This window comes from Arachis stenosperma, chromosome 5 (genome assembly GCF_014773155.1).
Source record: "Arachis stenosperma cultivar V10309 chromosome 5, arast.V10309.gnm1.PFL2, whole genome shotgun sequence".
NCBI classification, from domain to species: Eukaryota; Viridiplantae; Streptophyta; class Magnoliopsida; order Fabales; family Fabaceae; genus Arachis; species Arachis stenosperma.
The window spans coordinates 18,433,045-18,505,133 of record NC_080381.1 but is presented as its reverse complement, the minus strand read 5'-3'; the positions used below and the strand labels follow the sequence as shown (position 1 = coordinate 18,505,133).

Below are 72,089 nucleotides of genomic sequence, written 5' to 3'. Positions count from 1 at the left end.
AGAGGAGTCGTAATTGGAATTCGATCTTGCGGGCAATTTTCTACACAAAGGGCAAGTAGCATTCATCTTCAGCCACCCATCAATGCAATCAACGTGAAAATAGTGTTGGCACTCTGTTATGGTCCTCAGCACCTCTTTGGGACTGTATTCAGAGAGACATATTGAGCAAATGGTATCATTGGGCCTAGGCAATTGCCCATTCTCACCAACCTCAATTTTCGGATATCTTTCTATTGATGGCCCATCAAGGCCCATTAGGACAGCTGGAGGGGGAGGGACAATCATGATAGAAAATTCCGGTTGTGTTCTTGATGACTGTTGTCGCTGATCTCGCCTCATCTTTCTGCGTTGCAATAAACATATTAGTCCAATGATGCCCATGACTCCAGGTATTCCCACGCCTATGGTTAGACCAAACCTGGCTTTCCTTGAAAGACCTGACCATTGTCCAAAACCGAAACGGAAGAAAAAGTTAATTAGGGAGCTGTAATGTACTAATGTAATTTCATACTGAGAGTAAAAATTAAAAGCTAAAGTACATGAGCCACAATAAATACAGTAATCTCATCAATTCTCAATTTCTCGTGATAATAGATAGTATTCCTATCAAATATTAGATAGTTGATAAAGAATAGATTGAATTACCAAAATGATAATCGAAAATTCAGACAAAAATAATTCTAAAAGATGTTAAATTTGTTCTCGAAAAATTTAAAAATGAGAAAAAAAGATATTAAATATATATTATAAAAAATTTTTAGAGATTATATTTTAATATAATTTTTTGTAAGTATTATTAGAAAAATAAAATCTTTTCATCTTTAAAATTTTGTAATTTTATGTCAAGTAATTTTTTTATTTTTATTGTGAATTTTTTAAAAAATAAAAAAAATAGAGATTAAATTTTATTTTGATTTTTTTATTTATCTTCTAAATATTTATTCAAATGTTAATACAAAAATTTAGATTAAATAAATAAATTATTTGTTAAATATAATTTTTTTATTATTTATAAAAAAATAATATTTACTAATTATTTTTATCATATTTTTAAATTATTTTATATATGATATTTTGCAGTAATTTTTTTTGTCAAAATCTAAAATTTTCAAATATCAAATTTGGTAGTTCACTCTAAAAAATATAACAAAAGAAAATCACAGGACTTGAAAATTAGAGAGTGAGTATTTCATTCTTAAGACTTGAACCAAAACCATTAATTATTAAAAGATAAAGATACTTGCTACACTATTTTAGCTTGCGTAAGACCAGAAAAAATAAAGCAGAATAAAGAAGCCTAGCTTACGTTATTTGTAGACTTCTGAGGTTAAACTTCATTTTTTTTTTTAACTTAAGAACAAAAAGAAATGTAAATCGTACCTTGACCTTGGTGTGGAAGATCATAACAAGCAGCATGATCATCGTTAGAATTCGGTAGGAGGCCACAGCGTCCACCACTTTGTATACAAGACGTGCAATCAGGTTCATTCCACCGTAACCGTATATTAACATCGTAACTCATCCAAAACACTTCATACCGTACATAACTGGGAACAGGTGCCAAAGCCGATGTAATAAAGTGGCACGACGATGAATTATTCAACAACCTTTGACGCGTTACTTGCGACGACAACACCGCCAACACGGAATAGCTGAGGTTGTTGCGCGTGGATCCCAAGCACTCTATCATGCGCGGTGATGTTGGGTCGTATGGACAGCTGTAAAACGAGTAATTCTGGTAACTGAAACCGTCGGCTAATTGGAAAGGGGAATCTGCGAGGCTGAATCCACGGTTGAGCATGATCCTTCTTGGGAGGCACTTTTCTTGGTCGTTGATCAGAATTGTTTGCTCATCATTCTCGATCCCGTTTACAACGAAGTCACCGGATTCTGGGAGATTTAGCAACGGTTGTTTCTGATTGTTACACTTGATTTCGAAACCTCGGTACCCGCACCGTGTGTTGTTGCCTTCACTGGTCATCCAAAACGGGAATTCAATAGGGAGCGTGTAGTTTCCGCATGAGGCAATAACGGTTGTGTCACAGTTATTAATATTATCACTTGGCTCATCAGCCTCTGTTCTTCTGTACCCAATAATAATAATAATAATCAAGACTACAAGTGTTCGGGAATAATATTGCGGGGTAGTCATAGTTTAGAATATGCATAAAGATATGATGGGAGAATTAATGGATTTGAAGTTGATTATATTCTTCGGATGATGGCTTAGGTTTCTAGCTTGTAGATAGGTATGTATGATTCTACTTGGTCAAATTGTGCTGAGACTGATTGATTTAAATTGGTGGAAACTCGCTTAAGCTTTGAATCAAAGCAAAATAAATTATCAAGGTCAGGAGAACTTTACAAGGGTGCTTAGTGTGAATATAATAGTTTAGTATTAGCAAATTAATTTGAAATTTGGAAGTCATGGTCAAGTAATTAGCCAAGTAGTCAACCCAATTTAGTCTTCATTTCATTAATATTTTTAAGTTGATTTTGATAATGACAAACAAACCAGGTGCTTCTGTTTGTCTTTTGGCTCACGGATGTATATTTCTCAAGAACTTAGTGTTGTACTACATATAAAAATAAAATATATATTATATAGTACCATTAGTTTGGCTAGAAGAAATATTTAGGAGAAGAAATTAGATTGGAAGTGGAGAACAGTTGGGATGACTGTGGAAGCCTGAAAATTAGAATGGGTAAGAGGCTAAGTGCAGTAGTGCAGTTGCCAATTGGTATTTGCTGAGTGATGCGCCACACTATTTTCGGTAAGAAGAATGTTAAAAAATTATGAGAATTTATTATTTTTGTTTATTAATTAGTTATTAATTAATTAAAAGTGTGGGTGCATTATATAGGATAATAAAGAGATTGAGTAAGATATAAATCATACGATTCAAGTAAATTGGTCAAAATGACGGAGTGCATCTGATGTTATATGTGATAAAAAATACTTTTAAAACTTAAAAAGATAAAATTTATCATATTGCTATCAGATCGGTCATACTTTATGGTACAGAGTGTTGGACATCCAAAAGAGAGCACGAACATAAGTTAAGCGTGACAGAGATGAAGATGTTGAGATGAATGATTGATCGTATGCGATTGGATAGAATAAGGAACGAAAATATAATAGAGAGAGTTGGAATAGTACCTATTATGAAAAAATGGTAGAATCGCGTCTCAGGTGGTTTGGACATGTGAGAAGAAGACCGGCAGAGCACCCAGTCAGGAGGGTGGATGAGATGGAAGATGGATAATGGGTGAAAAGAAGAAGAAGACCTAAGAAGACCATTCATGAGGTAATCAAACGAGATCTACATGTAAATGGTTTCTGTGTAGATATGACATGTGATAGAGCTTAATGACGTCGTTTGATCCCACCTAGTAGAACAAGACTTTGTTATTATTGTTTAAAAATATACGTTAAGTATGTTATTGGATTATTAAATTAAAAAAATTGAGTTGATGATTAAAAATAATGGTAAAAAATAATAAATTTTAAATTTTTTTTAATATTTCTATTTCATTATGTTGACCTCTTTTATCTCTTTTTCTTTTTTTTTATTTTCTTTATTTTGTTAAGTAAAGAATTATCACAAATATAATAATAAAATTAGTCATGCAACAATGCACTACAAATACAAATTAATCGCAAAGACCAAGTATTTTTACAAAAATAATACTATTTAATTCAATACTTTAGTACTGAAATATTCTAATTCATAAAGGCCAAAGTTTTGGAGTGTTTTTTTTTAGAGAAAACAAATGCTTACAAAATATTCCAAACACTTATCCTTTAACTAGGATCACAAGAAAAACAAAATATCTCTCAATACAAAAATTAATATTTGAATATTTTTTTTAAAAAAAGACATTGTCTAAACATCTTAATCAAGAAGACAGTGAGAGGCAAAATTAGACAATATTTATTAGGGGTCAATATTCTTTTTAGCTTTTTATTTTAACAAAAAAAGTTAAAAGTATCTCTATATATAATTTTAATTAAAAATAACAACTAAAACTTAAAATTTATTTTTTATAAGATAACTGAACATATTGTATATTAAAATAATTAAACACAAATATCTCAAAACTAATTTCAAATATTTTAAATATAAGTTGTTACATACTTGTTTTTAGAATCTTCAAATACTATTCAACAAATGTAATAACCCGTACCATGCACGTGATAAAACTGAATTATAATTTTAAATTATTCTATTAAAATTAATTTCAATTGTAATAATTTAATTAATAAATAAATAATATGATGTGTATTGTTCGTGTCTTTTTAAATATAATATTAAATGTATTAACTCGAATGTAGCTATTAAGTGTATAAAAATTATGTTTGAATTATGAATTCTCTAAATGAAATCATCTCGTTTAAAATATTTAAATTATGATTTCAATCATAAATTACAATTATGATTTAAAAAATTTTTTGATATAATATTATATTTTTTTTCATTTTACTATTAATATGTTGATATTGCAAGTCTAAATTACAGTATTTTACTTAATCTTGACTGAAAAAGAAAATAGTTACGTGTTTCTATCATTTAATTTATTTAATACACAATGTGCTAACACTAACGATATTTTTTTAAAAAATATATTGATAAAAATAGATATAATATAATTACAAATATAACATAAATAAATAAAATATATAAATAAATGCGAAACCATATGTTTACCAATGTCTTTGTTAAATTTTAAAAATTAGAGAATAAATTATGTATTTGGTTGCTTGGTAATCACATAGATGATCAAGTAATTGGATTGTAAATTAATCTCATAGTGTACATTTTATTTTTTTCTCATTTTTGAATGAAAGCGAGAATTAAGGGAGTAAGTAGTAATATATAAAGAAAAAAAATTGCACCACAACACATAATTATAACCTAAAAAAATATTCATATTAAAATTTTACATACTGCAATTCATGAAGATCAATCACAATGTACTGGTCACTTCTCTCTATTTTTTACCATGATATGAATTTTTCTTTTCTAGTCAAGAATCTAATAACATCTAATTGAACAAAAAAAATGAATTAAAAATACCAAATTAAGAACAAATGGGTGAATAATATAAGAAATTATAACTTCAAACGTGTATAAAATAAAAAGAATTTACTGATTTATTTTATATTAAACGATAAAACTAACAATAGTATATTAATAAAAGGATATACCTTTAAAAAAGTCACAATACAATTTTAAATATTTTCATAAATAAACTGTTAAAATTTTTGTTATCGATAAAATGATGCTATTATACATTTTTTTGGCAAAACTTAAAATCAAAAGGAAAATAATTTTGTGTGGGTTAATATAAATTAATTACGTACCAAATAAGTAGAATCGTTCATTTGTTTGTTTCAATATATTAGCATGAGCAAGCAAATTAAAATGATTATCCAGAATTTTACGATCATCGACCAAATGTACTATATCTGACTCCATCTTAAAAGATATTTTGCACGTGTGTACAGACAAAAGATATATTCCGCTTGATTTCTCGATCTCAAAATTTGAGAAGACATAGACTTTCCTTTCTACCAATTCATTCTCAAATATTTTTGTCAAATAATTCTTGATTGAACAATAAATTTTATCGTATTGCAAAACAAATTAAATATAAAAGCTATTAGCATTTACAAAGCTATTAAAAAGAATTGTTTTTGACTTGATTGAACAATGAATTTTATCGTATTGCAAAATAAATTAAATATAAAAGCTATTAGCATTTACAAAGCTATTAAAAAGAATTGTCTTTGACTTGTGAAATGGTATACTTATAAAATTAACTTAAAATATGAACTACAAATATTTATAAGAATTTAATTTTGATGCACTGAAAGTATAAAGTAGTTTTACACGTGTATCTAATTACGTAATGACACATCAATAAAAATAAATACATTTCACATTGAGCATAAATGGTAATCCAAAAGAACGAATGTGATTGCACGACTATGTAAAATGCTTTACACTGTCAGTGCATCAAAATTAAACTCTATTTATAAATTGAACTTAGCATTACTTGAAAAAATTTAGTAAATGAATCAATTAAACTTATCATTTATTAGAACTATTTCTATGTAAATCGTCTTACTCTTGTCAAATTTAAATGTAACTTTTTATAGCCTTATAATTCTTGTCTTTATTTTTCATACTTTCTCTTCGTATAATCTACTATGGGTGATACTATTAATAGGATCGTAGTTAATAGTCATTAGGTATGGAAAAAAAATAGAATAAAGATTATGTGAAAATTATAAATTTTTTAAATAATAAATATGAAAAAAAATTTACTGCTTATTATATATACTAATAATACGTCAATAATTTAAAAAATTTACTAATAATACTAATAGTTTAAAAATAATTTTACTATAGTTATAATAAATTTAGTTATTACTCTAAATAAATAAAATAAATAATATATTTGAAAATTAAAAAAAAAAAGATTAGCGTAATCATGTTTAGAATGTTCCCATATTTTTTTTTTCATTTTTTTTGTTTGCTATTCTTTCACTACAATGTTAAATCAAAAAAAAATCTAAATTTAAAATATAATAATAAATATGTCATGTAATAAAAAGATAACAAACTATATATATATATATATATATTATTGCTATATAGAAAGTCAATGCACAAAGATATGTTATCGTAATAAAATATCATACTATGAATAATTATATTTGTCAAGTAAATTTATTTATACTCTATATCTATTATATTATTTTATGTAAAATTAAAATCTACTCTTCTAATTTAATATTATATATATTTGTTTTTTATATTGTCTAAAATTAAATTGGGATTATGTCTAAGGGCTTAATATGGTAAACAGAATATAATTAATATTTAATATTTTAATAATCAAAAACCTAAAATAAGTTAATAGATAATAATAATAATTAATACCTAAAATATCATATATATATATTTATTTATTTTTGATATTGTCCAAAATTAAATTGAAAAATTATGTTCAAAATCTTAATACCGTAATTGAGGTATAATTAATACCTAAAATTTTAATAAGTAAATACCTAAAATAAGTTAATTAAATAACAACAATTAATACCTAAATTATTGAAAAGAAATTTTTAATAAATGTGAGGAATCAAAATAAAAAAAATTAATAAATAATATTAGTGTTTGAATGAAAGAGTTGATAAAGAATAATAATTATAAGTAAAAATAGTATTTTTATTTTAGAAAAAAAAAACACATGAGAAATTATTTAATAATCCAAGCATGTACATGATAATAAATTGTTCAATAAATCGTACTATGCACGTGATAAGTTTAAAATTATAATTTTAAATTATTTTATTAAAATTAATTTAAATTGTAGTAATTGAATTTATCTTTTCTTAATCTAGTGTTATATATATCAACTCTAATATAGTTATTAATCATTTTTGTTAATCTACTTTTTTTTCTCTAAATTTATGATTTAAAATAACAATTATAAATATTAATAATTAAACAAATTATTATATTATAGTTATTTACGTTTTATTCCCAAAATTGAACATACTATTTCTTTTTTATTTAATAATTTTTTATTTATACTATCAGTATATATTAATCGATTAGTCAATGATTTTTTTATTCATAGGATATATTTATTTATTTTGTTTAAATAATTTTAAATCTTTTCTTATTTAAGTACACATATATTAAGTCACATATATATTAATTATTTTTTGATCTTTTGATCATAAATAATTTTTTTAGCCTACAATAATTATACTGATTTTGTTATTCCATTAATACCATCATATGCGTAATAATATTCATAAATCATACTAATTTCCGTATATATATATTAGTTAATAATTTTTTTATTTTTAGAATATATTTATTGTTTTAAATAATTCTAAATACTTTTTTATGTAGTTTATATATATATATATATATATATATATATATATATATATATATTAATTGTATATAAATATATTTAAATCGTATATATTAATTAATTTTTTATTATAATTAATTTTTTTGAGTCTACAATCATTCAATAATTTTTTCATTCTTTATTATTAGTGTCATCGTATGTGTAATTTTTATAAATTATAATAATTTCTTTATTTATCTATACATATATATTAATTTTGTTAAATAATTCTAAAAATATTTGTTTATATATACATATATATATATATATATATATATATATATATATATTAATTATACATATAAAAATTTAAGTCACATATGCTAATTATTTTTTTATGATTATATATATATATATATATATATATATATATATAAAAGATTATTTTTTATTCTATAATCGAGTAATAATTTTTTATTTTTTATATTTATGTATATTTTCCAATCCCTTTTCATATGTATGATTAAAAATTTTTTTTAAATGGTGATATTTTAATTTTTTTCCTTTCACGTATTTTTATATATTAGCAAGAAAGCAAAACCACGTATTGTGACTCTTTTTTCTTTTTCACTCCTTAATCTTAATTAATCAATTTTGTGTCCAAAACAGATGTTAGTTAATCTTAATTAAACTTTTAATCATTCTAATTTATTGATGAATTACATTTTTCTTAATAATTGCATTACTAATCTGAAATACAAAAAAAGTGATACATATATCAAAAAAGAAAACAAACTTAAAAAAATTATATTAAAAAGTTTAAAAATAACATATCCATAAAGAATTGTCATAATATATAAATTGAGACAACAATTTAAATTTCTCTAAAACTAATTTAATCAATACCGATATTATAACTAAATTATTTAAATAATATTTAATATATTCTAATCCTTAGATACGTATAGATTAGAGTCATTCTCGTAACAACCAACTGAAATAACATCATAAGATCGAATACTTAGAATCGGTACAAATTTAGACTATCTTCTTGTTAAAATTGTCAAATTAAATTGACTTTTATTCTCTTTAACGGCATTGCATTAATGCACCAAAAGACCGGTAGTTTCTGAAAAAAATACAATATGTTATAAAATTATTTTTAATACAAAAAGCTTAAGAGAAAAAAAATTTAAATATAGTACCAATCTTTGAATTGCATCTTCAAAGTTAGCACGAATTTTTCAAAATTGAACCTAAATTGAGAAAATTCGATCTCATTATATGTTCCACTTTGAAGATTTTTTGACAAACGTAGATAACGTAGAGGGGATGTGACTTGAATTTGACCTACAAAGCTCCTTAGAAACAATTGTCTAATAAAAAAAGAATAACAGATTAGAAAAAAATGCCTTGATTCTTAGATTTAGACTCACTAACCACAAAGAAACACTATATATAGCCTTTAGTAATACAAAAATAATTATAGAAATTAATTATTGCAATAACAATTTACCACTATGAACGTTAGTATCATATTTATAGCAATTAGAATTATAAATTTATGTTTAACTTTTTATATAATTATAATTAAGATATTTTTTAAATCAGTATAATTATGCATTATTCATTAAATGCTAATTGTAATATAATTCTAATAAAGATATATATTTTTTAAAATAAATTTAGAAGAGAGAATAGTGCCTTTATTTTGAAAAGAAAATAAATTCATGAGAAATTGACACCTTACTTTCATTAGTTGGGGAAAAATCTAATTTTAGTATATTAAATAGATTATTTTATATAATTATAATAAAGATATTTTTCTAAATTGGTATAATCATGCATTATTCATTAAATGCTAATTGTAATATAATTATAATAAAGATATTTTTCTAAAAATAATTTTAGAAGAGAGAATAGTGCTTTCATTACATGAGAATAGTACTTTTTAAAAATAAAGATATTTTCCTAAATTAGTATAATCATGCATTATTCATTAAATGCTAATTGTAATATAATTATAATAAATATATTTTTCTAAAAATAATTTTAGAAGAGAGAAGAGTGCTTTAATTACATGAAAATAGTACTTTCTAAAAATAAAGATATGTTCCTAAATTAGTATAATTATGTATTATTCATTAAATATTAATTATAATATAATTATAATAAATATATTTTTTATAAAATAATTTAAAATAGAGAATAGGAAAGTTCATTTTGGAGGGAAAACGGAGTCATGAGATATCGACACGTCACCTTCATTAGTTGGGAGAAAACCTAGTTTTAGTATATTAAGTAGATTCCTTTTTAGACATTTCTTGCAGAATTATTAAAAAAATGTATTATGCTTCAACCTTCATGTAAATAATTTAAATCACAACCATAACTTATGCAATAAAAAAATTAGTAACAATATTATTAGAACTGAAATAAATTAAAATTTACAACTTACATAGATAATTGAGCTCGACGTTTTTTCCTTGATTCAAAGTCATCTATTATTGAATCTGTACTGAAAGTAGCTGCAATTTCTTTCTCAATGTAAATGACTAAATTATCTGCAAGAAATTTGTGTGTCATTTTACTCCGAAGTCTTGTTTTAACAATTTTCATTGCCGAGAAAGCTCTTTCTGTTGTTGCTGTAGATACTGGAAGAGTCAAGACATTGCGAATCAGTCTATCAACCAAATGATAAGTTCTTGATTTTTCTGTTTCCTTCAATCTTGGACATAACTCAGAAAGTGTCCCAACATCTTTTAGATGATTCGATATATCAAATGCATAATATTGCAATTGAGCATTCAAAAGAATCATTTCATGATCAGAAAAATCTGAAGGATAAAACTTTTCAGCTAACTTGCATATATTCTGAATATTAAACAACTTAAAATTGTCTTTAGGGTCCAAAGCAGTACTTAAAGTCAAAAGCTCCATGGTTTCCTCATTGAATCTACTATTTAACTCTTGAATTTGAGAGTCAATTGCTGCCAAAAATACATCAACTCGATAATGATGCTCGATTGTTATCTTTGGTTGACGAGATCGACCTCTTCCAACCGTGTATTGTGTATTCATATCAGGGATGTCAATTTCATGTTTCTCACAAAACTTCTTAACAATATCAAGTAAATTGCACCAACCATTATCTCTCAATTTTTGAAGAAATAATTTTGATGTGGAAACAACATGCATTGCATTCAAAATATCTTGAGATTTTTGTTGTAATGCTTGGCACAAAATATTAGTAATCCCCATACTTTCCTTCATCAAATGTAACGAAAAAAACAAATTCAAACGAGGATAGCACTTTGTTAATACCATAAGCCTCACTTCTTTGAGCAGAAGTTGTACCATCATCAATAATGTTATTAAGAACGGTTTGAGTAGCTGCAAACATTCTTATCAAGCTACAAACAGAATGAAAGTGAGAACTCCATCTTGTATCTCCAGCTCTTTGTAAAGTGCCCATTTGATTTGCACCTTGACCTGTTTCTAGCTCATCATTTGCAATCAATTTTGCATTTTCAATTTCTTGAGCTTCTTTGTAGTTGATCATGTCATTTGTAAGATGCACCAACAATATTGACAATAGCAGTCAATTGTATGAAAAACTCATGAATTTGAATTACTTCCCTTGAAGTAGCCACTAGTGCTAACTGCAATCTATGAGCAAAACAATGGACATAATATGCTTGTCAGCAATCATTGAGAAATAAAGCTTGTAAACCATTCCATTTCCCTCTCATATTGCTAGCACCATCATACCCCTGACCTCGAATATTTTCAATTTGGAGATTATAAATAGAAAGCACAGACACCAACTCTTTTTTCAAAGTCAAGGCATTAGTATCACTAACATGTACAAGATCAAATAAGCGTTCACGAACAAAACCATCCACATCAACAAATCTCAAAACAATAGCCATTTGTTCTTTTTTAGATTCATCACGAGCTTCATCAATGATAATACAAAATTTGGCATCTCCAATATCCTTTCTAATTGAGTTTCTTACCATTGTAGCAAAAACATGTATAATTTCTTTCTGAACATCACTTGAAGTATATTTAGCAAATCTAGGAGCATTTTTCAAAACAAGCTTCTGAACACTACTATTGTAAGAACTCAAAAACTTTAACAATTCAATAAAGTTACCTCGATTATCTGAACTTGAGCTTTCATCATGACCTCTATAAGCGCAACCTTGAAAAGTCAACCATCTAATACAATCAATAGATGCTCCAAGTCTACATCGATTATTCTCAATTTTATCTGATATTTATCGTTTCATAAGTGTATCAACATGTTGTGATTGCTTCATCAAATCATCACATGATTTCGTTGCTCTATGATAGAATGAATTGGGGCCTTTGCCAATGTGATTCAAAAAAGGACAATCTTTTTCACTATTTACCTTCTTTCAATTCCTGAAGCCGTTTTCAATGAAAGCATTTGAACCTGTATTGATTGAAGATTCCATAGCAAATAGGTAGCATGGTAAACAATATACAGTATCATCTTTAATAGAATACTCTAACCATGATGGATATAATTCAAACCAAGAAGCTTGAAAACGACGACGATGACTTGTATCGCTTGAGAATGGATACTTATCAAGTATTGGTTGATTTGGTCCAACTTTAAGATAAGCTCGACGAATTTCATCTCTTTTACTTGGATGAAACTTTCAAATCATTAGTCAAATTTCTGGATCTCTTACCAAATGACATACTTTCATTTGTTCAGGATTAAGTCGTGGGCGCTTTGACTTTGAACTATCTTATTGAGGAGCTAAAGTGTTCATGTTTGATGCCTCAAGTATTGAAGAGGTTGGTGTTGATGTAACAACATTAGAAACATTTTCACTCTTTTGGCTAGTCTTTTTGAAAAAAGTATCTATTGTTTTCATCTTACTCATGATTCAACTAAATTCCTACAATTAAGAATTTATATAGATAATAAAATAAATATTATGCAACTTTACTAAACTCAATTTATTTTATTCTTTACAAATCAATAATATCACTGTCACAAATAATTAATAATGAGAAAAAAATTAAAAATAATACAAGGATAACATTATAGTTACATGATTATCATCTTCAATTTTTTTCAAAAACCTAAATTATTATTACAATATTATAAACTAGATAAATAAATAAATAAATATATAAATTATTCATAGAAACAAATAAAATAAATAACTTACAAAAGAAAGAAGAGTGAAAGATGATAATGGAAGACCAAAGACTAGTTGCTATCTTCTAAGTTGTAATGATAATGGAAATATGGAGTGATGTTTTGTTTTCTAATTGAAAGAAGAGGGAAGAATAGAAAAAGTGATTTGTTGATTTTTTATTATTGTCTTTTCAAATTCTTCACTTTTAATATGGATTGAGACTTTTTTTTTTTAACTAAGTATATGACACACTATTTATAGCTAGCCCAAATAACACACTACTTTCTAAACTATTTTTTTAATGGAATTATGGACAGCATATATTTTTCAAAGAGGAAAGGCCTACCTTTTTTTTTAGGGGGCACTCTTTAATTTTTTATTATTCTTATAAACAAAATTTTTTTTGGGGAGCCACCGCCTCCCCTACAACCTAAGAAGTTTCGCCCTGAGTACAATTATATATCAAATTCAAAACACATTATTTTTAAAAGATATCTAATAGCATCCATAAAACACATCATGTTCTTCTATTAATATAAGTTGAATTCACAACACTATAAGTTAGGAATTTTTTTCTCTATCACAATACATTAAGAATTCTCACACGTTTGTTTATACACCCCATTTCCTCTGCTTCCCAAAATTCAATAATATATATATATATATATATATATATATATATATATATACTAGAAGTGGATAAATTATCATTTTTACCAACGAACATTTAAAATACTAATAAATTTACTCTTGAAAAAACAAAAATAACTTTATACCCATGAAAAATAAATTTTATTTAACAAAATTATTCAAACTTTAAAAAAATATCTAAAATTTCTAAAATACCAATCTTAATTTAACCTGTTTTATCACTAATTTCTAACCCTTTTCACTTCCACTACTACTACCACCACCTAGATCATTCTTCGTCCAACTCTCATCCTAACTACCACCGCCATCGCAGCCAACACTACTGCCACCACCCAAATACCCCAACGTCACTAATAAATTACAATAAAAGCAAATCAAAGTTCAAATATATTTAGAGATGGAAAAGAGAATACAAAAGCAACAGTTTCTAAGCATTTTTCTTTAAATCATATGCATCCACAATTCTTTTTCATTGTTTGCGTGCTTAGTTAGTTCTCTATAGTAGCTCGCATCAGAGACGTACAATTTGGGGATTGGAATTTTTGGAGGCCAAATTAAGGATTCATGTGAAGTTGAAAATAAAGCAAATTACGGAAGTCAAACATGGCAGTGACGAGGCACGATGATAATGGTGAAGACGGTAGAGGTGATAGCTCGTTTGCTTTCTGTCCATGTCTATCAAAGATATGAACACGGTGATACACAAAAATACATGAAATACGTATATTTTGTGTCTCTCCCAAGTGATAAGACAGATTTCTAACTTGAGACACAAATTGAACTATAATTTTGGACAAGTTTACCCTTAGTATTTTCTGAAAATTTCATATTTATCCTAAGCCATTTGGCCTTTTCATTTTCCTCCTCCTCTTCTTATTCTTCTTCCCCTCTCTCTCTCTCTCTCTCTCTCTCTCTCTCTCTCTCTCTCTCTCTCTCTCTCACGAAAGTTTGAAAACTGTCCCGCCTTCAGCTTCCCTTAGCGTCGTCACTACCATTGCTAGCCGCATCCCTAACTTGGAACTCAGCCGTCTCAACCCCTCCTCTCAACATTGTGTTATCTCTCCTCTGCCTCTTGCCTCTATGCCTTTGCATCTCGTCATACCTCATTTTCTCGTTGTCACGGGTCTCACTGTGTCGCTTCTCCCTTACCGTTGTATACTTGCTATTAATATGGTTACTACAGGTCAGCAAGTGTCCATTGCTTTGACTATTTCACACTTTACGTCAAGTTTTTTTTGAATAATAATATTTTGAACACATATTTAGGTATTTGGGTTTAGTTTGACTGTTGTTTTATGACACTAAATTTGTTGTAATTAGATTGGTGTTAATGTGTATATCTTTATTTTGTCGTTGCTTTGTTTCTATCTCCTTGTGCTTCTTTGCTTATTTATTTTCATTTTAAAAATTTTCAGAATATATTTTATAAATCTTATTTTGTTATGAGATTATGTAGATGAATATTCTAGTTTTGTAATTAATTTTGTTTTTAACTTTTTTAAAAAATGATTTAGGTCTGGAAGTTGCTATGAGGAAGAAGATTGAAAGAGTTGAGAGGGATAAAGATGATAATGACACTATTTTTTATTATATGAAGGATAAAATAGACATTTCAAAAATCTATATATTCTGTCCATCATAATTACCAAACGCAATTTTTTTTATCACGTCTTTGTGTACAAGTCCATGTCTTTATGTCTTTGAATTTGTGTTTATGTCTTAATTTATGAGAGACATCAAACAAACACATCCTGAAGGACGCCAAAAACGATAAATGCAAGGCACAACGGAGATGGAAAAGGCGACATTGGTTAGTCATAATGGCGACAGTGGTGACATACTCTCTCACCTTGACTACTCCAAGGTGTTTTCTTCATGGCCTACTTCTGGAAGTATTTGAGCGGTGGTAGTGGTGATAACGGCGGCAGTAGCTAGGATGAGAGTTGAATGAAGAATGACTTATAGAAGGGTTGGGAATTAGGGATAGAATAGGCTAAGTTTTTTTTTTAAAGGTAATAGATATATTTCATTCAATAAGAAAGAAATAAGTATCCAAACTATACGATTACAACACATTAAAAGTGGGGGACTCCCAAAGCCATTACTAGAACTAATAGTTTCAATTGAGATAAACATAATTGCTAATAGAAAAAGAAAGAAATATAAGTAGAAAAGAGAAAGAGCTTAAGAATCACAGGCGCACTTCATCCTCTGGTACGATACCGATGCGACAAAGATGGTCAGCTCTCTCACTACCTCCATAGGATTTAGTTTAGTGTTCTAAAAAACAAAGCAGTTCTTCAATTTTTACACACTTCCAGCAAAGATTAGCTAGTAACTGTTTATCCCTCTCCCCCATTCGTTGTTACTTTAGGTAGGAGATAATTGATTCCCATCCTTGAATGAAAATATTGAATTAATAATTGCTGAAATCTAGTTTAGTGGCTACTTTTTCAAATCTTCTTTGAATCTAAGTATGTGTAAATACAATGGTTAATGGTTTCAACATTTGATTGGCATCTAGGGCAGGTTGGATTCGTGTTTGAAAAACGGTAGTGGAGTAATTTTATCACTGGGAGATGTTCATGGAGGAATTTTCATATGAAGATCTGAACTTTGTGTGGCACTTAAATCTTCCAAATACTCTTCCATACTTCAGGATGTTAGACTGTGTTTGGATTTAGCTTAGAGGGTACATGGAAAAACTGATATGCAATCCTGTATCTTGAAACTACATCATGCTGTTTTGACTTGTTGAGAGCCCATTGCAATTCATCTTCCCTTCCATCTGGTTTAATTAAAAGTACTCTGTTATTGATTTCAGGGGAGAACAAATCTTCAAGCAGATTTTGATTCCAACTTAAATCATCTCTAAGAAGATTTTTAACTCTGTGCACAATCAGACCTAAAAAGATGAATCAGAAAAAGAAGCATTAATTTTGAAAAGGTAAAATGTGGCGGCAACCAGGGATCTTCGAAGATACGGGTTGAAGCACCATTCCCAATTTTTCAAACCAGCCCCTTCTCCAGAACACGATGTCCCTCCAACTAACTCCATCAGCCCCAAGATGGTAAGTGACCTATTTCAGCATTCATCAATTCACCATATCTGAAATATTTACCTTTTAAAATTTTGGCAAGAATTGAGTTTGTCTATTTGATGATTTTCCAACACTGTTTGCTTAGTAGAGCTAGGTTTTGAGCCCTTAAGTTTCTAAACCACCTTCTTTCTTAGGCCGCATCATCTGATTCCAACTTATCTACGCCATTCGTCTTTCTGAGCCCTTCAGACTCACCACCAGTTATTTAGAATGTTGTGAATTTCCAAAAATAATGAATCAGGCAATCAAAAACATGATAGAAAATAGATAGGAATTGCTTCTCCCACCGCTTTGAGCATAATTTGTCTTTCCCCAGCTGATAAATAGTTTCTTTGCCAGCTTTGGACTTTCTTTCAAACTTTTTCTTTGACTTCACTAAAAGTAGTCTTCTTTGACTTATGAACCAGGGATGGAAATTCTAAGTATTTATCTTGAGCTCCAATATGAGTAACATTAAGTCTGTGTGCAATATTTGACCAAACTTGCTGGGACGTGTTCCTGTTGAAAAATAAGGTTGATTTGTTGAGATTGACTTGCTGACCACTAAAGCTCTCATAAGTCTCTAATACAGCCATTATCTGATCACAGCTATTGTCAGAAATCTTACTAAATAAGATTGAGTTGTAAAAAAATGGTTTATCTTAGGACTTCTTTTATGAATTTGAATTCCAAGAATTTGACCGTTTTGCTCTTACTTGTGTACCAAAAATGATAAAACTTCTACAAAAAATAAAAATTGGTATGAGGATAGGGATTTCTTTGTTGGATTCTCCTATTTGGTTTAAAGAAACCAAAAAGTTGACCTTCCATAATGATAGAGTAAGAAATAGTGGCCACTAGTTCTCGAACCCAATTAATCAATCTTAAACCAAAATCTAATTTCTCCATAATGAACCACAGAAAATGCCATTCCACTCTATTATGTGTTTTACTCATATCTAATTTCAAAATCATTTCAATCTCTAAGCCATTCTTCTTTGTCTTTAGATAATGCATACATTCATGGGTAATAAGAATGTTATCCAAAATAAGTCTCTCCTCAATAAAAACACTCTGATTAAAGGTCACAAGTTTACTCGTACATAGTTAGAGTCTATGAACTAGAACTTTATATATAATCTTGTACATAACTAAAGATAAGCTGATAAGTCGTCTTACCTGCGTCATATTGCTAGTGTTTGGTATCTTATGGTAGTTCAAGAATTTTGAATAATTTTGTAGGATTTGGATATTTTTATCAACCAAAATCTATATTTCATGGCTCTAAATTCTAGATGCGTCTAATCAGGAAATTGGGGTGTTTCTTCAAATTCTTGTTGTTGTTTGAAACATCAATAACCGCCTTGGAATCACACTCTACTATCACTTTCTTAAATCCCATAATTCATGCCATGTTGAGACCTTGATTTATCCCCCATAGTTCTGCTTTAAAAGCTGAGCAATTTCCTATGTGATGAGAGAATCCCTCGTCCATTTGTTATTCTTGTTTTTGAGAAGACTCCCACAACCTGGTTTTCTTATACTTCTATTCAAAGAGCCATCAGTGTTGAGGGTGACCTATCCACAAGGGAAAGGGTGCCATTTAATTTGTTGTCCATCTTTCTGATTAACATGTTTTTTCCCCTCTATCAAAAGCATTTCTAATCTCCTTATTACTTTTTAGAATTTTCAATTGGGGATTTGGGGATGAGCAAGGGTAAATCTCCTTATTACTTTTTAGAATTTTCAATTGGGGATTTGGGGATCTGCTATACCCTTGCTCATGGCCTTCTCGGTTTCTCCAGCTCCAAGTTTTTCGACAAGCAATGAAGAAGGGTTATTTCTATGTCTTTTGGTTCATTGTCACTTTATTTTCATGTCTATAATCCACTTTTCTCTCTCAGGTTTTATTTAGTTCTTCCTTTGTTGATTTTTTCTTCCTTTGTAACTACTATTTTTCTTCTTTTTACATGTGTGGTCGATTTATTTATTTTTGGAAATCTCTGGATGGTCAAATTTTCCTTTCTTCTTGTTTTTTACTTTTTGAAAGAAAAAAAGGTTCGTGGCCTATATTGAGTCTACGACATTGGAAAAATAAATTAATCTTGGCCAGATCATGCTTTTGGGCTAAAGGCCCAGATTAATTAAGTGGTATACTTAATAGGCTTACAAAAATAAGTTTTATTGATTAAAAAATAGAAAAATAAATTTTGTTTTTGAAAAAAAAACTTTATATTAAATTAAAATGCAATACTACTTAGTTTATTCAGAAAGATAGCCTTACAAATATCTGCAAATCAAATAGTTTATTTGAAAAGATAGCCTTATGAAAATTTGAAAATCAAATATCAAAGATCAATTGGATAAGAAGCATGAGTTAATTCATTATTAAAAAATAAAAAGTCCACGAGATATAAAAACATAGTAAGTAAGGGGAGAAGGTTATCATGCAAGATACGTGTTCCATGGTTGTTTTGGGCTTGAACATGGGGAGGAGGGGGTTCCAAATGCCTTTGGGTGGTTTGTCTGACGTCTTCTGCCATTGTGGTATCGTCGTCTAACGTCTTGATGAAGTTGGGGGATAGTACCTGCAAGGGACTCTAATGCTTAAATTAGCAAAGGTTTAAATAGGTTTTTAGTAGATTGGATTCAAAGAATACCTTAGGGTGTTCGGGTATTTATAATTATAGGTGTAGAATCTGTAACCACCTTTTTGAGTAGCTCCACCTTTGATTGTGGATAACCATCCCCTTTGTTGGGGAGGTTGTTAAGATCTCTCTTCTAGATGAATGGGAGAGATTGTAGGAGTTTGTTTATTGATTCGAGTAGGTAGAGCCAAAGTTAGCGTTGTTGAGCCTGATCTCCACAAGGTTGGGTAGGTGCCGTTGAAGCCCTTATATGTTGATTGGACTTTACTTATTTTGGGTCTCGCTGAACTTTGGGTCAGGGTATGAAAAGTACCCCTGCTTGAGATCGAACTTTATTAGATTGGACTCGAGCATTTTTAGGTCGACTTTGTCCTTTTATGGCGTTGATTTATTACGTCGGGTACACTGCCTTTCCTGGGATCGGGTCGGGTATTTGACGTGTTTATGAATATTAAACATTGTGTATTTTTGTAATCATTCGCACGTTTTCTTACGATCACTTTAGTAACTGTACGTGTCATAAATGAGAGAGGGTGAATTTTCCACTCTGCCCCTAAAGTCTTATAAATACTCAACCCTTTTCTCTTTCTTCATTTTGCTTCTTCGTCTTGGACTTTTGTTTTCTTCATTCTCTCTTAAGGTTTTACTGTAACCTTATTTTTCCTTTCAAGATTTCTCTATCTTGAGTTTCTGCTTCTAGTTTTTGTTTGCGTTTGCTTTCAAAAGCTTTTGGAACGTTTGTGTTTTTGCCATCACGTGCATTCCATCGTTTGATCTTCCATCAAGGTTGGTCTCGCCTTTCTTGTTTTATTTTCTGTACGCATACTTCTTGGATAATGCATTGATGCTGTTTACTTTTTTATGTTTGTGAAAAAATGATTTCTTGGTGGTGTTTTGTTGATGTTCGTTAAATATATCTATTTGTAGTAACCTTCTTAGTTACTCTGTAGTAGTATTATGTGTTCTTTTACTTTCTTTAGGAGTCATTTCCTTATTCTGAACTTATGTTGAGTGTGGGGCTTTGCTTTTTGCCCCTCAAATGGTATCGTTTTCTCTTTAGATGACAACGTTATTTCATGTTCTAGTAACATTGATTGATTGCTATAGTTGCGAGAGGGTTTAATGGCTATGGCGGTTTCCTTCAGTTTGTTGAAGAAGGCTTGGCTTCCTGTAGTTTGTTTGAATATTTGTGTTGTTGTACCTGACTTTCTGACATGTAGACATGATTTTCTTTGTTGTTTTATATATCTTTCTATGTCTCGCTCAGTAATACTCAACATGTCTTCTAAAATTCCATCCGACCTAGACTAGGTAGATATTATCGTGCTTTCTGTTGTCCTTGTAATCGATAATTAGTATGTCAAAACTTTTCGTAGACAACATAGGCTGTGTAAAGATCGGAGGAAAGAGGATAAATATGAGATTTTGGTTGTTGAACCCGAGGAGAGAGTTTGTTTTCCCTGACTTGACAAATCGGAACGTTATTTCATTTACATGTATGAGTGCTTTTTTACTAGGTTGGGGGTGAGACTCCCTTTTTTTTATTTTGAAATTGAAATTCTCCATCTTTGTAAAGTTGCCTGTTCTCAACTTCACTCCAATTCTTGAGGTTTTATAAAAATTTACCAATTAATATGTCGATAACTTGATCTTCCATTATTCTTCAAAGTCTTTTTTTACCTTTTCCAACTTACCAACCTTTTAGTTCCAAAAAACAAGGTTGGATTTCTTTTCGAGCTGTTCAGGGAAGAAAAGTTTTCCCATTTTTGATTATTCTTTTCATGATTTCAATTTTTCATAGTTTGATTTGATTGACTTTTAATATAGTTGTAGCCTAATCATTGCTTTCCATTCATGCTTGCTTAGCTAATTGTTTTGCATACTTATTAATTCTATCTCTTTGTCATTTAATTGTTTTTAGCTCATTGAACTTCCATCTCTTTAATTTCCGTCTTTATGCGTGAAACCCCCCGAATTCACAACCAATAATGTGTACTTAATTTCTAGTCCAAGAGAGAACGACCCGAGATCAACACTCCTGGTTAATTATTTTGTAACTTTGTGACATACTTGTTCAAACTTTGATTCGTGTTGTTTGTTGGTTTGGAGCTATACTTATAACGAATAAATCCTTTTAATTAACGAAATTCCAAACCGACATTTGGCTCGCATCAATAAGTCTAAGCCTCATTTTGCAAACGGCCAAGGTGGGGTGATGCTAATAAGCTCTTCAGGTGGTGCCACATGAAAATTAGCATATTTTTTGCAAGGCTGGTATCTTTTAACTAAGTTGGCTGCTTCCTTTTGCAAGGTCGACCAATAAAAACATGCTCGCAAGACTTTCTTATCTAGAGATCTTGCTCCGAAGTGATTTTCACAAATGCCATTATGAACTTCTTGTAAGACTTTTTTTGTTAACGAGGTCGGAACACACTTTAGCAAGAGTGTGGAGATTTCTCTTCTATAGAGTACATTGTGAACTAAAGTAAAGTTCTGTGCATCCCTTATAAGTCTACTCACCTCTTTTTCCTTTTCAGGGAGGACATCGAATTTGAGGTATTCGATGATGGGGTCATCCATCCTAGATTTACGTTTGTGACTGTCAGTGTGTCTGACTTGTTGACTTTAATTACTGATGGGGTGTGGAGAGTTTCTTGAATTAGACTTTATTATTTTTCCTGACTTGTTGCTGGCCAATTTTCTAAGGGTATTAGCTCAGTTGTTCAATTTCTGAGTTATGTGTCTTACTTCTGCTTTTTGAAATTGAGCTAATTGTCCTAGTATTTCCTCCAAGTATTTTTTTATGTTAAGAGTCTTTGGCTTGGTAGATCTCATTTATTTGAGAAGTTATTACTTGGGAGTCATTAAACACTACTATTTTTTCTGCTCCGACTTTTTTGGCTAACTCAAGCCAGCAAGCATGGCCTCATACTCTGCTTGATTGTTAGAAGATGAAAACTTAAATTTTCGTGAGAGCTCTATCTGGGTTTCTTCTTCATTTTTAAGAATGATTCCTGGTCCACTTTTCGCTTTGTTTGATGATCTGTCTACATACAGATGTCAAGTAGTAGGGTCTCCTTGAACTCCTGCATACTCGGCCAAGAAGTCGGCCAGGTATTGTGATTCGATCACTATACGCATTTCGTATTTCAGATCGAACTTGGACAACTCCACATCCCATTGTAGCATCCGACTCGTGATGTCTGTTTTTTGGAGGATATGCTTCATGGATTACTTAGTTCAAACTTTGATGGTATGAGCTTGAAAATAAGGTTAGAGCCTTCTGGAGGCGAGGATTAAGGCATAGGTGAAATTTTCTATTTTTTGATAGTTGAGTTCTGCCTCTTGCAAGGCTTTGCTGGTAAAGTAGACAAGTTGTTGCCCGTTCTTATCTTCTCGGATGAGAGCAGAGCTATGGCCTTGCTTGCTACTACCAAGTATAATATGAGTTCCTCTCTTTCTTCAGGTCGGATAAGGATCAGTGGTTGACCCAAGAAATTTTTGAAGTCTTGAAAAGTTTGTTCACATTCCTGAGTCCACTCAAATTGGCATCCCTTCTTAAGTATTAAGACCAAAAGTAAAGATTTTAGAGCCAACCCTGCTAGGAATCTGGATATGACTGCCAATTTTTTGTTTAATTGTTAAACTTCTTTCAAACAAATCAGGCTTTTATCTCAAGTATTGCCTTGCATTTATCCGGATTGGCTTCGATTCCCCGTTGGGTAAGCATAAATCTTAGAAATTTTCTGGCTTCTACTGTGAAGATACACTTTGAGGGATTCAGTCTTATCCTGTGTTGCCTTATTATGTTAAACACTTTTATTAATCAGTAAATAGATTGATTTCTTCCTTGGTATTGATGAGCATGTCATCCACGTAGACCTCTATCAACTTCCCAAAGTATGGTGAAAACACCTTGTTCATCAACTGTTAATACGTGGTTCTTGCATTTTTTAGTCCGAAAGGCATGGCCACGTAACAATAATTTTCTCCAGGAGTGATGAAATAAGTCTTTTCTTGATCCGGCTTATACATCGAGATTTGGTCGTATCCTGAATTAGCATCCATAAAGGATAAGTACTTGTATCCTGAAGCCGAATCTAACCAGGGCGTCGATGCTAGGGAGAGGGTAAGGATACTTGGGATAAGCTTTATTGAGGTCAGTGTAATCGACATACATTCTCCATTTTTCATTTTGTTTCTTCATGAGTACTACATTGGCTAGCCATAAGGGGTACTTTACTTTCCTTATGAATCCAACTTCTAACAAGGCTTGGACCTATTCTTCAATGACTTGTGCTCTTTCAGGATCGAGCTTTCATCGTTTTTGTTGGATAGGTCGTGAGTCCAGGTAAACAGCAAGCTTATGGCTTATGAGGTCGGGATGTATTCCAGGCATATCAGAAGGCCTTCCGTGCGAAGAGGTCGGAGTTGGCCCATAGGAGCTTGATGAGATCTGCTTTTAACTCTTTATCCAAGTTGGCTCCTACGTTTGTTGTTTTTCTGACTTGATCCCCGATAGGAACTTTCTCAGTCTTTCTGTCGGGTTGTGGCCTCAACTCTTCTCAGATTCGGACACTGCCGAGTTTAATGGTATTAACCTCTTTTCCCTTTGTGTAGCCTCATAGATTCAAGCTTTTGTTGTAGCAACTTCTTGCGAAATTTTGATCTCCTCTGACGATAGCTATTCCCTCTGACGTTGGAAACTTCATACAAAGAGCAGGAGTAGAGACAATTGCAGCAATTTAGTTGAGCATTGTCTAACATATTAGGACATTGTAGGCCGATGTTACGTCGATCACTATGTAGTCTATACTCAAGGTTCTTGACTTTGTTCCTTTACCAAAAATAGTGTGTAATGGAATGAAGCCAAGAGGTCGGATTGGTGTGTCTCTCAACCCAAAAAGAGTGTCTCGACATGCCTTAAGTTCTTTTTCTTCTAACCCTAGATTGTCAAAAGCAGGTTTAAATAGGATATCTTTCGAACTTCCTTGATCCACCAGAGTTTTGAAGAGGTTTGCATTGGCAAGTATTATTGTAATCACGACAGGGTCGTCGTTCCCTGGTGTTACCCTTGTGCATCTTCTTTTGTGAAGGAAATAGTAGGCAAGTTGGGGGGTTTCAGCCTCTTCTCCGACTTGATAGACTTCTTTCAAATGCCTTTTGCGGGAGGACTTAGTCATGCCACCTCCTGCAAATCCTCCAGCTATCATGTGAATGTGTTTATTGGGAGTTCAAGGTGGCCAATTTCTTTGACTCATATCTTTTTCATCTCTTTTCCTTTTTTCTTGATCATTCGATCTTTTTGCCAAGTATCTTTCTAACCGACCTTCCCTAGCTAGTTTTCTATTATATTTTTCAAGTCATAGAAATTATTGATAGAATGCCTGTATATTTTATGATATTCACAATATTCTGTTCGACTCCCACCTTTTTTGTTTTTGATGGCCGAGGAAGTGAAAATTTCTCGGCATGGCAAATATCTCTATAAATGTCAACAAGGGAAACTCTTAGCAAAGTGTAGTTGTGATACCTTCGAGACTTATCCGAGTTGTATTCATCTTTTTTCTTCGCTTTTTTCTCTTTATCCCGAGCCTGATAAGGAGGGTTTTGCCTGAGAATGAGTTCTCTTGGTTGGGCATTCTCTTTCATGTTGATTTACTTTTTCGGTCACTCTTGTACTTCATATAAGAAGGTTAGATGCCTCTTTGAAATGGACTAGGGGAATGGGCCTTCTTTGAGGCCAGGGACGAAGCTTCTTAGGTTGTAGGGAGGCAATGGCCCCAAAAAAAAATTTGTTTACAAGAACAATAAAAAATTAAAGAGTGGCCTCCAAAAAAAAAAGTAGGCTCCCCCCTTTGGAAAATATGTGCTATCCATAATTCCTTTCAAAAAATGGTTTAGAAAGCAGTATGTTATTTGGGCTATGAATAGTGGGTCATATACTTAGTTAAAAAAAATCTCAATCCATATTAAAAGTGAAGAATCTGAAAAGGCAATAACAAAAAGTCAACAAATCACTTTTGTCATTCTTTCCTCTTCTTTCAATTAGAAAATAAAACAGCACTCTATATTTTCATTATCATTACAACTTAGAAGATAGCAACTAGTCTTTGGTCTTTCATTCTTCTTTCTTTTGTAAGTTATTTATTTTATTTGTTTTTATGAATAATTTATATATATATATATATATTTATCTAGTTTATAATATTGTAATAATAATTTAGGTTTTTGAAAAAAAATTGAAGATGATAATCATATAATTATAATGTTATCCTTGTATTGTTTTTAATTTTTTTCTCATTATTAATTGTTTGTGACAGTGATATTATTGATTTGCAAAAAATAAAATAAATTGAGTTTAGTTAAGTTGCATAATGTTTATCTTATTAATTATGTAAATTCTTAATTGTAGGAATTTAGTTGAATCATGAGTAAGATGAAAACAATAGATACTTTTTTCAAAAAGACTAGCCAGAAGAGTGAAAATATTTCTAATGTTGTTACATCAACACCAACCTTTTCAATACTTGAGGCATCAAACATAAACACTTTAGCTCGTCAACAAGATAGTTCAAAGTCAAAGCGCCCACGACTTAATCCTGAACAAATGGAAGTATGTCATTTGGTAAGAGATCCAGAAATTCGACCAATGATTTGGAAGTTTCATCCAAGTAAAAGAGATGAAATTCGTTGAGCTTATCTTAAAGTTGGACCAAATCAACCAATACTTGATAAGTATCCATTCTCAAGCGATACAAATCATTGTCATCGTTTTCAAGCTTCTTGATTTGAATTATATCCTTCATGAGTAGAGTATTCTATTGAAGATGATGCTGTATATTGTTTACCAAGCTACCTATTTGCTATGGAATCTTCAATCAATACAGGTTCAAATACTTTCATTGAAAACGGCTTCAGAAATTGGAAGAAGGTAAATAATAGAAAAGATTGTCCTCTTTTTGTTGAGTTTTCCCAACAAAGTTTCAAAACTTTTGAATCACATTGGCAAAGGCCCCAATTCGTTCCATCATAGGGCAACGAAATCATGTGATGATTTGATGAAGCAATCACAACATGTTGATACACTTATGAAACGACAAACATCAGAGGAAATTGAGAATAATCGACGTAGACTTGGAGCATCTATTGATTGTATTAGATGGTTGACATTTCAAGGTTGCGCTTATAGAGGCCATGATGAAAGCTCGAGTTCATATAATCGAGGTAACTTTATTGAATTGTTAAAAGTTTTTGGGTTCTTACAATAGTAGTGTTCAGAAGCTTGTTTTGGAAAATGCTCCTAGATTTGCTAAATACACTTCAAGTGATGTTCAGAAAGAAATTCTACATGTTCTTGCTACAATGGTAAGAAACTCAATTAGAAAGGATATTGGAGATATCAAATTTTGTATTATCATTGATGAAGCTCGTGATGAATCTAAAGAAGAACAAATGGCTATTGTTTTGAGATTTGTTGATGTGGATGATTTTGCTCGTGAACGCTTCTTTGATCTTGTACATGTTAGTGATACTAGTGCTTTGACTTTGAAAAAAGAGTTGGTGTCTGTGCTTTCTATTTATAATCTCCAAATTAAAAATATTCGAGGTCAGGGGTATGATGGTGCTAGCAATATGAGAGAGGAATGGAATGGTTTACAAGCTTTATTTCTTAATGATTGCCGACAAGCATATTATGTCCATTGTTTTGCTCATAGATTGCAGTTAGCACTAGTGGCTGCTTCAAGGGAAGTACTTCAAATTCATGAGTTTTTCACACAATTGACTGCTATTATCAATATTGTTGGTGCATCTTGCAAACGACATGATCAACTACAAGAAGCTCAAGAAATTGAAAATGCAAAATTGATTGCCAATGATGAGCTAGAAACAGGTCAAGGTGCAAATCAAATGGGCACTTTACAAAGAGCTGGAGATACAAGATGGAGTTCTCACTTTCATTATGTTTGTAGCTTGATAAGAATGTTTGCAGCTACTCAAACCGTTCTTAATAACATTATTGACGATGGTATAACTTCTGCTCAAAGAAGCGAGGCTTATGGCGTCAACAAAGTGTTATCCTCGTTTGAATTTGTTTTTTCATTACATTTGATGAAGGAAATTATGGGGATTACTAATATTTTGTGCCAAGCATTACAACAAAAATCTCAAAAGATATTTTGAATACAATGCATGTTATTTCCACATCAAAACTACTTCTTCAAAAATTAAGGGATAATGGTTGGTGCAATTTACTTGGGATTGTTAAGAAGTTTTGTGAGAAACATGAAATTGACATTCCTGATATGAGTACACAATACACGGTTGGAAGAGGTCGATCTCGTCAACCAAAGATAACAATCGAGCATCATTGTCGAGTTGATGTGTTTTTTACAGCAATTGACTCTCAAATTCAAGAGTTAAATAGTAGACTCAACGAGGAAATCATGGAGCTTTTGACTTTAAGTACTGCTTTGGACCCTAAAGACAATTTTAAGTTGTTTAATATTCAGAATATATGCAAGTTAGCTGAAAAGTTTTATCCTTTAGATTTTTCTGATCATGAAATGATTCTCTTGAATGCTCAATTGCAACATTATACATCTGATATACCGAATCATCTAAAAGATGTTGGGACACTTTCCGAGTTATGTCAAAGATGGAAGGAAACAAGAAAATTAAGAACTTATCATTTGGTTGATAGACTGATTCGCAATGTCTTGACTCTTTCAGTATCTACAGCAACAACAGAAAGAGCTTTCTCGGTAATGAAAATTGTTAAAACAAGACTTCGGAGTAAAATGGCAGACGAATTTCTTGCAGATAATTTAGTCATTTACATTGAGAAAGAAATTACAGCCACTTTCAGTACATATTCAATAATAGATGACTTTGAATCAAGGAAAAAACGTCGAGCTCAATTGTCTATGTAAATTGTAAATTTTAATTTATTTCAGTTCTAATAATATTGTTACTAATTTTTTTATTGCATAAGTTATGGTTGTGATTTAAATTATTTACATGAAGCTTGAAGCATAATACATTTTTTAAATAATTTTGCTGGAAACGTCTAAAAAGGAATTAAATAGTATTTGAAGATTTTAAAAACAAGTATGTAACAACTTATATTTACAATATTTGAAATTAGTTTTAAGATATTTGTATTTAATTATTTTAATATATAATATGTTCAGTTATCTTATAAAAAATAAATTTTAAGTTTTAGTTGTTATTTTTAATTAAAATTATATATATAATTATTTTTAATTTTTTTTGTTAAAATAAAAAGTTAAAAAGAATATTGGTCCCTTAGTAAATATTGTCTATCTTTACTCCTGGTTGCCTTCTTGGTTAAGATGTTAAGACAATGTCTTTTTTTTAATATTCAAATATTAATTTTTGTATTGAGAGATATTTTGTTTTTCTTGTGATCCTAGTTAAAGGATAAGTGTTTGGAATATTTTGTAAGCATTTGTTGCTTGTTTTCTCTAAAAAAAAAACTCCAAAACTTTGGCCTTTATGAATTAGAATATTTCAATACTAAACTATTGAATTAAATATTATTATTTTTGTAAAATACTTGGTCTTTGCGATTGATTTGTATTTGTAGTGCATTGTTGTATGACTAATTTTATTATTGTATTTGTGACAACTCTTTACTTAACAAAATAAAGAAAATAAAAAAAAAAGAAAAAGAGATAAAAGAGGTCAACATAATGAAATAGAAATATTAAAAAATTTTTAAAATTTATTATTTTTGACTATTATTTTTAACTATCAACTCAATTTTTTTAATCTAATAATCCAACAATGTACTTAACTTATATTTTTAAACAATAATAACAAAGTCTTGTCCTACTAGGTGGGATACTAGGTGGGATCAAACGACGTCATTAAGTTCTATCACATGTCATATATGTACAGAGGCCGTTTACATGTAGATCTCGTTTGATCACCTCATGTATGATCTTCTTAGGTCTTCTTCTTCCTTTCACCCATTGTCAATCTTTCATCCCATCCATCCTCCTGACTGGATGCTCTGTTGGTTTTCTTCTCACATGTCCAAACTACCTGAGACTTGATTATACCATTTTTTTTATAATAGGTACTATTCCAACTCTCTCTATTATATTTTCGTTCCTTATTCTATCCAATCGCATACGATCAATCATTCATCTCAACATCTTCATCTCTGTCACGCTTAACTTATGTTCGTGCTCTCCTTTGGACGTCCAACACTCTGTACCATAAAGTATAGCCGATCTGATAGCAATATGATAAAATTTACCTTTTTAAATTTTAAAGGCATTTTTTGTCACATATAAAACCAGACGTACTCCATCATTTTGACCAATCTGCTTGAATCCTATGATTTATATCCTGTTCAATCTCTTTATTATCCTATATGATGCAGCCACACTTTTAATTAATTAATAAACAAAAATAATAAATTCTCATATTTTTAAACATTCTTCTTACCGAAAATAGTGTGGCGCATCACTCAGCAAATACCAATTGGCAACTGCACTACTGCACTACTACACTTAGTCTCTTACCCATTCTAATTTTCAGGCTTCCACAGTCATCCCAACTGTTCTCCACTTTCAATCTAATTTCTTCTCCTAAATATTTCTTCTAGCCAAACTAATGGTACTATATAATATATATTTTATTTTTATATGTAGTACAACACTAAGTTCTTGAGAAATATATACATCCGTGAGCCAAAAGACAAATAGAAGCACCTGGTTTGTTTGTCATTTTCAAAATCAAATTAAAATCAATAACTTATCATTTAGTTGATAAACTGATTCGCAATGTCTTAATTTTTTCAGTATCTACAGCAACAACAGAAAAAGCTTTTTCGATAATGAAAATTGTTAAAACAAGATTTCAGAGTAAAATAGCAGATAAATTTCTTGCAGATGTTTTAGTCATTTACATTGAGAAAGAAATTGCAACTACTTTCACTACAGATTCAATAATAGATGATTTTGAATCAAGGAAAAAATGTCGAACTCAATTGTCTATGTAAGTTGTAAATTTTTATTTATTTCAGTTCTAATAATATTGTTACTAATTTTTTTATTGCATAAGTTATGGTTGTGATTTAAATTATTTACATGAAGGTTGAAGTATAATACATTTTTTTAATAATTTTGCAGGGAACGTCTAAAAAGAAATTGAATAGTATCTGAAGATTCTAAAAACAAGTATGTAACAACTTATATTTACAATATTTGAAATTAGTTTTGAGATATTTGTGTTTAATTATTTTAATATACAATATGTTCAGTTATCTTATAAAAAATAAATTTTAAGTTTTAGTTGTTATTTTTAATTAAAATTATATATAGAGTTATTTTAACTTTTTTTGTTAAAATAAAAAGTTAAAAAGAATATTGACCCCCTAGTAAATATTGTCTAGCTTTGCCCTGTTTGAGGCCATTAACTGGCCCATTATGACTGCTTCCGTAGGCAAATTTTGAATCTCCAGGCAGGTTTTGTTTAATCTTTCCATATAAGTTTGGAGAGTTTCTTCGACTTCTTGCTTGACCCCGAGAAAACTTGGAGCGTATTTGATCTTGTCTTTTTGGATAGAGAATCAGGTAAGAAAACTCCTTGCAAGGTCGTCGAAACAAGTTATAGACCTGGGTGGTAGACTATCAAACCACTTCATTGTTGCCTTGGTTAATGTCGTCGGAAAAGCTTTGCAATAAGTTGCATCTGACACGTTAGCCAAGTACATTCGTCTTTTAAAGTTACTTAGATGGTGTCTTGGTTCGGTCGTTCTATCGTAGAGGTCCATATCATGGCTTCTAAAGGTTTTGGAAACCCTAGCTTCTCCTCCTCCAAAAGGGGTTTCTTCTCGATCTGTATGGTTACTCCAACCTCGAAGGTTGGCTTCCAATTTCAAAAGCTTTTCTTCTAATTTCTTTCGTCATTGTACTTCTTTTCTTATGTCTCTTTCAGATTCTCGTTGCTTCTCTTGCTATTGCTCGAGCTGTTCAAGTCGGCCTTGATGTCCGTAAACGAGACCTATTAGTTCTGTAGGATCTCTTCTTCTTGATCCTTCAGGCCAGTGTACTTCCGAGCTTACTCCGTGTCGTTTCGGGTTTGATGGGTCTCTGGCCACACCTTTTCCTCTATAGGGTCTGGGAAGTATGACTAGTGCACGATCATCGTTGTGTTGTTCTTGTTCGTGGGTTTTAGAATCGGAAGTTGTATGTCCATCTTCTGGGATGTCATCTGCCAACTACAATATTGACTTTTAGGTCCTCAGTAACGGCGTCAATATTCTGTGGGTTATTTGAAACTAGGCTGGTTTGGGCTTGAACGTGAGATCCAAACGCCTTTGAGTGATTGGTCTGATGTCTTCTGTTGCTGTGGTGCCGCCGTCCGACATCTTGATGAAGGTGGGGGGTAGTACCTGCAAGGGACTCCGATACTTAAGTTAGTAAATGTTTAAGTAGGTTTTAGTAGATTGGTTCAAAGAATACCTGAGAATGTTTAGGTATTTATAATTATAGGTGTAGAATCTCTAACCACCTTTTGAGTAGCTCCATCTTTGATAGTAGATAACTGTCTCTTTGTTGGGGAGGTTGTTGAAATCTCCCGTCTAAATGAAGGAGATAGATTGTAAGAGTTAGTTTATTGATCCCATTAGGTAAAGTCAAGGTTGACGTTGTCGAGTCTAAGCTCCACAAAGTCGAGTAGGTGCAGGTGAAGCCCTTATATGTTGATTGGGCTTTACTTACTTTAGGCCTAGCTGAACTTTAGGCCAGCATATGAACATTACACATAATTTTTTATATCATTCATCATAATTCTAAATGAAAGGGTATATACTGTATACTTTGTTAAATATATACATACAAAATAATACTTATACTACGTTTATACTTAACGTACAAAAAAATAGTCACCAATAAACTATTACACATAAAAATACATATTTAGCATATAATAGTTTTTATTATTATATTATTATAAATAAATTTAATTATTCTATTGTAAACAATTTATTTTTTGATAGTCGATTATTTAAAAAATGTGTGATATAAATATAATAAATGATCTTAATGTATATGTAATTTTAATATATATATATATATATATATATATAGGGATAATGGGTGGAAATGGTAATTTGGAGGGAAGAAGATAATTTAGCATTTGATTTTGCAAACAAAATCCACTCCGAACACGTGCAAGTTGCAACCCTTGGATATCTGGCGGGAAAATGTCCTTATGGTCCTTAGTCCTTCCTTAGCTCCACCTTAGCCCACTATATAATAACCCTAACTCCATTTTTCGCAAAACCAAAACTCACGGCTCTTCTCTGCTTCGCATTTCTACTGCTAACTTCTGCTGCTTCAAAATGTCACCTAATTGATCCAATCAAATTCTAGCTCCGACTCTCAAGATTAGGTCAGACTTCAGATTATTCTTCGCTTCTTTATTTTGTTTACCTTCATTTTCAGTTTCACCATTTGCTTTCGTGGAATCTAGGGTTTCGTAATTCAGTGGTATACGTCTATGTTCTTCACCAATTGAACTCGTGCCCTATTCGTACGCTTTATTTTATCTATTTGTTAGCGGTAGTTCATGGATTCACTTTCATAATTTAGGAACTGATCGTGAAATTCCGAAGCCAGAAGTAACGGATTTGTAAGTGAAAATGGACGCTACGTTTGAGGAAGAAGCTGAGCAGGCTGTTACTCTCAACGAGTACCTTGAGGAAGTTGAGGAACGTGAACTGGTTAGTCATTCTCCAAATACTTTAATACCTATGTGATGTGAGGTGTTATGTGTTTCTCATGCTTGAATTAATTCTCCGATTTTACTTGACTTTGTTTGGTTTATGTTATCACTCATCTTTATACTGTGATTACGAGCTATATGTTATATGGATTTTTTTTTATCGTTATCCTTTTTGAAAATTATATGACTGGCTCTGGGTATTATGGTATGTTTGAAACACATGGTAGCAGAGGAGGATAGTAGGTCAAACTTCTTGCTCAATTACTACAAGTCATTTTGATGGTTAAGATTTAAAAGGGAGCTGGAGCTTCATGCCCTTTATGCGCTGTAAAGGGGATTTGGGTAAAGATACAGTGAGTTTATGAAATATATTTGGGGTTGTTGGTACCGGGCACTGCTATGATAAAGAATCTTCATACTTGGCTTACTTGCCATCTAATTCAAGTAACGGTTGCCAAAATTAAATTATTGCCTTTATAATGTTAAACTGATTTAATGACGGCTACCATAAATAAATTGTTGCCTTTACGACGTTATGTTTAATATGGGTTATGTTTAATGTGAATATCTGGAATTACATTGTGTGGCTTAATAATACTTTGACTACGGTGGGGTTGCTTTTGCCGTTCTTGCGACTTACAACCTAGTGTCATTGCCTGTGGTCCTTTAACCTGTAACACTGACACATACTTGATAGCTTCAGAGCCTTGACTCGAAGGACTCAGATTAGCCGCATTTTAAGTGAATGTAAATTACTTGATAGTTATATGTGAGGACTTTGACGGTTTCATCGAGGTGCTTCATTTGGTCTGTGAAATGCTGTATATTTTATGTAACTAGAAGCACAAACTGTAGTTGAGCATGTGATATCTTATTGTAGATTAATTGATATTTATGCACTTTGGCGTAGATTGGTTTCCTAGTAAATGCTGGTTATTGTGAGTTTGTTTCATATCTGAGATGTCATGGAAATCCCAGTCTAAAGCACATACTTGGTTTTATGCTTTAAGATATTTAATAAGAAATCATAGCCTCTCTGCTGACTACTTGAGTGGATCTAAATTCTGTTCCAAATAAATAGTTTTTTGTGCTTGTTCTTTGGTTGTCATTAAGTCATTTGTGTTAATGACCTATTTATTTTGTGAACAAGTAAATTGAATGCTGAATAAGCACCAAAGATGATATAAGTGCATCCAAAATAAAATAATTTGTTTCTCAAATATCTGTTCTCATAGTGTGGATGAATTTTGACGCAGCCTTAATATCAGTGTAGAGCAGTGGCAGGTTAGGTAGAACAGTTTTTTTCCTCTCTCTCTCTCTCTCTCTCTCTCTCTCTTGGAGCTAGGCTCCAAATAACTTTCAGTCTCATTGGTAGTTTTGAAATAATGATGGAAACTCACATGCATTTATTTTCATGTGACGTTGATAGCCAAAAACAGTTAGATGACAATTTAGTCAAATTATCTAATGGTTTTCGACTATCAACTTCACATGAAAACAACTACATGTGAGTCTTCACCAACTTTTAAACATTCTATAAATTTTATTCGTGAACTGTATGTTCATTGCTTCCGCCTTCCAGTATAGTTCTATATCTTAAAAGCATGTTTTTGTTGCGCTTAAGTGCTAGTTTTATTGCTGCTTTATGTTGTTGAACTTTATTTAATAATGTTGTATATGACTTGAAAATGTTGACACTTTATGTTTTTTTTTTTTCTTTACTCATTCAAAGGAAGTTGATTTAGTTTTGGGCGGTGATGATGGCAAAGAGTGTACCTATGGCAAAGGTTATTTGAAAAGGCAGGCGATTTTCTCTTGCCTCACCTGCACTCCGGATGGGAATGCTGGAGTTTGCACTGCTTGCTCATTGTCTTGTCATGATGGCCACCAGGTAGTTCTTATGATGGAACTTAAGAGCTGAATATATTCCTCTCCTCACTGAAATAAACCTTTCATTTCATTTGTGCGGACATCAAATGGGAACTTGCCTGTTATTGTGCATCTTTGTAAATAAAGATACTAAAAGGGATGTTATTTTTTATTTATATTAGTCATGTTTATTTTATGCAGTTTCTTAAAATCCTAAGTTGTGTAGTTGTCTGATCTTTAGTCTGTCTGTGTGGGGTGCCTAATTGCATGCAAATGATGGTAAATAATACACTTTGTTTGGTAAAATCACATACTCTCTTTTATTAACAAGTTAGACACAGTGCATGTTTGGTTTTGATAATTTTAGGGGGAATAGTTTTTTGATTTTCTGTGGCAATATTTATTTGAAGTTGTATGAAGCTTTTGATTATGGACTGATATGAGCTCAAGATGAGTAAAATCCAAACACACAATTTCTTTGTTAGGTTTGAGACATTTATCTACAGTGACCCTTTTTTATGGATGATAATCTTGAATTCTAGATTATTTGGGAAATTTTTCTGTTATTGTTTGATTGAAAATGTTTTGTTACTAGGAATGGTAAATTTTCTAATGTATAATAACAGTCAAATTTTGTTTGCTTTATCAATGCTGACACTACTAACCTATGGTTTCATTATTTCTATGTTCCAAAGATTGTGGAACTATGGACAAAAAGAAACTTTAGGTGTGACTGTGGGAATTCGAAGTTTGGTGAATTTTACTGCAAGATTCTTCCAAATAAAGATGTAGAGAACACTGAGAATTCCTATAATCACAACTTCAAAGGTTCATATTGCACATGTGGTCGTCCTTATCCAGATCCAGATGTTGAAGAACAAGTAGAAATGTTACAATGCTGCCTCTGTGAGGATTGGTTTCATGAGGAGCATCTTGGACTCGAGTCTTCTGATGAGGTTTGTCTTCTTTTAACCTTTCTATATTATGTTTCTATACTTACAGTAAAAAATTAGATTTTATGCTGTCATGAATTAAATCTCCGACGTTTTCTTCTGAATTTAGTTCCAGCTTTTATTTGTACTTCAGACAACAACTTGCTGCATGCTTTTTTTGCATCCAACAATGTATGTTTAAGCTATTAGTTTTGCTTGATTGTTTGTTCCCCTTTTCTTTCTTTTCCCTATCATGTGTTTTAAATATAGTATTTCATATTGAAGCCATATAGAAATTTACACTATGAGCCCGTCAGTTCCTGATAGAGTAGAGCAAATTATATTTGTGAACTCTGATGTATTTCTTACTCATTATTTTTTGCACATTTGAGCTTCTCTCATACACTTGGTATATATCAGATTCCCAGAGACGAAGAAGGAGAGCCTCTTTATGAGGATTTCATATGTAAGCCATGCTCTGAAGTGTGTTTCTTTCTGAATCTATATCCGAAATCCATATGGGCTGTAGGAAAGCAACTAGATGCTACTGTTGAAGTTAGCAAGGACAAAGGTGTTTTGGAAGATAAGCCTTCAACTGGAAAGTCTGAAGAGCCAATGGGTGATACTTCAAATAATAGTCCTAAAGTTGTTGATGCAAAAGTTGATTCTGAATCTGTATCCGGCGGGCAGAGTATGCTTCAGGGTGGAAATTGTGATGGCAGCTTGGATTTGAACCAATGCCCAGAAAGCACATCCAATGGGAAGAGTATGCTTCAGGTTGGAGATTGTAATGATGGCCTGGATTTAAAACTGAATTTAAACCGAGGCACAGAAAACATATCTGGTGGGAAGAGTATGCTCCATGGTGGAAAGTGTATTGACAGCCTGGATCTAAACCAATGTGCAGGAAGCTCTGATATGAAAGTTGACTGTCTCCTGGGTGTTGACATTGCTGCTGCTTCCCCAATTTTACCCAGTAAAGCAATGTTTCTTTCTAAAAATTGGAGGGATGCTTTATGCAAATGCAACAAATGTATGGAGTTTTATCATCAGAAGCGGATCACTTTCCTAATTGACAAGGAAGACTCCATTGCGGAGTATGAGAGAGTGGCCAAGCAAAAGAGAGAAGCAAATATTGAGCAACAACAGGGTGCAGAGTTAAGCTTTTTTAATAAACTTGGACATGTAGAGAAAGTGGAGATCTTGAAGGGCATTCAAGAGATGAAGGATGGGCTTCGTTCTTTCCTGGTATGCTCCTTGCATTTTAGTAGGGTTGCATGGTTGTTTTGTTACAGCTAAGTTGAACCTGACTATGTTCTTTCTTATGACAGGAATCCGCAGACACATCAAAGCCAATTACAGCTGATGATGTTCATCAGTTATTTGATAACATCAAGAAGAAGCGTAGACGAGATGTATAGTAAGTTTATTTCGTCTTGGCAGTTAAAGAGCTTGCGGGTCAAAACTTTTAAGAACATGCACTTTCAGTGTTGCTTTGAATGATGGAATATTCATAAGGCCTGCATCGTTTATGATATTTAAGCTACAATGTTCTACTTTGTATGAACTTTTTTTAACCTTTCCAACTCCGACCGTATTTGGGTTCTCCTTAAAGCTAGCTTAGGTTTAACGTATATCTAATTTTATTTTATTTTGTTTATTTGTATATTTATTCGTTTTTAACGAAAGGATAGCATGCGTCATGCGATCTTGTTGACTGCTACATTTGCAATGATAATGACGCGAATGCTTATGCTGTTGCCTTGCTACAAGAAGACATGCGCTGGATAAACAGCGACCTTTGCATGTGATTACATCTAATACACACCAAAACAAGTCACGTTGCTGCATATTTTAAACATTAAAAGCCGTTTCCGTTGGTTGCTACACTGCTACAGTTGGATAATTTCATCTTCAAGTCTAAAATTGCACATTCATTCGAATTCTCACGATGGTTCGGGCTTTCGTCTTAAGTTGCATGTAATCTTGACTCATGTTTATTAGCCTTATTAAAGTATTTCTCACTTTGTTGAGCTAACTCTTAGCTAAGCGTGACCATAGTCTATATATAAAGGGGTTTCTCAAACATTGCCATTGTTAATCGTTCGTTAAAAAAAATTTTAGAATTTAAAACATTTTTCTTTATTACTTAGTTAAAGAACCAAAACGAATATTTTGTAGGTAACACTAATATTTTTATGCGTAAAGTATATTTTTTGTTCTTAAAGTTAGTTAAAATTTTTTAAAATATTCTTAAATTTTATTTTGTTTCAATTTTATTCTTGAAGTTTTTTATTTGTATCAAATATACTTCTGACAACTAAATTTAAAAAAAAAATTAAGATCAATATATCAATAATCCATAACAAGTAGGGATATGTTTAATGCAAATAAAAATTTTTTAATAAAATTTGTATTTGTTGTAGTAGTTATTTATGAGTATTGCAAAATTAATTTTAAATTAAAAACCAATAGTTATGAGTATTGCAATACTTATAAATAATTAGTACAACACTACAAATATTTTTACTTTTATTGAATTAAATTAAATTATTAATTTAAATTATAATCATCTAAATTTTAAATTAGATATTTTTATAATTTTAAAATTTAAAATTATTTGAATTAAATTGGATGAAATAGAAAAATAAAAATCAAATAAACATAGCATCAATTTAATTACACACATTTTGGTGATTAAAATATCAATTAGAACTTTGTGCATATCTTGGTACCGAGACCCTTTATGAATTGGAAAAGTATAGCTAACATATTATCTGTCAACAATAATTAATTATTATATTTTAAACACATATATAAAAAAATATATTCAAAAAATTATTTATAAAAACACTTCTATTAAATACAGCTATAAAAAAAATATTTTTATTAAACACATTTACAAAAATACTTCCATTAAACACTAAGAGTTGATAAAAATTGACAAAAATACTGTTAGTAACGTAGCCAAATTAAAATGAATTTTGGCCGTATCTCGAATATTCCGTACCTATTTAACTTTTGTAATAGAGATCAGGGTTTGAGTACCTGAAATCTGTTCATTTTTTGAAAACTCCTTAATAACTCATTTATTGAAAATTCCTTAATAACTGAGACTGTAATTTATGTATTTTTATAAATTTTATATTTATTTAATTTAAATAATAAATCCAAAATATATTTTACCTTAATTTTTTTAAATCTTGTCAAAATGATACCTACAAACTACGTTTTAGAATAATTTTTTATATATAGTTCCTTCAAATATTCGCTATATTCTTTATTCATATTCACTAAAAAAATTCTATTCTGAGGAGATTTTATAGTGAAAAATAAAACACTATTATTATTATTTTTAAGATTTTGCTTATGGAGTAGAAAGCAAAACAAATGTCCTATAGTTTGAATCAACTAAGTCTCGATGGCTGGAAATTCATTCGACGATGATGTTCATTGATTCATAAACTTGTACACCTTAATTTACGATCGGAGATCCCCGATTTGGTTGATTTGGACGTTGCATGCATGGCTGGGTTCTGCGTAATCGGAGTTATTTAACTGTGCTTTCTGGGGTGTGGTAACCAAAATATCTGGTTTAGATCTGCCTAATAATTGACTAGAACTAGATTCATCGGTGGATCGTCCCTGTCAACAACTATTTTAATTTTGGGTAGAGACAACAAGATGATTAGGTTTTGAGGATCCTATACGCGTCACGCTTAGGATTTGAGTCTTTATTGTGCATGTGCATCGACACTACTTAATTGTATTTTTCCATTATCATATATTAAACTACTAGTCATGTCTCACCTAAACTTCATATCATCATCTTAATTCGGTCATTTACTTTCACCTTTGACAAGCAGAGGCATATCATTTTTTTTTTTTGAAAAATATAATGCATAATTTAAACATTGAAAAGTATATATATATATATATATATATATATATTGCTTGGGAGAGGAAGCTACTTATAATTATAAGTAATAATGCATGGTATGTTTTTGTCCAATCTGTCACATGAGCTTTAATTACATGCTTCTTGTTTTTGTCCAATCTCACGTCAGCATGACCTCCGACTGAGGAAGTTACGTTGGATCCGCCCATCAACCCGAATATTAGGAGGGTGAATTCTATCCAAATTACATTTGATCGAATTGAACTTTACGCATTAGAATTTATTATTTTTTACTATTATTTAGCCATCAACTCAATTTTTTTAATGTATTTTTTTAGGCTAATAATTTAATATATAATAAATTTTAATCACCTTTTAGTATTTCATCGTATGAAGCTGCTATGCAAAGAGGGAATTGAATCCCATAGCTTCTACTCAGATAAAGATAGTGTTTAAAACACGAATCAATTCGAATCGTGGCATTAGCAACGATGAGATTATCACAACAGTAAATAAGTCATAATTGGAGTGACACACAATAATCCCTCTTCAATGGTGGAGCGTCAATGTGGCTATTACTGATGTAACAACCAATTTCAAAGTCTCTGCCTAATTTGCCATTTTCTTCTGTTTGCTTTTTCATTTCAACCTAGCTTTTTCATTTATCTGTTTCAATTTACAACGAATATTGGTAGCTTTCTGCTGGGGCTTCGCCTATAATCATTTCATTTTGGTCACAACGAGTCTCAAATTTATCCAATTTTCTAAGGAATGGAAATTATAGCATCGTCACAGGAGAGGGCACGTAAATTGTGCATTATTTTGACGCCGACAAATTAAACTACGAGAAATCTAATCTAATACAGCTAATTTAATTTATATATATGTACATTTATGTATTAATGTGACCTGTCTTGAAGTTAGGTAGCTAATATAGCTGAGTGGAAATGCGAAATTAAAGAAGCTTGATAATAATAATAGATTATCTTATAGCTAATGCAATCTTTGTATATTATCTATTGTATTATTGTCACGCGAAATATTACAGGTCATATATACACCGGCGAAGAATCCTTCTCTCATCTTTCCTCGAGCTAATTAATTGTTTTCTTGTAAAGATTAGTATTCTATAGGAGTTTGAGTTGAAAAATCATTCCTTTTTTGATACATAAAACAATACATAATATTTTCTCACACACACATATATACGTATGAAAAATTAAACGACATTTTCATTGAGTATTAACTTTTGAGTCACTTTGTATGAATTAAATTTTTGTAATGGCTTTGAGATTCATCACGTATATTTATTTAGTCTCTATAATTTTAATTGCATTATTAATATTTTTGAGATTAAGTTTCGGATACTATAATAATTTCTTGACTTGTTTTTCGACAATATAACTCTATAGACAAACAGAGTGATGATAGCACTCAATCAAAGCAAAAATACATAATCAAAATGTATGTAGAAACCATTTTAATTTATATGTTAGCAGCTATCAAACCAATGACATTTTGGTTTTGATTGAACATCAAAACAAACGTCATTTTCCCATTTTTTAATATGGCATAAGCATTTTTTTTGTTGAATTACTGTTGAAAAAAAAAGTAATGAATTGCTTTACTACAGAAAAAATATAGAGGAATAACACTTTTTAAATAACGTAAATAATAGGTAAAAAAAAAAGTAAATTTTAATTTTAAAAATTTAATTTTAAATTAATTAGGTTTAATCATAATAAAAGTAAAGTTAATTCTAATTTTAAAAATTAAATTTTGAATTAATTAGATTAAATCACAATTTTAAATTTTTTATATTTTTGTCATAACTGCTCTTTCGCAATTTTGTCATCGCAGCTGCTACTGTATCAACTAAGTCAGATGTTTAATTTAAAGTGGATGTTTACTTGGTATACTGTTGATATTTTATTTAATTTGCTTGATTTTAAATGTACATACTTTGCAAGATGTTCATTTTAGGGATAAGTATTGTTTTGGTCTCTCACATTGAGGGTCGGAATCGAACATGTCCCTGATATATATTTTGATTTAAAGTAATCCTTAAAGTCGTATTTGAATTTAAAATCGTCATTTTAATTTTTTTTAGACAAAAATACCCTCACCACTACCAGCACAATTACCTCCTCCACCACCATCACCACCAACACCAACACCAACACCACCACCACCACAACCACAACCACCACCACCACCACCACCACCACCATCACCACCACCACCACCACCACACCACCACCACCAACTAACCAACAAACAACAACAACACCAAACAGAAACAGAAAGTAAGAAAGTAGGAAACAACACCAAACAAAAAACAAAAACAACAAAGCAGAAGCAAGAAAGCAGAGGCAAGGCAGAGGCGGCGAGAAGGCGAGGCAGAGACGGCGAGGCGACGAGGTAGAGACGGCGAGGCAGAGGCGGCAAGGCGGCAAGGCAGAGGCGGCGAGGCAGAGGCAGAGGCGGCGATGGGACCACCACGCGATCTCCAACGGCGATCTCCAACTGCGACGGGACCACCACGGCGACGGCGGCTCCAAGCTTCGCCGCCGCTGTCCCCCTCCCCCTCTCCCCTTCCCCCCCTCCTTCTCCTCCCCCTCTCCCCTTCCCCCCACCCCCACCCCACGTCCTTTCCCCTTCCCCCCCCCCCACCCCTACCGTGCGTCCTTTCCCCCTTCCCCCTTCGCCGCCGCCGTCCCCCTCCCCCTCTCCCTTTCCCCCCACCCCCACCGCGCGTCCTTTCCCCCTTCCCCCTTCGCCGCCACCGTTCCCCTCCCCGCTTTCCCCTTCCCCCACCCCGAACCCGCGTCCCCTTCATTTTCTTCCTCTTCTTCTCCGACTTCTTCCACTTCCCCTCCTCCCTCTCTTCGCCACTGGCGCCGTGCCCCTTCCCCCCTCCCCTTCTCCCTTCCCCTTTCCCCCTTCCCCTCCTCCCTCTCTTCGCCACTGGCGCCGTGCCCCCTCCCCCTCCCCCTCCCCTTCTCCCTTCCCCTTTCCCCCTTCCCCTTTCGTATACCCTTTTTTGTCCCCCCCCCCCCACCGAATACGTTTTCTTTTATTTTTTTAAAATTTTATAATTTTTTTATTATAGGGGTAGTTTAGGAATAAATTAAAAAAATTTATTAGAAATGACGATTTTAAATTCAAATACGACTTTAAGGATGATTTTAAATCAAAATATACATCAAGGACGGATTCGATTCCGACCCTCGACGTGAGGGACTAAAACAATACTTATCCCTTCATTTTACTATATATATGGATGGTTCTTTTCACTAATATGTGGATGTTCATTATTAAACACTACTAAAAAAAAATCCCAAATTTCTTCTCCCTCCAGTATATGGTTTGAAAATAGAAACAAGTGAAATAGATACGAACTCGATAAAAAACACAAGAGACTCACGGTGGGAAAGGTGGTGGCACAGTGACAGACCGGGTAGGACTTGGCTGTTGAAGATGCGCAACAAAGAGGACGATCGGCGCTGGTTCGAGGCTACGACAGCAACCATCATAGACAGGGACGCAGCGTTGAGAAGGATGTTGGACAAAGGTACGTTAGGGCAGCAGCAGAATAGCAAAGGAGAAGGAACTTCGTTGCGATGACGGCAGCCAAATGTGACACGCTGAGAAGCTTCATGACGGTGATAGTGAGCGACATCATAAGGGAGACGGCAATGAGAGTTCGTTACAAAAATTCCGGCCGTAAAATGTTTGTAGTGAAACTAGAATTTAAAATAAATAAAAGTAAAAATAAATAAAAGTGTATAGATACCTTCTATTATTAACATTAACGGTGTTCACAACTCCATTGTCTATCTATAGCAAAATTAATTACTATAATATTGGAAACTTAATTTTCAGAGACGAGAATAATACAAATGAAATCTAAAAATTCAAATAAACGCACGAATCTCAAGAATCAGTTTATAATCTGATCCAACAAATTCATTCGTTACGTAATTTACGGTACGTAATATATACATTTTTCCGTATAAGTTGATTTGTTCAAAATGATTGATCCTTTGCAGACAAAGAATAAGTTAAATGTCTACATCACCGGCAACCCAATTGCGACCCCCATTATTGAAGCTATTAGTTCTTTAATTAAAAACAGCAACTTTTTAATTAATGACCCTAAACAAGGCGACAAATGGTAAAACAATAAGAGAGATGGGACTTTTAATTATTATTTAGTTTAGAGTAATGAGAATAATTTAGATAGAAATACGTCACTCTTTGAGCATATTATATACTAAAATAAAATATACTCCACTAGACTACTCTAATCACTAGCCATAATCAAACAAATATCCGTGAACTCTCTTCTTTTGGCTTAGATTCCACGAACCATACTCATTTCATTATTTTGTTATAGTTATAATAATAATAATTAGTGAAACAGAGCCCATTAATTGAAGTATATTTATTTATATAAATACCTATATATCTCTCTCCATTCTTCCCTCCATCCTCATTATTATTATTATAGTTTTGTTCCCCTGATTCAAATTAAAGGTCTGAAAGTCTTCACTATCTCTGGAAGAAAATTGAATCAAAGTTTGATTTAATTAGTGGTATCATTATATTATTATTAGGAGAGTGATGGGGAATTGCATGGAGACATGCACTTTGATGGAAGAAGGTGAAGAAGAAGTGAAGCAGCAGAAGCAAGGAGAAGGAGGTAAGAGAAGTGGTGGTGGAAGGGTGAAAGTAGTGTTGACAAAAGAAGAGTTGAAATGGTTGATACTTGAATTGAATGGTGAGAAAGGAGGAAGAAGAGGAGGGTTGAAGCTTGAACAAGTGCTACAACAAATTGAAAGAGCAAGACAACAACAACAAGGACCATGGAAGCCTTCTTTGGAGAGCATCTTGGAGGCCCCTGAGATGCTTGAGTTTGATACAGAGATACATACATGATCATCATCATCATCACCATTTTTCTTGCTCTATATAGTTTCTTCCATTCCTTTTTTGTACTGAGGAGTGGTGAGAGAATTACATTTTGTAAATCTTAGAGGTGACGATGAAGAGGAGTAGCTGAAGGTTAATTAGATATAATTACGAGGTACGTAAATATATATATGATGTATGATCCATGTAATCTAGCTAGGAATGAATTTTAATCTTACTTTGGTTTATGTGTTTTCGGGTGTTTGTGTTTATAATTTGAGGTAGAGTAGAGAACTAGCTAGAAATTCGTTATATTTCTTTAATTTTCTTAGCTTATTTAGATCTATTATAATGTAATAGCCAATAATAATGTAGCGTCTTAGTTAGTAATCCTTTCGGGATGTGAAAAATCCACATAGAGTAGCACTCATAAAGTGTAATTTAATTTAGATTTCTGGAGAAAAGGATATAAGATAGAAAATTTGAGTTTTATTCTGCCAGTAATAATCTAATCGTGATTTAGCGACTAAGATTTTAACGACTAATTTTATTCCATTAGTTTCTTGTAGAAAATTTTGAATGGATTATTTGAAAAGAGATCGAGGACGTGATTGCTGCTGCCATGCCAATCACCTAACTAGCAGCACTGTGCTGTCGGTCATTTAATTAATAATATGCAACACTTGTTGTTTTCTTTAATTTCTTGTGTCTTCCTTCATGTGATACAACTAAGAAGTGGCCCCAAACTCCAAAATGTCATGCAAATACCTAAATCTACAACGCCTCACCGATTACCACTTCCAAATAATAATTCAAATTATTATTTCATTTCTCATATCTAAGCTTAATTTGGTAAAATCTTATTACGGACATTTCATTTTTATATTTGATAAAAAAAATTTTATTTATTTTTATAACTTTTAAAAATTAAAAATATTTTAAAAACATTTTTTAAAATTAATTTATATTTATTAAATATAGTAAATTACCTCTTATGATATGTTTAATTATCATTGGAGGAAATAAATTAGTTTATCATAATTAATATTAATTCTTAATTTATATTAATCTAAGTTATGATAACTTAACCAATCAACTAAGCTATAATTTTTTTTACAATTTATTATAAGAATTACTAAAAAAGTTCTATTATGTGATTTATCATTTTTCTTCAAACTACACATTTATTATTTAATTCTAAAAAAAATAAAAAAAAAACAAATAAAAAAATTCAAGAAGTTTTAAAAATTTTAAAATGTTCAAAATTCTCTCCTTATAGTGCTTTCTACAAAAAGATTGAATTTTTTTCAATTGAAAGAATAAAGTATGCTTTTTTTTTAATAATTTTTTAGAATTTCATTTACAAAATTAATTAAAAAAATCACACATTATTTTCTGAAATAAAAAAAAAATTTGAGAGAATCAATTTCCCTCGATACAATTACATCACCAACACCTAGGTCCCTTTCCTCTTTTGGCTTTTGAATGAGCTCCTACTGCACAGTTGGAAGACCTCTACTGCCGTCAACTTTCTCCCAAGAAACTCTCCTTTGTAGTGAGTAGTGACATAATTTTTGATGCCACCTTTCTTAAAATCTTAAACAAACTAAGACAGTACATAAGGAGATTATTTAATACCCTTTTAATAAGAACTGATTTCTCTGTCTTAGTAAAATTTTTGCCCTTCCATCCCCTCAATCTATCTTCAGTTTTGTTAATAACTGGCTACCAACCACGTATCCATTTTCAATAAATTTGCTCCTAGCAGTATTCCCAAATAGAGGATTGGTAACTTCGCTTTACTACACCCCAGATTTTTGCATGCTCTGTATGTGCATAGTTCTAGCTTCACATAATTGGGACCGCCATAGCTCAATCCCGGCATAAGCTCAAAATCTTGTAATAATCTCTTGTAATTGACAAATGACAACTATTTAAGCATCACAAAGACAAAATACAATCATGTCATTCACAAATTACAAATGAGATCAGACAATTCTATATTAATTATCCTGTCCAACTATCAACGGCTTCGCCCTTCTCTGAAAAAACACAAGTTAGAACCTCACCTACTAGCACAAAGAGAAATAGAGCAAGAGGATCACCTTGCTACAAACCCGATTGAAGATTAAATGGCTTTGTAGGATAATCATCATTTACAAAGATTGACAGTGATGTGGTAGTAAGATATATTTGGATCCGCTTTTTCCAAAATTTACCGAATCCCATACATCGTAAGACTTTATCAACAAATCACCACCTTAATTACTCGATCATACGCATATGTATATAAAATGAAGTCAGTCAACTATTAATTATACCATTGTTCGTATATTTACTCGACGAAAACTGAAATGAAATAAATGCCAGAATAATTAATTCTCAAGCTACATGTTAACTAGGGTAGATGGAGTTCAAGCATTGTCCATTTAATGTAACAGATAAGATATACATTTTTCTATTAAAAAAATGTTTATATTATCCTTATGTATCATTTTTTTAGTATATAAGATAATATATTTTTTTACTTTCTACTGATTATTTTAATACAAAACTATAAGAAAAATGGTACACACCTCGGTCCAATTTCTTCTCCATATACGTATATGGATATTGTTTGTTCTTAACCTGCCTGACAAATAGTAGAAAAGTGGCGTGCGGAGAAATTTGTACTCGTTTCATCTTGTGAACTTATCTCTATGCTCAAGGTTTCAAATTATTCTACATGTATGTGTGTATATATATTTACAAAAATAGTCTTCATTTATAAATAAAAGACACCAAATAACTGTTAGATTTGTGATTTAGTGAGAGAAAATGATTCTTACAATATTGAAATGAATGAAGAGTAGCTAATTTATACACAAGGTAACTTACTGGTGTAGTAAAATAACGACTAACTACCTTAACAACTTCTGCAATTAACTATTTCTATAATTGATTTTTAGTAACTGACTTATCAACTGTTAAATTACAAGCGAACTTTAATATTGTCCTTCATGTTGGAGTATACAAATTGTAAGTACCTAACTTGGAGATGAGGAATGGAAACTAAGGTGTTGGAATCGCTTTTCTCAAAATGTTTGCTAACTGGTGTTTAGTTGGCACATGAACAAGTTTGATGAATCCTATCTCAACCTTTTTTCTCTAATAAAATGGTAGACTATCTCAATATGTTTGTATCTTTGATGGAATGTGGGATTCGAAGCTAATTATTGCATGGCTGAGACGTTGTCACAAAAAAACATGGCAGAGTTGATGTTGATATCAAAGAATTTGAGTAAGTTCAAAAGCCACATAACTTCACAGACAGCATTGACTATAGCTCTATATTCTACTTCAGTCAAACTTCTAAAGACTATATGTTTCTTACTTTTCTAGGTGATCAAGTAATTTCTCAAGAAGGTGCAATATCCAATTGTGAATCTTCTAGTGTCTAAATATATATAGCTTCCCCAATTTGCATCAAGAGAACTCCCTGGCCAGGTGCTGCTTTCAGGTATCTCAATACTTGGTGGACAACATTGAGATGAGGAGCTTTGGAATTAGACATGATTTGAGCAAGCTATGTTACTGCAAAAGTGATGTGAGGCCTCGAAACTGTGAGGTACATTAACCTCCTAATTAGTCTCCTATAAGCTGATGCATCCTGAAGTTTATCACCCTCTTTATCCCTAAATTTGATATTAGCTTCCATTGGAACTGAAGCTGGCTTAGAGTTCAAGAAGGGACATGGTGTATTTTCTCTAAGTTAAAGAGATCCCCTTTGCTGATTTCGCAATTTTCAAACCCAAGTAAAATCTTGAGTTTGAAGATTGATTGCAATTTTTGTTGCACTTGTTGAATTATTGTGGAATCTGTCCCTGCAATAATGATATCATCAATATATACAAGCAAAAAGATGATAGATGGCGCTGCTACCATAGAGAACAAGCAATAATCACTCTTACATTGATTAAAGCCATGTTGCTTGAGTGTAGAGCAAAATTTGCAAAACATTGTCTAGATGTTTGCTCATGATATATAGTGAATGATTCAGCTTGCAAACTAACCCTTCTTTACGATTTAGGTGCCCTAATGGAAGTTCCATGTAACTTCTTCATCGAGAAAGCATTGTTGATGTTGAGTTGGACAAAGTTCCACTTCTTAATAGCTGCGATTGATAATAGAACTCGAACGATAAAGACTTTAGCTACAGGACTATATGTATCCTTGAAGTCGATCCTAACTTCTTGTGTATAGCCTCTGGCACAAGTCTAGTTTTGTATGGTTCTAAACTACCATCAACCTTGAGTTTTGCCTAATAAACCCATCTGCAACCAATGGTTGTTTTGCCTTGTGGAAGAGGAACTAAACTCCAAGTGTTATTAGCTTCTAGAGCATCTAATTCTTCTTGAATTACTACCTCCATTCATGATGTACTACTGCCTGATGGTAAAACTAAGGTTCTAAAATGACCTTAGCTTGATTTATGGTGTCATGGTAAGTGTGATTCGATCTATGGTTACTTATATAGTTGGAGATCGGGTACGGTGATTTGGTGTTGCAAACATAGTTATTTAGGTATCATGGTGGTAGGATTGTTCTATTGGATCATCTTAGCTATGGTGAGTTAGGTTGAATTGGTGTTAGTGGTGGGTGGTAGGGTTGATCAGAAGACATGGTGTTTGTGGGGCTGAATTATGTTGAGGTGGAGTTATATTTAGGGTGACAAAATTAGGAACAGAGTGGGGTAAAACTAAGTGATCAAAGAGGTCAGAGGCAATGAAGTGTGAGGGCTTTTGGTGAAAGGCAATATGTTTTCATGAAAACTTACTGTCTTCAAGTTATATAATCTGTAATCTTTGTAGCGAATAGGATATCCTAAGAACACTCTTGGATCAGCTCTGAGGCTAAATTTTGGTCCTAAATCTGACCTTGTGGCAACATATATAAGGCATCCGAAGGCCCCGAGAGCTTGATAATTTGGTGATTTTTTGAACAAAACTTCAAATGGAGACTTCATGTTGTGTAATGAAGTTGGTGTTCTATTTATGAAGAAAGTAGTAGTGGTGACACATTCATCCCAAAAAGCCATTGGAATTTGGAATTGAAAGTATAGTGCTCGAGCCACATTTGATAAGTGTTAATGCTTTCTCTCCACCACTACATTCTGCTGAGGCTTATAAGGGCATGAAAATATTGCAACACTCATCTTTCTTGCAAAAAATTAGTGGTAGCTAGCTTCTTAGCATTATCAAACCTGAAGCACTTAATCTTACTGTATAAAACTATTTCATGTAAACTGTAGCTTTAGAAGTTAACAAGTAAATCCAAAAAAATCTAATAACATCATCTACAAGTGTTAGAAAATATCTCTTTTCATTACATAATTGAGATACGATATGTCCCCCATACATCACAATGCACAAAATCAAAAGCATGTAAAGAGAGATTGTTGTTGGATTCAAACGGAAGAGGACATATAAGACAGGTTGAAGATTCACTTTTGTGCAAATTATTTTTATTGAAAACTTTAAAACTAAAATGAGAGATTTTAGAACTTTATTGGAAGCATGTTCTAAGCGAGCATGCCATAGTTGTGACCTATCAACAGTCATTAGCCTTTAATTTATTCTCAATTGATTGGAGGGAATTGAATCTTGTAGGATGTATAAGTCATAATCCAGCTCACCCTTTTCAATAATCTTCAGTAACATGTTGCCCTAAATGGTGAAATCACAAAATCCAATGGTAATAGTAAGATATGTATTTGATAAGAAAGAAGAAACTAACAAGAAGTTTATACAAAATTTAGGAACATGTAAGACGTTTTTATTGAGGGTTATATTAGGGCTGATCAAAATAGTGCCAATTTAATGTATTTGGCTTCAAAAAATTTGCTCATTAGACAAAGAAACTGAATATTGTTGAGTTGTGTGAATGGAGTGAAAAAGGAATAAATCGCAAACAATGTGGATTGTTTCTCCACGATCTAGAATCCAATTTTATTTTAATAATTTTGATCTCTAAATTGAGATGTTGAGAACAATACCTTTTGGTGTGGCTACTTCAGTTGCTGTAGTTGAGGGTATTTCTTGAATTTTTCTGATTGTTTATTAAATTCATCAACTGCTGAATCATTGTCAAAGTGGAGTTATCTTCTTGATGATGTATAGTGTAGCTTGATTCATTCCTCTTCCTCTACTACGATTTGGAAGAAAACCATGCAATTTATAGCATTTTTTCACTGTATGACCAAGCATTCCACAGTGTGAATACATTGGTTTATCCTTCTTCACATTTTATACCAAGTGATCTATGTTTTTCTTCTTGAACCACCAAGGACAAAACTTTGTTGATAGCAGGGAGAGGCTCTATAAGCATAATTTGACCCCTAATTTGAGAAAAAAAGTCATCTAAACCCATGAAAAAGCAGTGTCACACACTCAGCCTGCAAGAAATTTTAAAGAGGTCTAGCATCTCTACAATTACAATGTTTCGAACGGTAGGAGTTTAATTCTTCCTAAAGAACTTTGATATTGGTGAAGTATTGAGACACTATCATCGCACCTTGGTGCAAATTCATCAGTTCTCTTTTAATCTCAAAGATTCTTGGTCCATTACTGTGTTGGAACCTTTCTTTGAGATCATTCCACAATTCCTCAGCTGATTCAGCATACACCACTGAAGTTGCAATTTCTTTTGACACTAAATTTAAAATTCAGGTACTTATTACTACATCATTGATGCATTGCTAATTCTCAAATTTCTCTGGATTACCCTCTAGCATAGGATCTAGATGAGGGACAATTTCAAAAACAAAACCGAGCTTTCTCTTTGTGTTGAGAGCCTTCTTCATGGCTCGGTTCCAGGAATGATAATTTTTCTCCGTGAGCTGTTGTGTGACTAAAACAAAACTTGGTTAATCAGCTAGAGAGAGGAAGAAAGGCTCTGACATGGTTGTAGCTTATTGAAGTTCGAAGAAAGAAAATTCTAAAAACTGAAGTAAGAAGAACGATCGTTCACCCTCGATGTGGTAATTGGAGCCTTCAATTCATCAATTGTGTTGTGAAATTGTGAATTGAAGTAACTCTAATCAACTCTATCATGTGAGTTCGAGATGTGAAGAATGAGCAGAAAAAAATAAAAAAAAAATAGACAAAGGAGGATGTAAAAAAAAAGAAATGAGGCGCAAAAGTGAGAGAGAGCGAGAGTTTTAAAAAAATTGCATCTAATACCATATTAGATTTGTGATATTAGTGAGAGAAAATGATTCTCATTGTATTGAAATAAATGAAGAGTAGCTTGGTTATACACAAAGAAACTTGTTGTACAGTAAAATAACAATTAACTACCTTAACAACTTCTGCAACTAACCATTTCTATAACTAACTTTTAGTAACTAATTGATTCACGGTTAAATTACAAGTGAACTTTACTAGTAACATTTATAAATAAAAGAAATACATTAAATTTAGATTTAAGTAATAAAATTAGATTTTTTTAAGTTGATCAGAACTATATGAGTAAGCACATCAACAAAATATATTCATATTTGGATGTTTTATTTGAATTTAATTTTAGTACACTATCAATATAAAATAGTTTTACACATGCATTTAATTACGTATCGTCATGTCAGCAAAGATAATTATTTTTTACATTGACCACATAAATGGCCATCCAAAAAAGTTGATATAATTAAATGATTGTATATAACATTTTATATTGTCAATGTATCAAAATTAAACTCTTTTTTTAATTTTAAAACCTACACTAAAAATATTGTAACATAATAAAATATAGAGTTATAAATTACCATTTCTATCTATGCTAGTTCAAAACGCTAACAAATTTACCCACGAATAAATAAAAATACCATTTTTACCTATGAAAGGTGTACTTTTATTAACAAAACTATTAGAATCCTAAAAAATTATTTGAAATTTTTAAAATATCCTCTAATATAATGTAACTTCTTTTTACTCCATACCACCACTCCTCTAATCCCAAACCTTACCACCACCCAAATCTCTTTTTAACTCCTCACCACCTCTCGTCCACTTTGCCACCTCCACCACCTCCTCCCCCAACGCCCCCTCTCTATAAGCACCCCATTCGCCGCTAAAGCCTCCAAGAACCTCAACCGCGATGTCTCCCTCGTTCGCAAGTATAAACACTGCTCCATCCTCTGTTGCGTCATCACCATCATCTCCAGCACAGACTTCCGCAAAGTCCTCTCCTACCTCGAAGCCTTTATCGGTGACATATGTTGGCTCCTCTCCATCCTTGAAGCTGACGGTTCTGCCGCGGATGTAGGTAGCAGTGGCGGCATTGTCTTCTCGCTCCCTCTGATTGCCAGCAACGACCCATTCTGTCTTGGGTATATGGTCTTTCATTGATAATGTTCAAATAGATCAATTGAATAATAGGGTAGAAGTTGCTATGAACTTGCTTTGCTTGCAAATGATAACGATAGAAACAAAAAGATCATTTTTGAGGAAGGTGGCGTTCCAACTTTGTTGAAGCTCTTGAAAGAGAGTGGTACTGGTGGAGTTTGAGATTGGGAGAATGGTGGCGTTGAGTAAATAGAGAAGTTAGAGTTAGAGTATATTAGAGGATATTTTTGGAATTTCAAATAATTTTTTAAGATTCGAATAGTTTTATTAACAAAAGTTCATCTTTCATGAGTAAAAATTATAACTTTGTTTATTCATGGGTAGATCTATCAACGTTCTAAACTTTTATGGATATAAATGATAGTTTACTCTAAAATATATTTTTCTTCTTTTGGAGCATATTTAAACTTACTTTTTAACTTAAAAATTTTCATAAATAACTACCATCTAATATAATTTTTCAAAATCTCAAAGATTTAACCGATTTACAAGATAAGCAAATTATTCAACTAAATTATTTACAGTTAAAATAAAATGAAAACTCATATACATAAAATTAATTTTTATAAAATTAATAATTAAAAATTATTAAATAATTTATTATATTTAATTAAATTATTATTTAACCCTTTTTAATCATTAATTTCATATAATGGCAACTGATTTTTTGTTTAAAATAATATAAAGAAAAGTGCCACGGTAAATTTTAGAAGGTTAAATTTAACGGTATTTGTATAACTTTCTAGAGTGTTTGAAAATATTATAGATGATTTCGGAACGTTTTAAAATGCTCTAGAAGGTCCCGAAATACCCTAGAAGATTTTAGAAGACTCTAGATGGTCATAAAGTATCCTAGAAGAATGTGGATGTATATAGAAGTATGAAGAGTAGTATGAAATAATCTAAAAGTATTTAAAGAAATATGGTAGGATAGATATTTGTAGTGAAGGTTTTAGATGTTTAATTTGGACCGTTGATTATATTTGATCCTAGCCATCCATTGAGGAGGTGGATGACTATAAATAAGGGGTGAGAGTTAGAGTTTGGATGAGTGAATCATTTGTAATAAACACTTTGAGTAATAAGATATTATTTCTACTAAAGCTTCTTTTCTCTTGTGTTCTCTTGTGTTCTTAGAATTCTTGTTAAGTATTGATGGTTAAATTAAATTGGTCTTAGCTCAAGAGGTTGAGTAAGTCTGAGTGCTAGCACGGTAGCATTGTAGTGTGTCCAAGGTCGCGATAATTTGGCATCAGAGCAAGGTTCGATAGGGAGTACATACAAGGGATTTGTGAGTATGACTTCTAGTGTAACCATGGAGTATATTGAGTCTCAAAGAAAAAGAGATGCTATTCCTTCTCAATGGGGAGGCAAGAAGGCCCGTTCTTCAAGTGAGCCTAGAGGTAAGGATTCTAAGTTATTAGAAAAGAGAGTTTCTATGTTGGAGAATGTTCTAATCCACTATGGATGAGCGCTTCCAAAGGATAGAACATGATAAGGAAACCCTCGAGGCTCACGTGTTAGAAGAACTAGATGCTTTCAAAGAAAGCATGCTCCAAATTGAAGAGAAACTTGAGAATTCCTTGAAGCTATTTGAGGAAGTTCAAGTTTGGTTCGAGGAGGAAAAATCTCGACCAGCCATTATAAGAGAGACGACAAAGATTGATCTCCCAAAGTCAAATGAGTTCAAGGACGTGAAGGACGCTCGAGAGGTGGATAACTTTCTATAGCAAATGAAGAGGTACTTTAAAGGTCAAGGGTGGTCGAGGAAGCAATAAAGGTGCGGACTGCAACTCTCTACCTTTCTGATAATGTTACTTTGTGGTGAAGGAGAAAATGTGTAGATATGGAAAAGGGTACTTGCAACATAGCCACATGGAAAGATTTCAAAAGGGAGTTGAAAAGACAATTCTTCCATGAGAATGTGGTTTATGAAGCAAGGAAGAAGTTGAGGGAGTTGAAGCACAAGAGTACGATCAGCGACTCTGTAAAGGAGTTCACTACTCTCACCCTTCATATCATTAACTTAGTATTAGAGGATGCATTATTCTTCTTCGTTGATGGACTCCAACCTTAGGCAAAGTAAAAACTACAAAGAAGGAATGTTAAGGATGTCAACAAGGCCATCGTAGTAGCCGAATCACTCACTGAGTATCATCGGAAAGACTCTAAACCCAAGTCTTCCTCGAAGCCTAGTTCTACTAAAGGTGGGGGAGATAAGGGAAAGAGTTTCTCAACCAAGAAGGAAGAAAAATACTTTTCAAAGAAAGAGTACAAGGAAAAGAAGAAGATTTTTGTGCCCAAAGGAGGATGTTTTGTATGCAAGGGACCATGCCAAATGAAGGACTGTCTTAAGTTAGAAACTCTGGAATCTATCACCGAGGAATGAAAGGCTCAATCGCAAGCAACTGAATGTGTTAGATCTGTCCAACTCGTAAATGCTGTGAAGGACAAAAAGGCAAGCACTGCAGAAAAGAAAGGCTTGATGTATGTTAAAGACTTTATCAATGAAAAATCTGTCATGGCTGTGATCGACATTGGTGCTACACACAACTTCATCACGTCTGATGAAGCAAAGAGGCATGGGTTGAAGATCAATGAAAAGAATGACTAGTTCAAACCCGTGAATACCGATGGTGAACCCCTTAAGGGAATAGCAAAATGGGTTGAGATGACTCTTGATTCTTAGAAGGGGCTTGAGGATTTCTCAGTAGCACTTATGGATGATTTCAAATTAGTCATCGGGCTCAATTTGTAAAGGAAGGCAAATATAATACCTATGTCACACTACGGCATAATATGCGTTATGGAGAAAGAGTCTCTATGCATGGTCTCTACAGTCTCTAAAGCTGGAGGACCGCTGATACTTTTCACCATGCAACTCAAGAAAGGATTCAAGAATGAAGAGATTATATATTTGACTCTATTACAAGAGGAGTTAACATCTAAAAGAGAAGACGTTCCTCCCAAAATTAAGGAAGACTTTGAAGAAAATAAGGATATGATGCCTCCCAAGTTGCCAAAGCAACTACCATCTAAGAGGAAGTTGGATCACAAGATTAAATTGAAATTAGGGACGAAGCCGCCTGCCTCATCACCTTATAGGATAGCGATGCCAGAACTTGAGGAGTTGAAAAAGTAACTCAAGGATCTGCTAGATGTTGGATTCATCCGTTCATTGAAGACTGAATTGGCAACCATTTCCATGATTGAAGGAGACATTATACGCGTCATCAAGAAAAAGTTACATCATGATTCATTAGCCAAGAAGTTGGTGGAGTTAGCTAGAGAAGGTAAGACCAAATATTTTGGCTAGAAAATGACATTCTCTACACCATTGGGAGAAGTCTATATGTCCCTAAGTGAAAAAATCTAAGAAGAAAGTTTGTGAGAAAATGTCATGACACCAAGTGGGCTGGTCACCAAGGTCAGCAAAGGACCTTGACACTCATTGAATCTTCTTATTGTTGGCCTCAGATAAAGGATGAAGTGGAGAATTATGTGAAGACTTGTCTTGTATGCCAACAAGATAAGATTGAAAATAAGGCACTAAGTGGGTTGTTGGAACCTCTACCTCCATTAAAGCGACTGTGGAAAAGTGTGTCTTTGGATTTTATCTCTGTCTTGCCAAAGTTTGAGGAATTTGGATCTATCCTCGTAGTAGTGGATCGATTCTCAAAATATATTACCTTTATATCTGCCCCTACTGATTGCACTGCAGAGGAAGCAGCACGACTATTCTTTAAGAATGTGGTAAAGTACTGGGGATTGTCTAAGAGCATCATTAGTGATTAAGATCCACGCTTTATAGGACGACTATGGACAAAGCTTTTCAAACTTTTTGGATCAGAACTTCACTTCTCGACAAGCTTCCATCCTCAAACTGATGGGCAGACGGAGAGAGTAAATGCCTTACTCGATTGTTACTTGAGAGGCATTTCGTAAGTGCTAATCATAAGGATTAGACAAAATTTTGGGACATTGCTCAAATATCATATAATATGCAAAGGAGTGAGTCTACAGGAAAAAATTCTTCGAGATTGTGACTGGACAACAGCCGCTTACACCACACTATCTTTCTTTCTCTTACTCAGGAAAGATTCCTAGAGCTTATCATATGATTAAGTCATGGGAAGAACAAGCAAATGTCACTCGTTCTTACCTCGACAAAGCTGCAAAGAGGATGAAGAAATGGACAGATAAGAAGAAGAAGCATGCAAGTTATCAAGTGGGAGACAAAGTAATAATTAAACTTCTTCCACAACAATTCAAAGCCTTTCACAAGGTTCATAAATGCTTAATTCATAAATACGAAGGGCCATTTGAGATTATTGGGCGTGTTGGGGAGGTTGCTTACAAAGTACAACTCTCTCCTTTTATGAAGATCCATCTCGTCTTTCATGTGAGTATGCTTAAACCATATCATGGAGACCGAGAGAAACCAAGTAGAGGTGACTCGAATTGTGCTCCGCCTGTAGTGATTAGATCATTTGATAAGGAAATCAAAGAAATCTTAGCTAATCACATTGTGAGACAGAGAGGAGTACTACCAAGTATCCAATACTTGATCAATTAGAAAGAACTCCCAATAACTGAAGCTATATAAGAAACTCGTGAAGATCTGTGGCAATTCCAAGAATACCTAGAGCGCTATCATGAACAGAACACAACGAGGACGTCTGCACAATAAGTGAAAAAAATGTCACGATAAATTTTAGAAGGTTAAATTTAATGGTGTTTGTATAGCTTTCTGGAGTGTTTGAGAATGCTCTAAATAGTTCCGAAATATTCTAGAATTTTCTAGAAGGTTCCAAAATACCCTAGAAGATTCTAAAAGATTTTGAATGGTCATAAAGTATTCTAGAAGAGTGTAGATATATATAGAATTATGAAGAGTAGTATGGAATAATCTATAAGTATTTAGAGAAATGTAGTATGATAGATATTTGTAGTAAAGGTTTTAGATGTTCAATATGGACCGTGAATTAGATTTGATCCTAACCATTCATTGAGGAGGTAAATGACTATAAATAGGGGGTGAGAGTTAGAGTTTAGGTGAGTGAGCTATTTGTAATAAACACTTGAGTAATAAAGTCTGATTTTTATCAAAACTTCTTTTCTCTTGTGTTTTTTTATGTTATTAACATTTTTACTAAATACTGAGTATTAGGCTGACTTGATTTTTGTAACACCCTACCATACAGAGCCTTATGCTTAAGTCATAATTCAGAGATGGTAAGGTATTACGACCTCTAAAATAAAAATTTAGTACGTATAGTAGTATGAATGATTGATTATAACTAGGAGCCTTTGTAGAAAAAAGGGGTAAACAAAAATCGCAACTCAAAAACGCAACACTCCGATCGATAACGTAACGAACAAGGATAAACCAACGCGAGATTATATATATACAAAGGAGTGTCAAAAACAGGAATATCAAGACTCAAGATCCGGCTGCGAAGATAACCGGTTCGAGCATAACTATATATACATATGATAAAATAAGGAAAACCCCAAAGGAAACCCAAAGGAACACAAATACATATTACCTATTCTCCAAAATCTCCCATAAGAGTAGTCATCGCAGTTGTATTATTTAATGGAGATAAAAGTATCTAAGCAAAACATAAAAACTAAACAGAGTTCCCAAGAACAAGGAATCTTCGCGAATCTAGAAGTCTCCAGCATGCTTCAGCGGGAAACCTCACGTCCTGCATCTGAAAACCACAAAATCCGCATGGGTGAGAACCAGAGGTCCCCAGCATGGTAACAGCTTCCACATATATAATACATAATAATAGAGGAAAGCCAAAGGCAATCCTAGAACTTCCTCCAGATAATATCAAAGCTTATAAACAAGCTAAACCATATAAGGGCATCTGACTAAAGATTCTTCAGTCTAACTAATACTTCCCTTTCCAATTCCTTCAAACCTCCCAACCACCAGCAGGAGTATATTATAGCAAACACAGTTATATCAGACAAAGAATATACAAATAGGAGCAGTTAAGACATTTAGACAATTAGCAAGTAATATGCAGTCAAATAGGCAATCTCAAACAATTCACATAGTATGCATATGATGAATGCCTGTCCCTAGTGGCCGATGATATCATCTTGTCGGTTATAGAGCCAACCCGACAAGTCCTGGTCGCTAACCATTGGACTGTCCCTCTGTCGTGCATCCCCAACTCGAGTTATACTCGTTATAAACTTGATCATAAACATGATCCATATCCATCACCCTCACTGGTGAATATTTCGGGGGCGAGCTCATCCGGGTCTTTCACAGTGCCCGGCCACACTTACGACATAGGGTCAACAGAGTATCAAGTCTCAACCTGGAGCACGTGGTGGCTAGCCACTGCTACTACCCAGGGAAACTCGTATCTCTGATAGTGGAAGTGCAATTCACAATTATCAATAATTCAGCATCAACATGCATGAATTCTCATCCATGGATCAACATCCATATCAGCCATCCGGCTCACGGTTCAGTCCAGAACCAGCCAATATTCATAGCATACACAGCTATTCCGGCTCACGGTTAAATCCATAACCAGCCAATATTCATAGCATACACAGCTATTTCGGCTCACGGTTAAATCCATAACCAGCCATTTCATTAACAATTACAGCCTTTCGGCCCATGGCATAACAAGCACTTCCACCACCATCCTCCGCATCTCACATAATCATCTTGATCTTCATTGATCATTCATTTTTCCCTTGCTTCACTCGCAAGTTACCTCATTCACTAGCCCCTTTCTAATAGCTAGGCATGTCATACTGATTTAAGACATAAATGGTGAGATCGGAGGCTTAGAAGTATGAGATTTGGCTTTTAAAACTCAAAAATCAACTTTGGGATGAAAACAGGGCCACGCGTACGCGCACTCCACGCGCACGCGTGGATGGCCTCAAAAACTCATCGACGCGCAAGCGTCATGCATGCTAACGCGCGGATTACAAACTTGCCAATCGACGCGCACGCGTCAACCACGCGTACGCGCGGGTGTTCTCGTGCCCCAGGCACAACACTGGCACAGTTCTGGCATAACTCTCTGTAAAATGGCTGGGCATTGGGTGCAGCACAATCGGCGCGCCCGCGCACATCACGCGCACGCGTGGATGGCGCTTTCTGGAAGATCGGCGCGTACGCGCCAGGTGCGCCCACGCGCAAGGGGTTATTCTGCTAAAAATTTTCTAAGTTAAAAGCTGCAGAATTCACAGATTTAAACCCCAATCTTCCAACGGACATAACTTCCTCATTTTAAATCGTTTTTCACCCGTTCTTCGAACGGCATGGACATCCCGGATCCAATTTCATTTCTAAACAGATTTGGTACAAAACGAAGATCCGTAGTCCAAGTTATGTCCCGTCAAAGTATGCCCAAAAACCATATTTTCATACAAAACTACAATATGCCATTTTCAAAGCAAACCTTTTTCAACTCTTTTCAAAATCAATCAAAACATGCCAATTTCATCCCTTTTCTTTGAAATCAATCAAATGTATCAAATTCAACATCAAACCTCCTCAACTCACACATTGACACATTACCACAATTTACCAAAATCACTATCTCATCAATTTACCCCACTTCACCCAAGTGGCTCAAACTCAAACACATTGACATATCATATACTATTCCTCATGCCAATTCTCAACAACACCAATTCCAATAAATCAATATTGTACACAATCAACATCATACTCACCATCACATGGTTCAACCCACAATTCAACCATAACCAATCATCAAGCATATATCACAACATGCATATTTCTCATACATCATACCACCAAGGCATCAATAATCATCATCACATATATGACCACATCATATATCTCAATCATTCAACAACATCAACCATTCAATACCTATCTTAGGACCTCTAGCCTAAGTATTTCCTACCACATTACATATTAGATACGAGAAACCGAAACCATACCTTAGCCGAATTTCCCAAGCTCCACCGGAGCACTTCCAAACCACTTATCCACAAGCTCTCAAGGCCTCAACACCTCCAAGAACAGATTTTTCACCACCAAACCCTTTCCAAGCTTTTCAAAGTCACCAATCAAGCTCCAATATCCACACATACATAACCTAAGCCACAACCATCATACCCATACACAACATCTCAAAACCCAAGCATCATAAAATCACAAATTACACTAGGGTTGAGAGTCTTACCACACCCAAGGTCCAAGGAGACAAGATTAACCTTCTCCTTCAAGAGAGTTGGGTCCTATAACATCAAAGAACCCAAAATCTCAACATCTCACCCATGAAACTCGAAAATAAGGGCTGAAATTTCGAACAGAAACTTGTGGCTTACCTCAAGATTAATTGTATGGGTTTTGTAGAGCTCTCCGCGGTGAACGCGTGGCCGCAAACAGAGCGGCAATCGGAGCTCTAGATCAAAAGTTATGGTGGTTTGAAGATCAAGTGAGAGAGAGAAGTTGAGAGAAGGTGTTCTTCCTCCCCTCTCTTCAATTCAGCGTGTTTGAGTGTGTTGTGAGGAGAGAGAGTGCTGAAAACTAGGGTTTTGGTTAAGTTATGTTGGGCCAAGGGCCCACTTTGGGTCCGGTTGGCCCGGTTTGGCCCGTTCGGTCCAATCTTGGTCCGAATTCTATAAAATTGGTACCAAAATTCTCGTCTCGATCTCCTCTATCACATTAAGCCATAAAAATCACATTTTAGGCTTTCTAGAATAAATTCTCATTTATGGGTTAATTAGTCGTTAATTAACCGTGTCTTACATTCTACCCACCTAATTGGGAATTTTGCCCACAAAATTCAAATGCAATTACCTGAGAATAAATGTGGATAATCCGTTCGCATCTCCGACTCAAGTTCCCAAGTGTGTTCCTCAACACCGCCTCGATTCCAAGCCACTTTGACTAATGAAACATCTTTTCCACGCAACCGTTTAATACTAGTATCATCAATTCTGACTGAAGCCACTGGAAGCGTCAAATCTTCCCTTAACTGAACCGATTCAGGTTCCAACACATGGCTAGCATCAGGAGTGTACTTCCGAAGCTGCGACACATGAAACACGTCGTGCAGATTCGAAAGATGAGGTGGTAGAGCCATCCGATACGCCACCGGTCCAATCCTCTCCAGGATTTGAAATGGACCAATGTATCGAGGATTCAACTTCTTTGCCTTAATCGGCCTGCCTACTCCTGTAGTCGGAGTAACCCTAAGGAAGACATGGTCCCCTTCCTCAAATTCTAAGGGCTTTCGCCTTTGATCGGCGTAACTCTTTTGACGACTCTGCGCCGTAAGCATCCTATCACGGATTTTCTTGACTTGTTCAGTAGTCTCAGCTATCATTTCTGGTCCCAACAAGCTTTTCTCTCCAGCTTCATACCAACATAGCGGAGATTGACATTTCCTCCCATACAAGGCCTCATACGGAGCCATTCCGATGCTCGCATGATAACTATTATTGTATGCAAACTCCACTAATGGCATATACCGATCCCAACTCGCCGGTTGGTCCAAAACACAAGCTCTCAACATATCCTCTAGTGTTTGGATCGTCCTCTCAGATTGACCATCTGTTTGAGGATGGTAAGCCGTGCTCAAGCTTAATCGGGTTCCAAAAGCTTTCTGAAATGCACCCCAAAACCTTGAAGTGAAACGAGGATCTCTATCAGAGATTATAGTAGCAGGTACACCATGAAGTCTCACAATCTCCTTTATGTATAACCGTGCTAGCTCCTCAAGGGTGTAAGTCATACGAATGGGCAAAAAGTGAGCTGACTTCGTCAGTCGGTCCACAATCACCCAAATAGCATCAAAACCAGCTCTAGTCCTTGGTAATCCCGACACAAAGTCCATTGCAATACTTTCCCACTTCCATTGTGGAATCTCTAAAGGTTGCAACATCCCGGAAGGTCTTTGATGTTCAATCTTTACCTTTTGACAAGTTAAGCACTTTGATACATATTCTGCCACATCATTCTTCATACCCGGCCACCAAAACATCGCCTTCAAATCATGGTACATCTTAGTACTTCCCGGGTGAATGGAGAATCCACTTTTGTGTGCCTCCTTTAAGATATCTTGCCTCAAAGTGCCAACATCCGGCACAATGATCCTACCCTTGAATCTCCATAACCCATCTTTTTCTTCCGACACTCTCCACTGTTTTCCTTGCTCAATAGCCGGTAACACCTTCCATAACGCTTCATCATTTTGATGAGCCTTTAGGAGTTCGGACTTAAAGTCACTTGAGATTTCTAGTCGGCTCAAACACAAGGTTCCGGATACTTCTTGAGCACCAATATTAAGACTCTCGAATCCCTTGAGCAACTTCTCCTCTTGAAGCATCATCCAAGCCGCATATAATGACTTCCGGCTTAACGCATCCGCCACTACATTCGCCTTCCCCAGATGGTAATGCAACTCAAAGTCATAGTCTTTCAACAATTCCATCCACCTTCTCTGCCTCATATTAAGCTCTTTTTGATCAAAGAGATACTTCAAGCTCTTATGATCAGAGAAAACTTGGAACTTAACCCCATAGAGATAATGCCTCCACACCTTCAAGGCAAACACAACCGCAGCGAGTTCCAAATCGTGTGTAGGATAATTAACTTCATGAGGTCTCAACTGTCGTGAGGCATACGCCACCACATTATGATGCTGCATCAGCACGCACCCTAGACCCTTCAATGAGGCATCACAATACACCTCAAATGGCTCATTCGGCTCGGGTAACACTAACACAGGTGCGGTGGTCAACTTTTTCTTCAATGTCTGAAAGCTCTCCTCGCATTCAGGAGTCCAAACAAACGGAGTGTCTTTGCGGGTTAACTTTGTCATTGGTAACGCTATCTGTGAAAAGCCCTTGATAAATCTTCTGTAATAGCCAGCTAAACCCAGAAAACTCCTTATCTCTGTTATGGTGGTTGGTTGTTTCCAATCCATTACAGCCTCCACCTTAGTTGGATCTACTGCTATTCCCTTCTTACTCACCACATGGCCCAAAAACTTCACCTCACTCTTCCAAAATTCACACTTAGACAGTTTTGCATAGAGTTTCTTCTCCTTTAGAATCTGCAATACGGTCCTCAAGTGTTCCGCATGCTCTTCTTCAGTCTTGGAATAAATTAGTATGTCATCAATGAAGACAACAACGAATTTATCCAGAAACGGACAGAAAACCCTATTCATGTAATCCATGAATACTGCCGGAGCGTTCGTCAACCCAAAAGACATTACAGTGTACTCGTAATGACCATAGCGAGTCCTAAAAGCGGTCTTAGGGATATCCTCACCCCTCACCCTTATCTGGTGATAACCGGATCGCAAATCAATCTTGGAGAAAACTCCAGCTCCTTGTAACTGATCCATGAGATCATCAATTCTTGGCAATGGGTACTTATTCTTTATTGTAACCTTGTTCAGCTGCCTGTAATCTACACAGAGCCGCATACTCCCATCATTCTTCTTTACCAGTAACACTGGAGCACCCCACGGAGAGACACTTGGCCGTATAAAATTCTTTCCCAACAAATCCTCTAACTGAGACTTTAGCTCATTCATCTCTAACGGTGACATCCTATAGGGAGCACTTGAGATTGGTCCCGCCCCGGGCACCAACTCAATAGCAAACTCAACCTCTCGGTTAGGTGGAAACTCATCAATATCATCGGGAAATACTTCCGGAAACTCACACACAACCGGAATCTGCTCCAACCTTTGATCATCACCCGAAACGCCCGCGGTTAACAACATGATACCCTGACACTCGGTTCCGGAATAGTTCACCATCATCGAATTCAAGTAATAATTATTCACCACGACCAGCCCTTCTGTATCCTCCGGCATAAAGAACACCGACTTTGTAGAACAATCAAGCAGGACATGGTTCTTAGATAACCAGTCCAATCCCAAGATAAGATCAAGACCGACCATCGGCAAGCATACTAAATTATGAACAAAGTCACGCTGCTTGAACCTAAAGGAAACTTCCGGGCATCCTAGCTTAGTTACCGTGGCTTCATGGGTAGCATTGTACACTCTTAGATCATAACCTAAGGTTACAATCTTCAAGCCTAACGCATGAGCTTTCTCAAATGCAATGAATGAATGTGATGCTCCCGAATCAAATAAAGCATTTAAAGTCTGACTAGCTATTTCACAGTTACCTTGAATGAGTGTCTCAGATCCCTCAGCACCTATAGCTGAAGTGGTGAACACCCGACCAGTCTGTTGTGCTTTCCCAGCACCTTGTTTCTGCCTCTCCGGACAACTGACGGCTTTATGCCCCGTTTTTCCACAATTGTAGCACAAACCCCATCCGGCCTTGCATGGTACTCCCGGATGGTGATTCCCACACCTAGTGCAAGCTTGATCATTCTGAGGCTGCTTCCCAAACTTCTTTCCTTGGGAGTTGTTATTGTTGGGCCTCCTGAAAGAGCCTCCCCTCTTGAAAGACGGGCCCCTAGGTGCAAAGCTCTTCCCTCGGTTCTGTGGGAATGATCCTTTGTGACCCCCTTTCTCAGCGGTTGCCCTTTTCACACACTCCTCAGCAACCCTACACTTGTTCACCAACTCGGAGAAAGTCCTAATCTCCATTGGTCCCACTGAACTGAAGATATCACTTCGGAGTCCTCCTTCATACTTAACACACTTCCATTCCTCATATTCCACCGGAGTCCCTTGGCACATACGAGAGAACCTGAACAGCTCCTCAAACTTGTCAGTATACTCTGATATGGACATAGTACCCTGCTTCAGCTGTAACAATTCAAGTTCCTTAGCCGTCCTAGCAGAGGTTGGAAAGTACTTCTTATAGAACTCTTCTTGAAAGACATTCCAGGTGATATAGTCATCACCCTGCTGCAGAAGACGTCGGATGCCTTGCCACCAATGCGATGCTTCACCTATGAGCATATAGGTAGCAAACTCGACACGCTGTCCTTCAGGTACCACTTGTGCTTGCAGTGCTCGCTCTATAGCCTGAAACCATGTATCAGCCTCAGTCGGGCTAGTAGTTTCCTTGAACTTAGGCGGATTAACTTTCAAAAAGTTTGCCAGTGTCATCGGGCCTTGAACTCCACCTCCATTATTACCATGGTTGTTCATCTGTTGACCAAGAGCCTCCGCAGTGGCTTGCATAGCAGCAGCCATGTTCTCCAACGCAGCCATAAAGTTCACCGGGTCGTTAGGGTTATTCTCCGGTGCACGAGCATTCGTACGACCTCTCGCACTACCTCTACCGCGTCCACGAGGCGCCATCTGGTTCCTATACACACCCAACAATCGATATTAAGTTGATCAGTCTCAATATCGGAAGTCTAGTGCTTCAAAGTCCCAAATGCATGCTCATGAACGTTTATGCCAATTATATCAAGCAGATATACTAATAGCACATAACACACACACAGAGAATGCACAGAAGCATAGTCAGTCCATCCCTCAGGCTCTACAGGAACGAACTGCTCTGATACCATAATGTAACACCCTACCATACAGAGCCTTATGCTTAAGTCATAATTCAGAGATGGCAAGGTATTACGACCTCTAAAATAAAAATTTAGTACGTATAGTAGTATGAATGATTGATTATAACTAGGAGCCTTTGTAGAAAAAAGGGGTAAACAAAAACCGCAACTCAAAAACGCAACACTCCGATCGATAACGTAACGAACAAGGATAAACCAACGCGAGATTATATATATACAAAGGAGTGTCAAAAACAGGAATATCAAGACTCAAGATCCGGCTGCGAAGATAACCGGTTCGAGCATAACTATATATACATATGATAAAATAAGGAAAACCCCAAAGGAAACCCAAAGGAACACAAATACATATTACCTATTCTCCAAAATCTCCCATAAGAGGAGTCATCGCAGTTGTATTATTTAATGGAGATAAAAGTATCTAAGCAAAACATAAAAACTAAACAGAGTTCCCAAGAACAAGGAATCTTCGCGAATCTAGAAGTCTCCAGCATGCTTCAGCGGGAAACCTCACGTCCTGCATCTGAAAACCACAAAATCCGCATGGGTGAGAACCAGAGGTCCCCAGCATGGTAACAGCTTCCACATATATATACATAATAATAGAGGAAAGCCAAAGGCAATCCTAGAACTTCCTCCAGATAATATCAAAGCTTATAAACAAGCTAAACCATATAAGGGCATCTGACTAAAGATTCTTCAGTCTAACTAATACTTCCCTTTCCAATTCCTTCAAACCTCCCAACCACCAGCAGGAGTATATTATAGCAAACACAGTTATATCAGACAAAGAATATACAAATAGGAGCAGTTAAGACATTTAGACAATTAGCAAGTAATATGCAGTCAAATAGGCAATCTCAAACAATTCACATAGTATGCATATGATGAATGCCTGTCCCTAGTGGCCGATGATATCATCTTGTCGGTTATAGAGCCAACCCGACAAGTCCTGGTCGCTAACCATTGGACTGTCCCTCTGTCGTGCATCCCCAACTCGAGTTATACTCGTTATAAACTTGATCATAAACATGATCCATATCCATCACCCTCACTGGTGAATATTTCGGGGGCGAGCTCATCCGGGTCTTTCACAGTGCCCAGCCACACTTACGACATAGGGTCAACAGAGTATCAAGTCTCAACCTGGAGCACGTGGTGGCTAGCCACTGCTACTACCCAGGGAAACTCGTATCTCTGATAGTGGAAGTGCAATTCACAATTATCAATAATTCAGCATCAACATGCATGAATTCTCATCCATGGATCAACATCCATATCAGCCATCCGGCTCACGGTTCAGTCCAGAACCAGCCAATATTCATAGCATACACAGCTATTCCGGCTCACGGTTAAATCCATAACCAGCCAATATTCATAGCATACACAGCTATTCCGGCTCACGGTTAAATCCATAACCAGCCATTTCATTAACAATTACAGCCTTTCGGCCCATGGCATAACAAGCACTTCCACCACCATCCTCCGCATCTCACATAATCATCTTGATCTTCATTGATCATTCATTTTTTCCTTGCTTCACTCGCAAGTTACCTCATTCACTAGTCCCTTTCTAATAGCTAGGCATGTCATACTGATTTAAGACATAAATGGTGAGATCGGAGGCTTAGAAGTATGAGATTTGGCTTTTAAAACTCAAAAATCAACTTTGGGATGAAAACAGGGCCACGCGTACGCGCACTCCACGCGCACGCGTGGATGGCCTCAAAAACTCATCGACGCGCAAGCGTCATGCACGTTAACGGGCGGATTACAAACTTGCCAATCGACGCGCACGCGTCAACCACGTGTACGCGCGGGTGTTCTCGTGCCCCAGGCACAACACTGGCACAGTTCTGGCATAACTCTCTGTAAAATGGCTGGGCATTGGGTGCAGCACAATCGGCGCGCCCGCGCACATCACGCGCACGCGTGGATGGCGCTTTCTGGAAGATCGGCGCGTACGCGCCAGGTGCGCCCACGCGCAAGGGGTTATTCTGCTAAAAATTTTCTAAGTTAAAAGCTGCAGAATTCACAGATTTAAACCCCAATCTTCCAACGGACATAACTTCCTCATTTTAAATCGTTTTTCACCCGTTCTTCGAACGGCATGGACATCCCGGATCCAATTTCATTTCTAAACAGATTTGGTACAAAACGAAGATCCGTAGTCCAAGTTATGTCCCGTCAAAGTATGCCCAAAAACCATATTTTCATACAAAACTACAATATGCCATTTTCAAAGCAAACCTTTTTCAACTCTTTTCAAAATCAATCAAAACATGCCAATTTCATCCCTTTTCTTTGAAATCAATCAAATGTATCAAATTCAACATCAAGCCTCCTCAACTCACACATTGACACATTACCACAATTTACCAAAATCACTATCTCATCAATTTACCCCACTTCACCCAAGTGGCTCAAACTCAAACACATTGACATATCATATACTATTCCTCATGCCAATTCTCAACAACACCAATTCCAATAAATCAATATTGTACACAATCAACATCATACTCACCATCACATGGTTCAACCCACAATTCAACCATAACCAATCATCAAGCATATATCACAACATGCATATTTCTCATACATCATACCACCAATGCATCAATAATCATCATCACATATATGACCACATCATATATCTCAATCATTCAACAACATCAACCATTCAATACCTATCTTAGGGCCTCTAGCCTAAGTATTTCCTACCACATTACATATTAGATACGGAAAACCGAAACCATACCTTAGCCGAATTTCCCAAGCTCCACCGGAGCACTTCCAAACCACTTATCCACAAGCTCTCAAGGCCTCAACACCTCCAAGAACAGATTTTTCACCACCAAACCCTTTCCAAGCTTTTCAAAGTCACCAATCAAGCTCCAATATCCACACATACACAACCTAAGCCACAACCATCATACCCATACACAACATCTCAAAACCCAAGCATCATAAAATCACAAATTACACTAGGGTTGAGAGTCTTACCACACCCAAGGTCCAAGGAGACAAGATTAACCTTCTCCTTCAAGAGAGTTGGGTCCTATAACATCAAAGAACCCAAAATCTCAACATCTCACCCATGAAACTCGAAAATAAGGGCTGAAATTTCGAACAGAAACTTGTGGCTTACCTCAAGATTAATTGTATGGGTTTTGTAGAGCTCTCCGCGGTGAACGCGTGGCCGCAAACGGAGCGGCAATCGGAGCTCTAGATCAAAAGTTATGGTGGTTTGAAGATCAAGTGAGAGAGAGAAGTTGAGAGAAGGTGTTCTTCCTCCCCTCTCTTCAATTCAGCGTGTTTGAGTGTGTTGTGAGGAGAGAGAGTGCTGAAAACTAGGGTTTTGGTTAAGTTATGTTGGGCCAAGGGCCCACTTTGGGTCCGGTTGGCCCGGTTTGGCCCGTTCGGTCCAATCTTGGTCCGAATTCTATAAAATTGGTACCAAAATTCTCGTCTCGATCTCCTCTATCACATTAAGCCATAAAAATCACATTTTAGGCTTTCTAGAATAAATTCTCATTTATGGAATAATTAGCCATTAATTAACCGGATCTTACAATTTTAATTCAAGAGGTTGAGTAAATTCGAATGTCAATACTGTAATATTAAAAGTATTAAAGTGTGCCTAAAACCGTGACAAAAGGCAAATAGGAGACCGAAAAAAAAAACAGAGAAAAAAAGGGGTGGAGAGACTGCGGTCCTAAAAGGGAGTTATGTGAGTTCTCATCCAAAAATAGAGAGTAGAAAGAAAATCCGTGGGCCGGGGATTACTTTTCAATTTTACCTTTTCTACATGCATTTCTATAAAGGCATCATCACATGTGGAAAAATAAATTCATGCTTTGCCACCATGCCATTATTATGTGATTTGAAAATATAAGAAAATCTTTTGAGACATAATAAAAAATCAATTTAAAATAAAATATGTCAAAGTTGTTTTATTTTATAACTTTTCATTACTGTTTGCTTTAATTTATATCTCTTAATTATCGTTAATTTTTTATTATCGCTTAATTATTATTTGAATAATTAGATAATATTATATTATAATACATATAATTATTAAATATTAAATTAAATTAAATAATTTTAAATTATTATTTTTTTATTTTACTGAATTAAGTATTTTGATCTACTATACGTGTAGTCTCTTAAGAGTTTATATGGCTTTAATTTGGTGATTTCATGACAAATTTTATTAAAAATTGGATACAATTTGAAATAAGAGAAAATTTAAAAGGTCAGTACTTTTATCAAAATTTGGCCAATATTTAGTCAGTAAGAAAAAAATGAGTAATTCTTCACTATTAAATGAAATCTCACATCATTAAAAATATTATTAATGACTAATTAATAACTACAAATCACAAAATCTGCTGGCGCTAGCACTCCTCCTGAAATAATTCTCGAGAAATTAATGTTATGTTAAGCAATTAGAAGTTAATAAATTTTCTAAGCTATAATAGGAGCAAAAGCTAGCTCAAACACATGTTCAGCTAAGAAAAACATGTTTATCAGCATTACAGTATTGGAACGATTGAGTGCATCACAATAATGATGCAAAAACATACGTTTGCTATCTATATATGTCACTAGCATAACTACTATCTAATCTGGTGCTATATATACATATATGGTGATTTATCTTGAAGATTATTGTTGTTGAGGAATGGAGAGAACAGTAACTCGGTGTATAGGGATATTCACAAGCTCACGAGCAACGTCTTTGAAATCAAGAAGGCCTCCTTCTTTGCACTTTGATAACAATCGATTGGCTTCTTCCTTTGTCATCTTTACCTTCACTCTTATCCCTTCTCCTTCTCCTTCTTCTTCATCTGCAAAGCGAACACTTTTCTTGGGAGCCTTGCATGGCACTGGAGGAGCTTTCTTTATTGTTAACTCATCTCTATATACCGCTTTCAGTGGTTCTACTACTTCTTTTTCTTCTTCATCCCCATATTCCGGGGTTACTATAGTTCTCCAGTTGAAACAAGCAAGCACGCTGTTCATCTTAATTATGATGTGGGGGTGAAGGAAAAAAGTATACACGAGATTGAATTTATAGACTGATCGATGAGATCATGAGGAGATAAGGATAAGAATAAAGACGCAAATATTAATGTGACATAATATTAGCTTGCTCGCTTCATTCACTTCTTGGTTATTATATGGGTTATTTTAGAATGATTATGGTAATTATAATAATAAAGTTATATTTTTTATTATTAAATAATATTTTTAAAAAGTATTGACTTAAAAAAACATTATTAAGATATAAAAAATTTAACTTTAACCATATTTACCTCCTGAAGTACCATAATTATTTTTGGATAATCATACTAAAATTTACCCTATATATTCTTTTGGATGACCTAACT

General features: G+C 33.9%; 5 protein-coding genes across 5 annotated transcripts in view; 3 read left to right on the top strand and 2 right to left on the bottom strand.

The window, feature by feature from the left end:
- Positions 1–2,357, bottom strand: part of LOC130982051 (RING-H2 finger protein ATL20-like) — a 2,524-nt gene extending 167 nt beyond the window's left edge. Inside the window, exons 1-2 of the mRNA XM_057905896.1 lie at positions 1,381–2,357; positions 1–437 (exon numbers count right to left, since the gene is read on the bottom strand). The exon at positions 1–437 is cut by the window's left edge and continues 167 nt beyond it. Of these exons, the coding sequence (XP_057761879.1) occupies positions 1–437; positions 1,381–2,152 (1,209 nt within the window). The 5' untranslated portion in view covers positions 2,153–2,357. The remainder of the gene's footprint in view (positions 438–1,380) is intronic.
- A 10,067-nt stretch (positions 2,358–12,424) lies between these two features.
- LOC130980511 (uncharacterized) lies at positions 12,425–27,624 on the top strand. The gene is made up of 4 exons (XM_057904182.1): positions 12,425–12,499; positions 26,256–26,374; positions 26,477–26,605; positions 26,712–27,624. Exons 1-4 carry the CDS (start codon positions 12,425–12,427, stop codon positions 27,622–27,624), a joined length of 1,236 nt encoding a protein of 411 aa, XP_057760165.1.
- A 5-nt stretch (positions 27,625–27,629) lies between these two features.
- Positions 27,630–28,373, top strand: LOC130980510 (uncharacterized). Its single transcript, XM_057904181.1, has one exon. It carries the CDS (start codon positions 27,630–27,632, stop codon positions 28,371–28,373), a length of 744 nt encoding a protein of 247 aa, XP_057760164.1.
- A 4,357-nt stretch (positions 28,374–32,730) lies between these two features.
- LOC130981867 (uncharacterized) lies at positions 32,731–37,613 on the top strand. The gene is made up of 6 exons (XM_057905604.1): positions 32,731–32,871; positions 33,072–33,202; positions 34,937–35,095; positions 35,769–36,029; positions 36,426–37,253; positions 37,337–37,613. Exons 2-6 carry the CDS (start codon positions 33,122–33,124, stop codon positions 37,424–37,426), a joined length of 1,419 nt encoding a protein of 472 aa, XP_057761587.1. The 5' UTR covers positions 32,731–32,871; positions 33,072–33,121; the 3' UTR covers positions 37,427–37,613.
- A 33,587-nt stretch (positions 37,614–71,200) lies between these two features.
- On the bottom strand, positions 71,201–71,832 carry LOC130982821 (uncharacterized). The gene has a single exon (XM_057906925.1). The coding sequence runs from the start codon at positions 71,719–71,721 to the stop codon at positions 71,365–71,367; it is 357 nt and encodes a 118-aa protein (XP_057762908.1). The 5' UTR covers positions 71,722–71,832; the 3' UTR covers positions 71,201–71,364.
- Between the last annotated feature and the right edge of the window lie 257 nt (positions 71,833–72,089).

What these genes read in the sequence shown, in the direction of transcription:
- LOC130980510 (XM_057904181.1), top strand. Translation starts at nt 27,630, where the DNA reads ATGCATGTTATTTCCACATCAAAACTACTTCTTCAAAAATTAAGGGAT.
- LOC130981867 (XM_057905604.1), top strand. Translation starts at nt 33,122, where the DNA reads ATGGACGCTACGTTTGAGGAAGAAGCTGAGCAGGCTGTTACTCTCAAC. An exon ending in CTTGTCATGATGGCCACCAG is followed by an intron (nt 35,096 to 35,768) that starts GTAGTTCTTATG and finishes TATGTTCCAAAG; the next exon opens with ATTGTGGAACTATGGACAAA. An exon ending in ATGGGCTTCGTTCTTTCCTG is followed by an intron (nt 37,254 to 37,336) that starts GTATGCTCCTTG and finishes TTCTTATGACAG; the next exon opens with GAATCCGCAGACACATCAAA.
- LOC130980511 (XM_057904182.1), top strand. Translation starts at nt 12,425, where the DNA reads ATGGATATAATTCAAACCAAGAAGCTTGAAAACGACGACGATGACTTG. An exon ending in TGAGAATGGATACTTATCAA is followed by an intron (nt 12,500 to 26,255) that starts GTATTGGTTGAT and finishes CTTCATGAGTAG; the next exon opens with AGTATTCTATTGAAGATGAT. An exon ending in TCTATTGATTGTATTAGATG is followed by an intron (nt 26,606 to 26,711) that starts GTTGACATTTCA and finishes TTCTTACAATAG; the next exon opens with TAGTGTTCAGAAGCTTGTTT.
- LOC130982821 (XM_057906925.1), bottom strand. Translation starts at nt 71,721, where the DNA reads ATGAACAGCGTGCTTGCTTGTTTCAACTGGAGAACTATAGTAACCCCG.